The sequence below is a fragment of the Phodopus roborovskii genome, unplaced genomic scaffold (genome assembly GCF_943737965.1).
Source record: "Phodopus roborovskii unplaced genomic scaffold, PHOROB, whole genome shotgun sequence".
In the NCBI taxonomy this organism is placed as follows: Eukaryota; Metazoa; Chordata; class Mammalia; order Rodentia; family Cricetidae; genus Phodopus; species Phodopus roborovskii.
The window spans coordinates 15,753,162-15,808,191 of NW_026126585.1; the positions used below are offsets into that span (position 1 = coordinate 15,753,162).

At 50.4% G+C, this 55,030-nt stretch overlaps 1 protein-coding gene and 1 long non-coding RNA gene across 2 annotated transcripts; one reads left to right on the forward strand and one right to left on the reverse strand.

Moving 5' to 3' along the window:
- Positions 1-7,691: 7,691 nt before the first annotated feature.
- Positions 7,692-43,772, reverse strand: Tmcc2 (transmembrane and coiled-coil domain family 2). The gene is made up of 5 exons (XM_051204171.1): positions 43,566-43,772; positions 33,373-33,909; positions 11,350-12,290; positions 9,915-10,050; positions 7,692-9,106 (listed from the first exon to the last, which is right to left on the reverse strand). Exons 1-5 carry the CDS (start codon positions 43,770-43,772, stop codon positions 8,795-8,797), a joined length of 2,133 nt encoding a protein of 710 aa, XP_051060128.1. The 3' UTR covers positions 7,692-8,794.
- LOC127236488 (uncharacterized) lies at positions 43,184-48,315 on the forward strand. Its single transcript, XR_007835770.1, has 2 exons — positions 43,184-43,490; positions 47,913-48,315. It is a non-coding gene; the product is annotated as an uncharacterized LOC127236488 (long non-coding RNA).
- Positions 48,316-55,030: the final 6,715 nt, after the last annotated feature.

Genomic DNA, 55,030 nt, shown 5'->3' on the forward strand with positions numbered 1-55,030 from the left:
ATAGCTGACCGCTCAAATCCAGCTGAAGTCCCTATTTAGGAAGGGGCAGGGTGTTGCTTCCCTACCACTCACGGTGGATCCTACGACGCCATTCTTAATGGGAAAACCGGTGAAGTTCTCTAAATTATTTTTTTTTTTTCCTCCCAAGACAGTGTCTCTCTGTGTGGCTCCGGCTGTCCTGGAACTCACTCTGTAGACCAGGCTGGCCTCACACTCAGAGATCCACCTGCCTCTGCCTCCCAAGCACCAGGACTAAAGGTGGGCGCCACCATGTCATGCCAAGCCAGAGGTGTAACTGTAAACATGCTGTCATTGTGACTGGTCCCAGGGACAGCTGGTGGAGAGTCAGAGGCGAGAATGCAGAGGTCAGCCGAAAGGTCATGGCTCCTGTGGTTTGGATAGAGCATGCCCTGCAAAGCTCACATGTTAAATAAAGGTGGGACCAGTTAGGGGAAATCCATCGGTGAGGTGCATCTTTGGGGGCTGAGTCTTGTTATGATGACACCTTCTCCCCCTCCCCCCATGCTTTCCAAAGCCTCCCTGACACATGCTCAGGACACCACAACAGGGCTCAGCCTCACCGTCTCACGAGCCAGCCTGGTGGTGAGCCTGGCACTGACCGAAAACCCTGAAACCAAGAGCCGAAAAAGCCACCCCTCTTATGGACGTACTTGTGTCTTCTCACACAACAAAGCATTTAACACAGTGCCCAAGGCCCCACGTTGGGCGGAGCACGGCAGGGTGGGGCCAGTGCTAGAGCAGCGAGGGTCCGAAGGCAGGCGAGGTGACTGAAAACACCAAGGGGCCAGCCTAAGGACTCTGCTGGGACACTGGGCGAGGGAGATGGGCGGGGCCGGAAGTTTCGAGCAACAAGGGTGACATTTAGAAGTAAAAGGCTCTGTGGAGCAGGAGGAGGGGGCAGCAGAGGAGTTAGACAAAGGGTGAGTATGTGACCAGCGCTGGCCATGCTTCCCCAGGCGGCCATTTCACTCCCGCCTGCCATGTTTCCTTTTTCACCGATGTGCAGGCAGGTGGTGGTGCATGGCTTTAATCCCAGCACACAGGAGGCAGAGGCAGTCGGACCTCTGTGAGTTCAAGGCCAGCCCCTGTCTCAAAAATGCTATTCCTGACTCAAACTTTACTTTCTCTCCCTCTCTTATTTTCTTTTTTGTTGTTGTTGTTTTTGTTTGTTTGTTTGTTTGTTTTTTGTTTTTGTTTTCTCCTGCCTCAGCCTTCTGTGAGGTGTGATTACAGACTTGTGATGCCATGGTAAGAGTCCAGTGGGTTTTTTGTTGTTGTTGTTGTTTTTGTTTGTTTTATTTTAAACAGGGTTTCCTTGTGTAGCTGTGGAGCCTGTCCTGGCACTAGCTCTGTAGACCAGGCTGGCACTGAACTCACAGAGATTGGCCTTCCTCTGCCTCCTGAGTGCTGGGATTACTACCACCCAGCATCCAATTTTTAAGGAAGGACTGAAAACCCAGGACCTGTGTCAATGCCACCTGGGATTTGAGTTTCCTTGCTCAACTTTCTACAACAAAGTATTTAAGAAACCCAAGGGAAAAAAATTGTATACACATATACATAAAGTACACACAACATATATGCATATATACACATATGTATATATACATAAACAATATACTATTCATATTTAATGTATAGTTTTTATTTTAAAATTCTGTTTAAAATATTCAAAAACAATAATGAATAAAACTAAACAAATACATGTGTGTATAATTATATGTATACATTTTATTATTTATATGTTTAAAATAGGTACATGTTATGAATATGGGTGTCTTGCTTACATGTATATCTGTTTAACAGGTGCATGCCTGGTGCCTGAGAATTCCAGAAGAGAGTGTCAAATCCTGTGGAACAGGAGTTAGGACAGTTGTGAGCCACTGTGTGGGTTCTGGGAACCAAACCCAGATCCTCTGGAAGAGTAGTTAGTGCTCCTAACCACTGAGCCATCCCTCCAGCCCTCAGGAATTGTTTTTAGGTGTGTGAGATTAGCTGTGTAAAGGGTCTGTCTGAATGGGCTGTGCTGCCATGATGGGTACCACTAGCCAGGGCGGCTGCTGAGATCCTGACATGCCACTAGGGTTCACTCAATTCATTTAATTTGAACTAATTTCAATTTAGACAGCCCTGCCTTGAGAAGGACCGAGAGATGAAGGAAGGAAGCTGGGGTGGAGGACAAGCTTCCCTCGGACATCTGTTCTTCCGCCTCCTTCTCTAAGCGTGTGGAACCAGTAAGGGTCCTGTTCAGATGTCTCTATGTGTGTGCCATGGTGGGGAGGCTGCCAGGTGAGGGTCCAGAAGCACTACACACCCTCCATGGTCCTTCACCTACATGGTGAAGCCACAGGCAGGGACAGTCAAGTCTACTCAGGCACGAGGATAAAGGAGACCAGTACGGTGATCAAAAGGGCTTTCCTTCCAGGAGGAAGGCTTGGGCTGGGTGTGTAGGGACGTATTCACGGAGGGGGGCGAGACTCCAGCTACCCAGTTTCACTCTTGCTCTCCCGGCAGCCGGTAAGGCTGGAGCTCATTGACCCCCCTCCCAGCTCTGTCTTCAGGGTGGGTTTGGGTTTCTCAGCCTGGCTTGATCAGCTCTGTGTCTGCCATCTCTCACCCAGATGCTTGCATTGCTTTGCTGAGCAGACGGACAAATGGTTCCTTTGGAGACTTAGCTTTGACCTCTGGCGTAGGAGGTCTAGTGGCTTAGTGGCTAAAGGGTCCAACCTTGGGGAGAAACAGTAAGTTACTGAAACTGGTACAAGTCTGTCTTCACCTCCCTCCTGCCTCTTCAAATATGTCCCTTTTGTTTTGGAGCCGGAGAGATGGCTCATGTGTTGAGAGCACTTGCTTGCTGCTCTTACATAGGACCCAGGTTCAGTTCCTAGCACTCAGATGGTAGCTCACAACCACTTATAATACCTGTCCCCGGGGGCTCTGATGCCCTCTTCTGGCCTCCTCAGGCAGTGCACATGGGTCATACATGTACACACTTGTACAGGCAAAAACACTCATGAGATAAAACTAAATCTTTTTAAAAAATGTTTCTAAATTATTATTATTATTATTAAAAAAAAACTGTCAGCGGAACAAACAAGTAGTACACACAGAGAGGGAAACAGTCTTTATCAACTACATTTCAGACAGGGGCTAACATTTAGAATGGACAAAGAGCTACAGAAATGAAATACCGAGGAAGTTAAATTGCCCATCAACAAATAGGCCAACGAAAGGGACAGTTTTCAAAAGAAGAAACACAAAAGGCCAATGACCATTTTTAAAAGCACTCAACATCTCTTATTGTCAGGAAGAGGCGAATTAAAACTACTTTGAGGTAGCCCCTCATTCCCGTCAGGAACTGCCGTCATTGGGACGATGGGGAGGACGTGATAAAAAAGGGACAGTGAGGTCACACCCAGCCTCTCCAACCTCCCAGCTGGGCAACCCAGCAGTGAGGACCAGCCTGACAGGCCCAGCCTTCCCCAGCACCACAAATGGTCAGGGCCCTGGTCATGGAGCTCTCTCCCTCCCCACCCAGCTGTGGAACTCCCGCGCTCTCAAGGCTGATCAGACAAGGTTGTTCTCACAACTTTCCGGTGTGCAGGGCCCGTGCCTTGACCCCAGGTGTGGGCGGTGCATGATTCCTCCTATGCTTACCCATCCGCTGGCTTGGGTAGATAAGCCCATCACTCTCTGTAATGAAGGGCAGCAGCTTCCTCTTCACTTCAGTGTTTCAATCCCCACACCCTCCGCTGTACTCTGGCCGTGCGGGCACAGCAAGGCTTCACACAGCGTCTTAGACTATCTTGTCTGAGCCTCCAGGGCCTGGTAACTCGTTAGCTGTGTTAGTCTCCCCCTCTCAAGTTCTCCAATCAAGATGGGAACTTAGAATCCCAGAGAAGTGATGTGTGTGTGTTTGAATGGGGGCGATCTCGTACACATGTATGTGATGTTGTGTATGTGCTTGTGTGAAGGCCAGAAGAGGGCATCAGATCCGCTGGAACTGGAGTTACAGACAGCAGTGGGCTGGCTGCCACATGGGCACTGGGGACCGAACCTGTGTTCTCTGAAAGAGATTAGAACTCCTCTTCAGCTGAGTTCCTCAAGACGGCACAGGTGAGGGGAGATGATGGGGCCAAGCTGGCTGGTGGCAGTTGGTCTGTGCTGGTGACTTGTTTCTGGGATGAATTGAATTAGTGACCCATTCCAAGGGAAGCTAACCTTTCTCTACCTGTCTCCACCTAGGGTTGGGTGCCTAGGGCTACCATGTCAGAGGGCCACCCCTGATGACAGCTCAAGACCTTTCCAGACATAAGCTAGTGGCTTCTCAGCTCAGGCGGTGATGGGAGGACTTAGCCTTCCTGTAGCCCAGCCAGGGCCTACATCTCTCACCATGGTACTTCCTGACTTTTGGCTTTGAGACAGTGAGCTGAAATTCCTACAAGGACAAGGAAAGAGACAGCCAAGAAGCTTTAGATAGATGTGGAGCCCAGCAAGGTGCAGAGCCTGGTCCCCCAGATGCCAACTAGGGAATGGCCTTGGAGGACATATGGAGGACTTTTGGAGACAGAGTCAACTTGCTGAGTCCTTCCTGGAGGCAGCCGTATGACAGAGATGGCCTGTTCAGCAGTGCTGGGTCTAGGATGCTTCATCCGGGCTGTTGCCCAAGGAACTGTGTCAGGGCTGGGCTGCCAGCATGGGAGCATTCCCCTGGAGGCTCTGTGTCTAAGAGGCAGAGCTGCTGTCCCCACCCAGACTGCCCTTCTGGCTGCTCGGGTGACTCAGGACTTACCAACACGCCTGGATATGCTGTGGCAAGCCCCAGCCTCCTTTCCTTCCTTGACACCATCCCAGCAGGCCTTGGCAGAGCCCGCCACGTCCTCCTAAGTACATCTGCAGGTTTTCTGTAAGCCTCGAGCCACTGTGCTCCGGCTACTTCTTAAGCCCTGCCCAGCCCTGGTGGTAGATCAGAGTACCCGGTGGAGTCCCGGATGGCCGGGGAAGCCTCCTGGAAATAGCTCCCTAGGGGTCATTTGAGGGCTCTGGGGAACTCTTGGCATTGTCTTTGTGCCCTGCCAAATCCTACTAAGTAGGCAGTGCAGGCATCGCTTCCAAACCAGGCGTATGGCCTGACCGTTTTAGCTCATACCCAGGCGTCTTGACATCAATCCTCACCCTCTTTCCTAGACACCCCGCGTGTTAGAGGAGGGAGAGCCCCACACTGGTACATTTGTAAAGCTCTGATGGTGGCCCAGGACAGGCTGGGCTTTCTCTCAGCCTCTGCCCAGCTGAGCCCTTGGGACTGCGCCCGCTTTGTTGATGAGACGGAGAGAGAAACTTGGGCAAATAAACGGGCTCTTAGTGGAGGAAAAGGATCAGGGCCTCTTCTGGGTCTTCAGGCCAGAGGCGTGGCCTCCAACCCCTTCGTGTCTCCACAGAGCCTGCCTCAGCTTCTCCAAGCACTTCTGGACCTTGCCACCCAGTGTCAGTGTTGAAGTGCAGTAGTCACTCTTTGGATTTTTTCACTCGGTTCCAGGTACTGTGCCATTACGTTTAGACACGCAATGTCATGCATGTCTCCTGTCGCCAGACTTGTGCATCAGACACTCCATTCTGGTTGGTTTGGTTTTTTTTGAGACAAGGTTTCTCTCTGTAACAACTCTAGCTATCCTGGATTCTTAGATCAGGCTGGTCTTGAACTCACAGAGACCCACCCGCCTCTGCCTCCCAAATGCTGGGATTAAAGGTGTTGTCCAGCTGCAGAGTCCGTTCTTATTGCCGGGAGCTGGTGTGAGGGCAGCTGGAACAGGTCTAAGGCAAGTGGCCGTGCTGGGTTTGAGGCCAGATCTGAGATTTGCTCCATGGCCCGCTACTACGGCAGAGGGGGCTAGCCTGCTCTATAGATCTGGCTGTAGCTCTGCTTGCTCTCTGCTATGGCCGCCATGTTTCCTCCCTTCCCTCTCTGCACAGACAGCTTCGTGTGGTCTGCTGCCTTTCCCGTTTGCTTCGTGACCCACAAGGATGCCTGTGGGCTGGCTCTGCAGGTTACAAAGCACCCTTGCTCTGGGTCAGCTGCCTGCCAAGGAGCCAGGAGGCACCGAGTCTTCTCATCTGTCCCCTCCCTACGGGACCCAGGCCGTGGGAGTCCGCCAGTCTGATCTGTAGCACCCTGGGGGTGGGGACTAACAGTTGTGGGACAGATGCCCTGGGAAGGCCCTGCCTTTAGGTCTTGTAGTCCGTGAAGAAAGCAGACTTCAAGTGGTAACCCTGACTCAATGTCTCACTCTCTGGACCTCAGGGGAAGAGCAGGAGGTGGGGGCAACTCACCCTCATTTTCTACAGAGGGAGCACAGACAGACACAAACATGGACGCCTCCAGCTCCAGTATGGCAGGGTTTTACTAGCTGCACCATTGTCTTCCCGAGGAGGAAAACAAGCCAGAGTTGGCTTCTACAAAGATGTAGCTGGGGGCTGGCCACTTCCCTCGGGGCTGTTTGCTTTGCGGCCTCAGAACTGGCCAAGAATGGCCTGCCCTCCTCATCCCTTTCGCTGTGGGCTGCAGCTGGCAAGTGACATTAAGAGCCAGTTCTGAGAAGGCATCTGACCTTGGGAGGAATGTAGGAAATGTCTGGAGCCAGGGGCAGCCGCCCCCTACCTGTGGCCCAGGAATGTGGGCTCTGAGCCACCAGTGGCCCCCAAGAGAGCTACACACACACACACACACACACACACACACACACACACACACACACACACAGCTGGAAGAGAAAGGGAGTGCAGGGTCCAGGAATGGAATAGTTGGAAGGCAGTCTGGCAAAACTCCTACAAAACAGAGGGCAGAGTCAGATTGTCAATGTCACCCTCCTTGTGTCCTCTCCAGGCTTGGACCCCCTGGAGCCCGAGGCCACAGACACAGCTGTAATTCTGGCTTTTGACAGAGCCACAGAACACCATGGTCCTTGACATGGACAGTGACCATATTCGTCCTATTACTGATGTGGAAACTGAGGCCCAGAACAGGTGGAGGTTGGTTGCAGCACCCTAGTTATGGGCTGAGACCCAAGGCTCTCGGGCTCTGTTTTGGTTGGTTTGTTTTTGTTCTTTTAAATCAGTCAGTCCTAGTTGCCTCCTCCTTTCAAAGGGCCTATTGTAAGTACCCACTAAGTTCCTTCCCGGAAGAGCTATGGGGCTTTGAGGGCTGGGCGCTCCAACCACGGGGCAGATACCAAGTCCTGGCCCTTCATGGAGAGGATCACACCACAGCTCCTAGAAAGCAGGTACTCCCTGACTCCAGCCAGACCACAATGACAAAGTCAAGCCAATCCCAAGGGATACTGGTTTGGAACTGCATCTTGAAAGAGGTTTTGGAGTACAGACTCTGGTGCCCTCTTGTGGCCACAACTTGTCATAACAGCTATGGGAGTCTCTCCACATAGCTCCTGGGAAGTGCTCCAGCAAAACTGTGGCTGGATGGGATGGTAGTCATATCATTTAAGTTGCTCAGAACAAGGCTGGAGGGTGGATATGCCTCATTCAATGCTGCCTCCTGAAAGAAGACAATTCAGGCCAACAGATGAGGCCCAGCCTGTGCTACCCAGAATGCTAGAGTGTGGGGAAGAGATCCTGTGATTTTTCACAGAGACAGCTTAATCAGCCAACACCAGACAGGATGGTTTGGAAACGTAGAGGATATTTATTTCTCAGGGAGGTCCACCACAGCCGGCAGGCAGAGTTTCTCCTGCTTCGTGGATTCCTCTCTCCTGTTCTGAGAAATCCCCAATGTGCTTGGAGGGGCCCATGGGGAGGCTGGGCTGTGCAAACTGTACACAGTAATCCAGAGCCTTAAAGAAATAAATCACCAAACACCCTCTTCCCCACAAAGACACACATATAAAATAAATAGATAGAAAAGGACCATGATCCTCCTGCCCATCTGGTGTGGCTGCTTGGGAGAGCGGGCTGGGTGGCCACATACTCCTTTTTCCAGCCAGAAACACCGCAGGATGCATGGTCTGGAGTGTGATGTGATGAGCCAAGAATAAATAATCCCTGGCTTCAGAGGGAGGATGGGCAGGTCCTCTCCCTGGAGCCCAGCTGGGCAGAAGCAAGGGAAAGATAAGAACAAATAAATAAGTAAGCAAATAAATAAATAAATAGAACTCAACTTGGATCCCAGAGGCCTAAGGGTGTGGGCTAGAGGCAGAGGCTCAGGCCCTTGGGGCCTGTTTTGCAGAGAGCAGCACACCCAGTGATTGGCAGAAAGATGAGCAGAGAAAACACAAATCCAGAGCCACGCCTCACCTATCCTCCAGAAACCAGTCTCAAATCAGCTCGGTGGGGAGAGGGCAGGGGAAGGGTAGGCTGAGCTGCCTCTGGCCTGCTCTGTAGCCCCAAGGCCGGGACCCTCCCCTTCCTGCACACCGGCCATATCCAGGCCACCCTAGGATGGGCTCTTCCGTAGGGAAACTGAGACTGGCCTTCCATCTTAGTGGCCTTCATGACCTAGGACATCGGCCGGTCAGCCCAGAAAAGTCCCCCGTTCCGTTTGGTCATGAGTGTTTCGACTCCCTCCAGCCCGGACCCCCTTCTCAGCAACCTTCAGGCCAGGAGAGGTGGTGCCAAACAGCGGTACAGAGAACGGGCAGGAGCCGCCCGATGGGCAGTTTGGGCAAGACAAGATTCAAGAGAGTCCCCGGCCCTCCCGGAGATGCGTGGCGGAGGAAACCAGAGAGCGTGGGGGGGGGGGGGCATGACGGGGACGGATGGCAGCTTCTCAGCTGGGCAGCAGCACATGCTCCAGGAGGTAGGTGAGCGAGTCCCAGTGCTTCCAGAGGAGGAAGAGGATGAGGAGCAGGAGGGCGGTGCTGGTGATACGGAGGCGTGTCTTCATGAGGGGCGTGATGAAGTTGGCGATGGTGGACACAAACACCAGCAGCACGGCCATGAGCGCCAGGATCACGTTGATGAACTTGCCCAGCAGAGCCCTCGCATTGGCATTCTCCACGCCTTCCAACTGCACGACTTGCTGCTGCTGCTGCTGCAGCTCCAGCTTGGTGACACGGGTCAGGCAGGACTCCACAGCCTCCTGCAGGGCACAGGGGGTGGTATATGGGAGCTCAGTGTGGGTGAGATCCCAGACTGAACCCATCCTACCTGTTCTCATTCCAATGGGGTCAAGGGTCTGTGGGCCGGAAGCTTGGTTTCTAGCATTGGCAGGGTTACGGTAGCAGAACCTTTAAAGTGTGTGTGCGCATGCGCACGTGAAGTGTATACACACACACACACACACACACACACACACAGAGACATGCATGCATCTAACAAAAGAATTAGATGCTGTGAGAGACAGTCTGACCCCCAAATCTCTCTGGCTTTCTGTTTCGCTATATGGCTCCCCTACACAGTCCCTGCCTTTGGGAGACTATCAGTGAGGTCCTTACCACCTCCAAGGACAGGGTGACATCCTCTTGGGTCTCTAGAAGTGAGAGGTGGGTGATCTTTTCGCTTTACAAATTATCCAACCTCACACAACTTGCTACAGCAAAGAACAGACCAATATGCCACCGTACCAAGGAGGTGGTTATGTAGGGCCCCCTCTTCAAGGCCAAGAAGGGTACAGGTTGATCAGCTGCAACTCAAAACTCTTGACTGACGACTGTCTGAGGAGGAAGTCTTGCATATAGATCCCAGATCCATAAAGAGACAGGCGAACGCCCGGAAATACCAATTATTCATTTGTAAATCTGCCACCATAGTGCCTTTGCACTTGGCCAAGGACTTACCTCGTTCTTATCTCTACCATGCATCCTGTACCTATCTGCCGTATGTGATATGTTCACCCCAATGCACTCCGTGCCTGTGGCTCTACCCACACGTCAGGCCCTGGGCCATACCTGGATATCGCGGGCCCTCTCGTAGGATTGGTAGGCCACCTTTTCCTCCATGCTGGCTAGCTCCTGCTTGAGGTTGGTCATCTCGTTCTGGTGGAGCTCAGTGAGGTCATTCAGCTGTTCCTCCAGCCTCTCATATCTGGTAGGAAAAGAGGAGGTGACACAGCTTCTTACAAAGTAGTGACACGCAGCCCACCCATGCGTTCGGTCCTGCTCTCATGTTACCCTAGCGACAGCATCAGTCTCCTGTGTGCTAGCCCTTGTGCCGAGCGTGGACTGGCACTGTCTCATAGGATCCTCACACAGCCTCATCTGTATGGACAGGTAGGGAGAACAAGACAGAGGCTAAGGCTATCTGGGATTTCATGGCTTACGACAGTGGAGTTAAGGATTGAGTGACTTTAACCCGGCTCTAAAACCTGGCTAAGATGCTCCCTGGGTAGCAGAGACCCTGAGGTAGACAAAGATGTGGTTCTTGCTTTCAAAAGCACCAAGTATCAAAAGATGACTATAAACCTAGGGTGGTTAGTTTTAGGTGGGGTTCCCCCTCAGTTTTACAAGTCATTATCTAGAAAGAAGTGCTAAGGAAAAGATCTGAATCCCAGAGAGGGAGGCAGAGAAGGACCTCAGGAGCTCTCTAGGTATCCCAGCTGTCCATCTACATCCCAACTCCATCTTTTTTTTTTTTTTTTTTTTTTTTTTAATGCTATTAGAATGTAGCCCAGGCTGGCCTCAACTCACAAAGGTCTGACTGCCTCTGCCTCCCGAGTGCACCATCACACCTAGCTGACTCACTCGCCCTTTATAACCACTCCATAAAGTCATGTCGGGGTTACCCTTCTTCACAGACAGGGAACTGGGCAGAGACTGTCAGCTGCTTGCTTAAGGTGCTAAAAGGGAGATCTGGGATTTGAACTCCTGTAGCTGCCTCCAAAGTGCTTTTGAACCAGAGTCTCCAGAAGAGCACACATGGTGCTGGCCCTTGTCTTAGTCTCCCCTTTGTGAATTAAGAACATAAAACCGTAAAGCAGGACTTCTCAACCTGCGGGTTGAATGAACCTCTCACACATGTAACATATCAGATATCCTGCATATTAGATATTTACATTACAAGTCACAACAGTAGAAAAATTACCGTTACGAAGTGGCAATGGAAATAATCTTATGGTTGGAGGTCACAACATGGGGAACTGTATTAAGGGGTTGCAGCATTAGGAAGGTTGAGAACCACTGACCTATTGCATCATCCTAAGACCTGCAGAGGTCTTTCTGGAGGTCAGGTGGCCCCTCTTCCTGCCAGGAGAAAGCTCCTCAGGGGCTCCTCCTGGCATGGCAGGACCCTTCTGGCTGCTTCTCCCGTGGCCTCCAAAGCTCAGAGCGGCTTGCTTACTTCCCACTGGGCCCAGCCACAGCTGTGAAGCCACCAAGGGGAACCCACCTGTAGCGCTCTTCCTGCAGGCACTGGGTCATGTAGGTGTAGTCTCTCTGCAGCTGAGTCTTCAAGTCCTCCATGGAGTCCTCCAGGTGTGACTGGCCCTCCTTTATGTCGCGCAGCTCCTCCAGCAGAGTGTCCAGATTTCCAGGGGCACCGTAAAGAGTGTTGGACCTAGGGCTCCCCAGTGCGCCTCCTGGCCCAGCCCCAGAGTTACTGCCTGCCCCAGCCGAGCTGGCGCTGGCACTGGAACATTCATCGTCACTGCCATACTTGGGGCTGGACACTAACGTGGCGCTGCCACTCAGCGCCCGGGCTGCCTCTTCAGGGGGCCCATCTTCCATAGGGTCCTTCAGGTGGGCGATGTTGTCCGCACTGCCGAACTTGTTGCGAATGAGGCTGGCGAACTCCCGGGGCTTGGACACCACCGCAGTGTGGGTTGCTTGCGAGAGGCCAGAGAGACTGCCCTTGACGCCCTCCACCACGCCACCCCCGAAGCCACTGATGCCGGCACGCACGTTGGCGCCCACATCCTTCAGCCCTTGCTGCATATCGCGCAGCACGTCCTTGGGCTGCCGTGAGGGCCCATTCTGCTCTATCTCCTTCAGGCGCCGGCGGTAGTGTTCCAGCTTCTTGTGCAGCTGGGCGATGGTCTGTGCTGACTTCTGATTCTTCTTCTCGAACACCTGCTTGATGCGCGACACCTGCTGCTTGTCTGCATTGTTGGCCAGCTTCAGGTACTCTGCCACGTTGTCGTCCCGCGCCTCCTGCTCGATCTTGATCTGCTCAGTGATCTTCAGGATCTTCTGGTGCAGGTGGTCAATGGCAGCTTTAGTCCGCTGGGGGTCGGGGGCTCCATCTGGCACGTCCAGGCTGATGGGGCCATCAGTGTCACCGTGGCCAGGGCCAGAGGGGAGGCTCAGGGCCGCAAGATCTCCCTTGTCACCCTGAGGGGAGGAGGCAAGCACAAATAAATCATGTGACATGGGAGGGGGCTCAGCCAGCAGGGTTGTCTGTGCAGCCCAGGACACCTTTGGGGGACCTGGACAATGGATGTGGCATGAAGGAATAGTTCAGGAGAAGAGTCTAAGTTTCTACAGCCAGCTCCAACAGCTGCACACCAGCATGACCCTTATAGAGAGCATTTTCTCTGAAACGAAGTCTAGGCAGATCTACGTTGCCTTTGGAACTGGGTGTTCTAGTGAATAACTTGGGGACACACAGCTATGAAAAGGCAGAGCCTCTGGCCTTGAGGCCAGAGATGAGCTCAGCATTCTCCCTGGGTTCAGTCTCCTAATTAGGCTCCTGCCTTGAGCAACCCTCTCCTTCGCAGTTGTGAAAGCCTACATGCAGGCCTGAGCCGTCCAGCCTCGTACCCCCCCACCCCCCCGTCTTCACTAACACAGCAGCACGGGTCACTGGCCCTGTTGACACCCTTCTGTTACCTTCCTGCCCTCTGAGGGCATCAGCAGCAGCCTCTGGTTCACGATGGTGGGAACACTCAACCTCTCCCACTCACTCACCCAGAACTGTGGGAAGAGAGTACACCCACCCACCCTGCTGGGCAGGTCCTTAAAGTCTAAAGGCCCAGAGGTAACTCAGAGGCAGAAAGGCCAGGGGTCTGGAAGAGTTGGGAAGGGGGAGACTCTGGAGAAAGGGAGGCAAGAGGCTTTCCTCTCTCCACCACACAGGTGGAGTGCATCAGTGTGGAAACAAACTCAGAGAGACAGGGGAGAGGTCTGAGAAAGGATTCGGCAGGGGTGGGGTGGGGGGTCGGAAAGAAAGGGCTGAGAAGATGCTGAATTCGAGATAGATGTGTGGGCAGACTGGGAGCCCACTAACCCCAGGCAGCTGAGTCCTGTACCTTATCACCACACAACAGGAGCAAGCTGGATCAGATCACGGGGGGGGGGGGGGGCAGGGGTGAGGTGAACACCACCACGTTGTGGAAGGGATTAAACAAAAGAAAGCAGCCTAGTTGGAACCAGAAAGAGCCAGAGCTAACTACAGGCAGAAGTTAGAGGAGAACTTTAGCTGGGGAACTCAGGAGGCGGGGAGGGGCTCCTTTTAGGCTCTCTCAAGCCATGGATCCCCTAAGGATGCTAAGAGGACAATCTCCTGACCTTGGGTGTCTCTCTATGCCCTTCACCCTCCCAGCAGGTGCCTGTGCCTCAGGACTCTCCTGCTCAGACGTGGGCCTTTCAAATCCAAGCCATGCGCCCCCCCAAAGCAATCCATCCCGAGGTCTGTCTCGTTTTCATGGACTTGATCCCCCCCCCCACCTGTCACTCTCTGCTGTGGTCCCACTGGTTTTCCTGAGCCTCTGTGTCTTTGCCTGTACAATGGGTGTAACCATACCTGTTGGTTCAAGTTCCATGGGAAGGTTTCATGGATGGTGTCTCCCAGGCACATGATAACTGCCAGATCTGAATCTAGACAGATTGTTCTCCTGGAGGGGCGGGGGATGCCTACAATCAAGCTGGGCTAAATATGGGAGGTTATCAAAGCATATTTACTCAGTATCGATGGCATCAGACAAAGTAAGTTTTCTATATAACCCGTGGGCTGCCTTTACTCTCAAAGAACCTGGCCTTAGCACAGATATCCAACCTCCTTCATCTCCTCCTGGGGCAAAGACTATGCAGGTGATGGGCATTGATGGCAATGTGTTCGGAGTCTGCATGCTGCTATTCACTCTTTGTGAATGGTGCCAGTGGGCGGTACAGGCGGCAATGGATGTGGAATGCTGGGAAGGCTGCAGTGCCTTTCTTAGGGGGAGAGAAAGCACATTGCCTGCCTGCCAGTTCCTCCTGGGAGGTACAGTCGTTTCCCTAACCATGTAGCATCCGTGTGGTTTACACAGAAAAGTCAGAGTGGATGCCACACAGCGCAGTGCCTAGGAATGGGGCTGGACGTTTGTTTGCTGGGAACGAAATCACAACGCGCGCACACCCATTTCTCTCACACCTCCATAATGCAAGGGTTCTAAGGGATGAGCCACCACCAAGACCCAAGAAGGGAGACAGGGCAGGGGACAGAGAGAGCCAAGGATCTGGCAGACAGCCACAGGGGCACAAAGAAGGATTCTATTTTAACAAGGAAAGGAATGTTAGAGGAAGAAAAGATGCGTGTTCTTCGAGTAGTGAGAAAGCACATGGAGCTTTGCCAGAGATGAGAGGGGGCCAGGATGCAGCTCAGTGGCTCACGCTCGGCCAGCTTCTACAGGGCCCTGGGCTCAAACCCTAGCACCTAAAAAAGGGGTGGGGCTGGAGAGACGCCCCTGTGTTTAGGAGCTCTTGCAAGGGACCTGGGATTGGTTCCCAGCACTGACATGTTGGTTCACAGCCATCTGTGACTCCAGGTCTAGGGGATCTGCTGTCCCCTTCTGACCTCTCTGTGCTGCAGGTATGAATGTATACATACATACACACATGTAGGTAAACACACAGAGAATGAAATAAGTCTACTAAAAATAATGATAGCATAAGAGCCTGGGAGGGGGGGCAATGGAATGGGTCCTGGCTTGCAATCTGACAGCAGTTGGGAACCCTGGTTTGGTCAGACAACAGCTGTGTGACCTTGTAGGTGCCATTATCTGAGACTTGCTTTTCTCACCTGGAAGGAGGGGGTAATTCTACTTCCTTCAAGGGATTCTCAGAGGATAACATGAGATACAAAGTCAGGGGCGTGTGGCAGTTCCTTAAAAATATACAGATTCCCAGCAGCTACAGTGGAAACTGCAGGCCCAGGACATGGACCAGTTTTGAATCAAGGTTAGCGCATCTTTGATCCCTCATCAGAGACGCCTCTTTTTGCAGAAGACAGAGACTAATCCAGACACCCACAACTGGTCCACAAGAGGCTGTGGGAAGCTCAGCCCTACACAGCTCTAGGTGGGACGTCTATATCACCCCCCCATCCCCAAAGGATCAGAGCGAATCCTGGGAGAGGGAGCAGAATGTAAGAGCCAGCAGTAGTGGTCATCTGCAGTGAAATGTTATTTGCTGCACCTGACAGGGTCACTGTGCACCTGAGTTCACGGTGGCTGCGACTGCATCCACAAGGCCTGTGCGGTCAAGACGAAGCCAGCCAAAATCCCAGCGTGAGGGAGGGGCTCGTGATATCACATGCCTAAGTGAGAGGCTAGTGGCAACTGAAGGCTGCTGGGTGAGGCGGGGTCAATTTTCTTCAGACATAAGGCCCCTGAGAGTTGTCCCATGCCCCAGAAGATGGTCCTACACCCACGGAGTACTCGGTGAGCTTTTAAAAGGGGAGTACATGAAGTTAGAGGGAAAAGTGGTGGGGATCTGGAGAAGGGAACGAGGGGGTAGAAAAATATCATATTCATATATGAAATTCTCAATTAAAAAAACTCACTATACTGTGAAAATACAACAATCAATTGCATTTGTGGCTATAGATGTAATATGTACAGCCATTTTATGCTTCTAAAAAGAAATATAGATTGAGACACTGCATATTCAGTAGGAAGGCTACATTATTTGAAGCAAATTTCTTGTTTTTGAAGTCCCATTTTTCTGTTTTGGAGGGGCACATGTGTGAAGGTCAGAGGACAACTTTTGGGGTCAGTCCTCTCCCATGTGGGCCCTGGGGATAGAACTCAGCTTGTTAGGCTGAGCCACAAGTGCCTTAAACTGCCCAACCCTTTCATCTGCCCAACGACAACACTTTTGAATAAAGCAAATCAGTATAGTAAGCATGCGTAGAAACTGGAATCCACAGGATCTGCTAGTAAAAGGGTGAGATGGTGCAGCCAATGGAGGGGGTTGGTATGGTGACCCCTCACAGTTAAATAAATACAGAGCTACCTCATAACGTCCAATTCAACTCCCAGGAGTACACCTGTTCTAGTTTGCTTTCTGTTGCCGTGATAAACACCAGGACCAAAAGCAACTTAGGGAGGAAAACATTTATTTCATCTTCCATCCGAGAAGGAAGGCAAGCTAGGCGATTGAAGCAGAAAATAATGGGGGAATGCCTTTGGCTTGCTCGGCTACTTTTTTTTTTTATATAGCTCAGGCCCACCTGCCTAGGGAATAGCACTGCCCACAGTGGGCTGGGTGGTCCTACATCAATTAACAATTAAGAAAATGCCTCAGCCGGGCAGTGGAGGCATACACCTTTAATCCCAGCACTCAGAAGGCAGAGACAGGTGAATTTATGAGTTCAAGGCCAGCCTGGACTACAGAAGCTCCAGGACTACACAGAGAAACCCTGTCTCAAAAAAGGAAGGAAGAGAGGCAGATTTAAAAAAAAAAAAAAAAAGGAAAAGACCTCGACATGACCACAGGCTAATCTGACATAGGCAATTCCTTAGTTGAAATTCCCTCTTCCCAGGGGCTGTATCAGAGTCACAGCTGAAGCTAACTATGACAACACCCAAAGGAATTGAAAATGATATTCAAATAGACCCTGGTACAAGTTCACAGTGGCACACAATAGCCAAAGGGTAGGCACAAATCAGAGATGGCCATTTAAACCAGCGAGTGGGCTAGCAAAATGAGGCAGTCCGTATAATGGGAGGCTGTGTGGTCATGACAGGGCTGCAATTCTGATCGTTAATGTCAGAGCACAGACGAATGTAAAAGCCAGTTTGCTACATGCTGAGTGCTTCCACTATATGAGATTTCCAGAGTGCTAAATCTACAGATTAGCAGTTGCGGGGCAGTGGTTGGGGGGAGGGATGGAGAGTAAGAACCTAATGGGTACTGGGTCTCCCTGAGGATTGTTGAGATGATTCGGAACTAGGAGGAGGTCACAGCTGTGCAGCAAGGAAGGGCGGGATCCAACCACATCAGAATGGTCTGCAAGGGGGCATCTGGACCTTCTCACTGCCTCAGGGGCGGCAGAGAAGAATCCCGTGCCAGAGCAGCTCTGGCAGCTGAGGGGTAAAGCACAGTGACTCGGTGCCCGCCGTGAGCAGGTGGAAACTCCAGGCCCCCAGCTTGGAGCAGGGTCTGGCTGCAATGACTGCTCCCCTCTCCAAAACGGTGTGGAGACTCACTCAGCTCACACCACCAGCTGCCAGTACCACATCCGGTGCAAAAAACCCCCGTGGCATGGTTACCCCCCTCCCCGAGAAAAACCAGTTATTCTACAGATATCTGACTAGGGATGAACCCCCAAGGATAGCCTGAGCAGACTTTAAGGAAAGATCTGGCAAGGAGGAGAATGGGTCGTGCACATTCGGGGCAACTGGGGGAGCCCAGGACACGGTCCTACTGAGGGAGCATGCTAGCCAGGGCTGCAGCTACATAGCTGAAGTTTAAGACACAGTGGTGAAGGTTCAGGGTAAGGCAGAGCTGGAGTGTCTTCCTGGGGCCAGTTTTTCCTGTTTCCATCTTGGCTTCAGTGAGCTCTCCCCGTGGTCCACAAATAGCCGGGCACCCTGTCTACTTAGCTTTGGCAATGCCACAATCCTGTCTCCCTACCCACTTTCAGCAACGCAAACTGAAACTGGATTAGGCGGACTGCCAAATTACAGGAGCGGCTGGGTCAGGGCTTCCCCAGCCTTGGCTCCCATCACCCTCTGCGGTTCGCACCTCCTCCTGGGCCTGAGTCCTCTGTTAACCTGGCTTTGAGACACTGGCCCTCCCCACCCCACCGCACGACAGTCCAGCAGTTGGAACCCTGGCAGTTGGCAGGCAAATGGTAGACACTATCAGAATAGAAAGTGCTAGCTTAAGTAATGCTTTAGAGAGGGAGAGAAAGGTCGTTCCTATGAGACCCCCTCACTTTCTTCCTTTAGCAATGTATGCACACAGGCCACGGAAATAATGACTGCGTGCGAGGAGTTCGTACTTCCCATTTGTGTTCCCATGAACTTCTCCCACCATGGGTCAGGCAGCCCAGGGTACCCGCAGTGGGCTGGCATGCCTAGATGGAAATACATCAGTGAAGCTACTCTAAGGAGGTGGGGTGGGGGGAGGGGAGGAAGGAAGGAAGGAGAAGAGGAGAGGAGGAGGAGAGGGAAGATGCAACAAAAGAAACAAATAGATCTTTGGGTCTCCTTTAGGCCCGATGTTTACTCTGATCTGCCTAGGTGCCTGGCCAAACAGGTGTCTAGACTTCCACTGAGTCAGAGCCCAGTGGGTGTGCAAGGTGGGGGGGGGGGCAGGGCAAGCCTGTCAGTACTAGTGACTCAGCAGAGATATTTGGACCAGCTCACTCCTGTCCTGGACAGACACTGATTCTGTAAACTCTCATGGGACGGGGAACACTGATTTCCTTTCTAAAACCAAGTCCCAGTCCGGGACGCAGGGAAAAGTCCATGGCCAGCTAAAACCCTCCAGCCTCAAAGAGGCAGTTTGACATTATAGCAAACTAAGAGAGGGTACCTGACATTATAGCCAGAGCAGAGGGGAAGACTACCCCACCCAGCCTGGGGTCCTGAAGTCAGGCTGGTCCTCTTTGAATACAGCAGGCATCACCTTATTTGGCTGGTGGCTCTCTCTTCCCAGTGGGAACATACAGAAATGTTCAGTCCAGCTTTGGACCAGTCATCCTACATACCCAAGTACTCCCAGGTGGGCAAGCGGGAAGTGTGGGGGAAATAACCCAGGAAGCATAAGATTCCTGCCTCCAAAGGTCAGACACTCAATGGAGCACACAAAGAGCATTTGTATTTGTGGGCAGTGAGGTGGAAACTCCCCCACAGCAAGGCTCTAGCCACACGAGGAGGCAAAGTGTGCCCGTTTCTCACATTTGCATGGGGACCCCTGGGTGCAGACTACACACAGAAGAGGGGACACGCCCTTCCTTCCTGCAGCACCCATCCATCTCAAGGTAGAAGTGTAGGTACTAGCTGCCTTTCATCGCAGGGTCTCCTGCAGCGACCAAGCCTGCCCTGCCCCTAAGGGACTGCTCCTCCTGTGCTGGTGGAGGGTCTTACCTACACCCGGGCTTGTGACCCTTTCTGTTTAGGGTGACTGCTTGGCTGCCGTCATAACTCCATCCTCCCTTCAAGCCTGGCCCTCCTGAGAACAAAGCTCTTTTGTCCACATAAATGCCCTGTGTTCTCCTTCCGTCTCTGTAGAGCATAGACTCTTGGTTGGGACCCCTGAGCTGGTCTTTCACTTCCGAGCCCCTTTCATTTCCATCCTCTGATTTTCCAGTAGCCAAACACTATGGTCCAGAACTCTCCTTGGTCCATGGGGGTCAATGCTCCCAGAACCTCCCCATTTCCTTCTCCCCGCCACTGCTTCTGAGCACAGGGCAGCCACAACTACAAGCACCCTGGCATTGAATCGCATGCCAGCTCCCCTAAAGCTAGAGCTCTCTACAACTGGGCAGGGCAGAGTTTGCTTTAGGGGAGTCCAGAAGAGGGTGCTTGCTGCCCGACAAGCTCTAGAGACAGCTCTCCATCATTCTACAGCCCCACCCCGTCTCCCAGGTGGAAGTCTGTCCTTCCCCTGACCCAGAGCCTCACCTGCGTGGATACTGTTTCCCAAAGCCGTGCTGGCGAAGACGTACCAGGGGCTTTAAGACCCCAGCCGTCTGAGGACAGTGCCAGGCTCCCAGACTCACAGTCCCTGGGCAGCATCGGGCTGGCTGTTAGAAATCGGGGTCTGAGAACAGGTGTGCCAGAACTCCCAGGCTCTGAAGCAGCCATGTCCAGTCTGAGTGAGGCCCGGCCAGGGATTAGGAGCGGATTGCTCTAGATTTCCTCCTCCCCCAGGGCTCATGGCCGGCTTCTTCCCATCTGGAGGTCTACACAGCAGGAGGACCCTGAGGGGATTAGGGACCTCTCCCCAGCCCAGTGTGTAGGTGTATGTCCTAGTGTGACTGGCTTAGCTTCATGCAGGGGGTGGGAAAAATATAGGACAAGTAACTGTTCACCCACCAGACAGGCTCTGATCAGTCACTTCCAGTTCCGTGTCTAAAAAATGTACCAGGTGATCAAAAACCCTCTCAAGCCAGCTCCCATTTCAGCTCATAATGGAAGTAAGTCTCCCAGAGGGGGTCACACTCAGAGTTCTCCCCATCTCTCCCTGTTCAGTGCCTTAAAGCATGGTCCCTTCCAACACAGGCTCCCCAATAACGGGCCTGGAGAAGTCAGCCAGCCTCAATAAGGGAATCCCTCTGCCGGAGACTGTGTCCCAGGAACCCACTCTGCTCTGGACACCACTGTGCCTACTTCCCAGCTTCAGCTTCCTACTTCACTCCCTGTCCCCCTCCCCACCTCCATCCCAGGATACAACAAAGGACAAACTCACAGCACTGTCTTTTCCCTTGGACTTCATCGTGCAGTCCCGGTAGGAAATACTGTTGGTCAGCAGAGGGGGCCAGAGGGCCAGGGTTGAGGACAGCAAGTGGTAAGGAAGAAGGTGGAGAAGCCAGTCCTGGATCCACCTGTCTCTCTAAGAGCAGCTCCCAAGGCAGAACACCCATTCAGAGACTCAGTGCTCGCTCATGTGAGCCCCCCAGAAGCACACAGGGCTTAAATACCAAGGGTCAATGTGGATCATGCTGATGGGGCAGTCCCAAGTTCAAGAAGGTTCCAAGAGATAAGAGGGGCCCAGTGCTATCTCTAGGAGCCAGTGCCAAGGTCTGCAGCCAACATCACCGAGACCAGGAATCCCCCACCCAGGGGTCTTGGAAACCATGCAAACACGTATCAGCTGATGACTTAGGGGTTTGTGAGGAGGCTGGCAAGGCATATTACCCGGGTCAGGGAAAACTCTACGCAGCTCTCACTTTCATAAATGGTCTCCTTGTTTATACTTTATCAAGTACTGTTCCTTTTGCATACTGGTTATTAATAAAAACGTCTTGCTGTCCCTATTAAGCTATAGGAAGGAAAGGAGTAGCCCTTTTGGTTATCTGGGCCCCTTCCTGTGGCTTCTGTGAGGCTGGTCTCCCTTGACCCTGACAGTATGGGATGGCAGCTGATCAGCTCACAGAGCTATGGGGAGTTGTCTGCAGGGCGTCCATCCTGGGTAGCAACAAGGATGGCTTGAGATTCTTACCCGAAAGACAGCCCTTCCCTGCCCCTCCCTTTGGGCTTCACCAAGCCAAGATTTTTAAATTTAAAAAAAGGAATCTAGATTGTGTGTGTGTTTTGTGTGTGTGTGTGTGTGTGCATGTGTGTGTTGTGTGTGTGTGTGCGTGTGTGTGTGGTGTGTGTATGTGTGTTGTGTGTGTGTGTGTGCATGTGTGTGTAGAGTGTGTGTGCATGTGAAATCTGGTGCCTGTGGGACACTGGATTCCCAGAAGGTGGAGTTATAGGTGGTTCAGAGCCACCTGATGTGGGGCTGGGCTGGGCACCAAGCTCAAGTCCATCAGAAGAGCAAAGTGCCTCTGAGCCACCTCTCTAACCCCCAAGCTACTTACTTTTTGAGTTTACAATATGATTATAAAATTTCCCCCTTCCTTTTCCTCTCTCCAAGCCCTCCCATATAACCCTCCTTGCAAAATTGTTACATGCACATATGTATACATTTATTGGTCAAACCTCTTTAAATTCGCCACTTTAACGTGCAACACAAACTCTATAGCTGCTTGGTGTTTCTCACCATGCTCTTACTTGTAAAGAATTGAGTTTACATTTTCAGTCGTCAAAATGAGGATGGATCCCTCATCTGTCCTCTGGGAAGGGCCAGAGGATGGAAAATGGCCAGGACAAAAGTGCCAGTGAATGTAGACTCATGTGAGTAGAGGTGTAAGGGCCCATCCTGGGCCACTTGGGATCTGGCTAGCTGGGGGAGTGTATCGGGCTCAGTTTGGACCCCAGCACAGCATACCTTCCTGCCTTAAGGCCCTAGGCTTCCCATGACTGCCTGGGAAAATCCCACATCTGCCAAGGCACTCCCTTATCTGTCTCTTTCGAAACTTCCCTTTCCTTTTCCCTCTTTAAAGTTACATGTTATTTGTTTATTTCTATGTGCAGGGTATGTATGTGTGTGGGTACACATGCCACAGCACGTATGTGGACAGTAGAGCCTATCACAGGAGACTAGAGGTTGGGAGCAGGCCAAGACTGGGGTTGCCCCCACTCTCCTGCATTTTTTTCTTACTGTGGAGCTATCTCTGAATGGCAGCACTTTCTTCCCAGGCTTCCTGATCCCGAAAGCTAAGAAAAGCAGAGAGAGTCTCTTCCTAAGGCCGCACTGCCTTAAAAGGTGACCACCGGGAAATCTGCCTCCTGATGGGACGGACATTGAGCTCCACTCCGGGAGCATCTCATCACAATGACAGACAGGAAGAGGGAGGGAAGGGTCGAGGGATGAAGTAGTCACTAAGAGGAAAGGAACAGGTAGTGATCAGGGCAGTGTCTGCCCCGTTTCCTCTGCGATGTTGTCCTTGCCCTTCTCCATGAGCGGAGCATTTATGACCTTGGTTCAATAGTTGCTCCAGAACTTTGGTTGACAATATCCCCAGGCACAGTGGGAAGAGTGTGAACCGGCAGGAGTTGAAGGTGAGTATGTCTGGCAGGAAGATAAGTACAGAATGGGCTAAGGGATGCTGAATAAACCTGCCAGTAGCCTGGCAGAGTGCTTGGCAGTGGAATGGCTGGTGGAGATCCTTACCCTGCTACCCACGAGCTATGTAGCCTGGACGGGTAGTAGCCATACTCCTTCCCAGCCGCAAAGGAGTCAGGCGTACCCAGACAGGAGCCTGCAGGATGAGGAGCCAACTGGGGCATGGGGAGAGCATGTACACCCATGCAGGCGTCACGGTGTTCTAGACCGTACTGCAAAGGCTTAGCCTGGGTGGGGAAAGTAGCTGTCATCGGAGGGGAAGCTGCGAGAATGGCAGGAAGACATGGAGAGAGCTGCCACAAGCATTGAAGGGACGCCTCTGGAAGGACACAAGCCACCGAGCAGCTTTCCTCTTGCTGCTGGGTGCATGCCCCTGCATGTACTTCCTAGTAGGCCTTGGCCATCTCTCTTGGTTACTTCCTCTAAGATCTGGCCGAGGAAGAGGCAACCATGGTAGATGGTCACCACAGGTCCACAGGCCCAGACAGCTGAGCTACAGCTGGGAGTGTCTGGCCTTGCCTTCTCCACGCAGAGCTAAGGCCGGGGGCAACAGATGCGCTCACATTGTCCTTTTGGGGAAAGCTGGAAGGGGCCCCGGTCCTGGACCCACAATGCTCTCCACGCCTGGCAGGGCTCAGCTCTCTTCCACACTGGCCCCTTCCTCATTTGACACTCTTACACGTCATACTTCCTCTTCACTTAATTTTGATACCAAGCCCTTATTTCTTTAAACTCTATTTCCCTTTGCCTTGTTCACATTATCATTCTTTCCCTCCTAAAAAAAAAAAAAAAAAAAAAAAAAGAAATCATACTATTTGTTATTTTTTTCCCCTCTAAAAAAATATAATTAAAATAGGGTTGGGTATAGCTCCGTGGTAGAGCACTTGCTTATCCCTGGGTTTAATTCCCTGGTACCACAAAGCACAAATAAAACAGAAAACTCAGCAGAGTCCACGCATTCTCCAGAGTGGGAACCCTGACAATAATACTGAGAAGCATCTAAATGTAGTGCCTTAGAAGACAAAATCAGGCCTTAAAAAATCCCAGGCTGCCATGTTGTGTGGTAAGCCCTGGCGAGGGCTCCTTCTCAAGGCTGGCGGCTTCCCTATGTTCACCTTGCCTCCCCTGAACACAGGGGCCAGGGAGGGCATTACTCCACACTTACTTTCAGACCTAACCGGGTCACCATTGGGGACTGCTTTCCCCTGGGAAGACAAGGGAATGGCTGGTATTGTTCACGGTGTACTGCAGCAATCAAGGCAGGCGTATACCCTATGAGTACTTGGAGAGATACAGCCCCAGGAGCTGGAGAAGCAAACAGAAGGGTTATGGAGGGGAATGCCACCATTGCCATTGGCATGTGTACACCACGAGACCTTTCGGCTGCTTTCACGGAGGGAGGAGGCATCTCCTCCACCCGGGGGCCTAGGATGCTCTAATGTCTCAGGTGCTCTTTGCGGGTGGGGGAGAAGGGATTGTCGTTTCCGGGCATGGGAACCTGGTCAGTGGAAACAGCCATATATCTGGCTCATGGCTAGGCTAAACAAATTCAATCCTTTATTGTACTCCAGTCCCCAGAGGAGGGCTTACTGGGTACAGGTCCTGAAGAAAGTGACCCAGAGGAAATGGCATCCCTTTTCTGCACATTTTTTAGGACACAAAGTACCCTCTCCCCGACCCCATTTGCCACAAATAATTGAGAACATTTTTTTTTTTCCTAAAGCGGGGGATTGAAACACAATTCCTGTAGGCTCCTGCTGACTCAAGGGCTCAGAGCTTACCACAGGAGCTGATATGATTAAACAAGAAATATGCACAAAGCACTCTGCAAACCATAGCATGCTGTTTGACTGGCTGTTGGCACCAGCATGTCCCAGAAGCATGCCTACAAGGCCACTGAGTCCCCAAGAAGTAAGTAGACAGGAACAGGGCCCAGGTAACATTTGGGTTTGAAGTTGCCTTCTCAGGAGGCGATGAAACCTTATCTAATGAAGTTGATATTACAGGCCACTTGTCTTTCCAGGGTAGGGTTCGCCTTTCCAGCTGCCCCAAGGGGCCCCCTTGATCACAGTATCGCTATGGATCTGATTTAGCTTTTGCTGAACATGCTGAATTATTCACTAGCTATGGATAGCAAGCCAGCTCTGGGATGAAGGTGGGGGTATCAGGCAAGCTCTACGGAAGGGAAGTATATACATTGGATACTGGACTTGAGGGATGGGGAGGCCAGAGAGGATCTCCAGAGTATTTGAGGAGCAAGGGCCACTAAAATCTGCCTGACAATCTGTGACACCTGGCATCTGGCCCTGGAGGAAATGGAGAGGCGGGGGAGAAGGCATTACCTTAACCTCAGCACTGTAGCTCGGGAGAGCCCCTGATTGTCTGAGAATCCCCAAAGGGCTGCAATGGCGTGCATTCTGCACCTCTGTTTTTATTCCAGAGCCCTCTGCCCTGCAGGAACTAAAGACAGAAAGTACGAACTGCACCTAGAACAAGATGCAGATGCAGGGATCAGGTTATCGGTACTGTATTTCCATCGCCTCACCTGGCACCGAGGGACCAGGTTCACATTTCTCATCTCACGGATGTGGCAGATGCAGGGAAGAGTGTGGTGGGCAGCTGGGAAATGCGTGCCAACTCCCATGGCCCATGCCCACGTAGGCTGGAGCCGGCAGACAGAGACCTACTTCCTGCTGACACCCAGACCCTGAGAGGTAGGGAATGGAGCCTTGGCTGTAGTCTCCTCCCTGTGTCTGGGATGACATCACATCAGCCCCATGGGCTGTAGACAAAGAGCTCATCTCCCACAAGGCTCTGGCCTGAGCTTAGCAACAAGGGGTTAGGTAACAGCCGAGCTGTCTAACCCGAACACAGTATCCCAGGCAATTGTATACTCCAGAATCCAGGGCTAATCAGGAGGGCTAAGTATTTCCAGCCAGAGAGAACATCAGTGGGGGTAGGGAAAAGGCAAAGGAAGGCTGCCTTGGAGGCTGGGAGTGTACTGGGACAAGCGATTCCAGCTTTGGTTCTGAAAGAAAAGGGGCCTGGTGATACTTAGGACCTCTGGAGTCAAGGGCGGCCTTCATTCTCGGGCCCCTCTCAGGTCTAAACAGAACCCTAACAGGGTGCATCTTGGCTATCCAGGCACAACAGGGGGCCCAGAAAGCAGGAGGGGGCTCAAGGTTTACTGAGCAGGGAAACAATGGTTCAAACCAAAGCAGAGCTGCCGGCCTCGTCACCGCAGTCCCAACAGTCTCGGAAGGGTCCTCCAAGGAGTGGGTCGGCTGCCTCTGGCTCTTCCTCTGGGCAAGGGGACTTAGCACACACAGAAGAAAAGGGGGAAAGAGGGAAAGGATGGGGGTGAGGAGGCCACAGAGGCGGTCCTCAGAAACCTGGGTGACCTGGAGAGGCTGCGCCTCTTGGAAGGTGGCAGCACTCGATGGGAAGCGGCTGTACTTGTGTGAATAAGATGAAAACTCGCGTGATCCTAGAACACACCCACTACAGCCCCTGTGCAGCCAGGCCTAGGACAGCAGTGGCCTCCTAGGTGAGAAGTCTCTGGGGACATGTTTGGGAACATTGCTCAGCAGGCAGCCCCGCCCACCACTGAGCCAGCAGACTGCTAGATGTAAATAAACCAGGGCCCCTGGGTGTCTGCCAAAACTTCAGTCTTCTTGGCTAGAGGTGGGCCCCCTCCCTCACCACCCTGGAAGTAAACAGGGACTTATTTGCATGGGGAGGCACATTTTGCTGTTGGATAAATCTGGTGGAAAGTGCATAGGATGTGCTCAATCTGCCCTGAGATGGGAGATGAGCTGCACCCCACCCCTCCACCATCTGGCGCTAGAGATAACACCTCCAAGTTAGAGCGGAACTGTCCCGGCAAGACAGGGTCTCTCCCCATCAGCACCCGGTGACTATGGAGAACCTGCCCCCAAACCCCAACCTACCCCAGGGGCAGCAGGGAAGAGTTCACTGGCCATAGGATTCTCTCTCAGGGCTGCACAGACCCTGGCCTACATGGCTCCTCAGTCACAGGACAGCAGGGAAGACAGGACCAGGCCAAGGTCAGAACCTAGCCACACAGCTGGCTCCTGGGTCATTCTCCTCTGACAGCCTCTAGCACAGTATGCCCTGCGCTGGTCCAGGGTGTGCAAAGCTGAGTAGAGAGTATAGAGACAGCTGGGGAGAGGTGAGGTTCTGAGGGATGTCCAACCAGACGTGAAGAGAAGAAACAAACGGATGGGAAGCCTGAACCCCACATTTTCCAGGAGCTGCTTTTGAAAAGATTTAAAAAAAAGGGGGGGGGGGAATGAAAGAGAGAGGGAGGGGGTAGGGAACGTGTCCAAGCGGCCTAACCTGGCTGGTGGCTGTCCCTCTCCATGCCCCAGGGCCTGTTCCCAGAACGTAAATGTTACCCTCTTTGTCCACGTGTGATGTCCCAGTACACGGACAAGTGATTTTCCCCTGCTTGACATATGTAAGGCTGAGTTTGGTGACCTTTCTCAGTGTCACATTCATAATGGAAAGCAGAAGGGTGGGGCTAAGGAGGAACAGTGTTTGTTTTTAATAGGGAAAATAGCTAAAGGCAGAGCTTAGAGAGTTGGATTTGGAGGAACAAATGATAGCTCAGCTCCCACCATCAGGACTGAGCTGCTGCTCTGTGACCCCCTTCTGGCTCTGCTGTCCCCTGTTCCTTCAAGTAGGGGCCCCAGCTCCCCTGCATTCTCTGAGAGGGTGCTGTGTGAGCCTGGGCAGGGCCGGTCAGGAACCCTAGCTGCCTCGGGGATGCTTTAGTAACTCAAGCCCTACCAGGCTGCCCTGGTCTAAGAGCCAGCTGGTGAGTTGCAGACAATGGTGAGGGGTGTGGGGAGTGGGGGAGGCTTATGAATTAAAAATAGATGCTAGTAATCACCAGGGAGTCTGCAAGGGAGCATGTGGGCTGTGTTTACTAGAGAGAAGAATACTTCCTATTCATACCCAGACCAAGAGAGTGGAACCACAGGCTCCTCATACCAGCCAATGGCCTCTGGGTCTGGAGAGTCAGATGATGGGGCCTCAAGCTTTGGGGTGGCTAGAAGATCCCTCTTCCAAGGACAGGGAGGCACTTTTCTCCCCTCTCAAGACTCCCAGGACCACACCCATCTCTAGAGGGACAGCTCCAAGCCTGGAAAGTCTATACCTTAGGAAGAAACAGTGCCTCTTTGCCAGGACCTAGCTGGATGCCTTGAGCAAGAAGTCCCTCCCTTCCTGGAGGACTAAGTATTCACTTACAAAGTGGAGACAATGACATCTTCTCTGCCAACTGCGCTGTTTGCTCTGAAGGTGGACCAGGCAAACAGTAACAAAGCTGAAAGTTCCAAATAAGAAGCTAGGCATGGTGGCACACACCTTTAATTCCAGGACTTGGGAGGCAGAGGCAGGTGGATCTCTAAGAGATCAAGGGTATCCTGGTCTACATAGTGAGTTCCAGGCCAGCCAAGGCTACCCAGTGAGACCCTGCTTAAAATTAATTAATTAAACAGAAGTTAAATCTTAGGGGGGAAAAAAAAAGAATAGGGAAGAGGGGGTATGGAGAGATGGCTCGGCAGTTAAGAACACCGACTGCTCTTCCGGAAGACACTGGTTCGATTCCCAGCACCTACATGGCAACTAATAACAACCAAACATCTCCCCAGCCATCCCCCAGTGAGGTCACCCAAGATTCTGGGTTTGGCCTTCCATACACATCAAGAAGGGGCTCCCTCTTCCCACACATCATCCACAGTGTCCAATAATGGGGTGGGAAAGCCCCCAGAAAGCTGTCCAGCTGGCATATCTGCCCAAAGTACCCCAGGTCCCTCTCTGCACTCCCAAGCAGCAATCATCACCGGTTTCCGAACGTGCCTGCTGTCCACCTATTCCCCATCTTCCCAGGCAGCTAGAGAACTCTAGAGACACCCCAATTAGCTGTCGTTCTCAAGGGTCACCCTCCCAATCCAAACTCAAGCCCCTCATGTGACAGGATATCTCTGCATACAATTTTAAACATACCCACTGACTCACCCATGAGAGGTGGGCCCGGCTGTTGCCGTACATACACAGCTTTCTCATTAAGGCCTGAACTATCTGGTTGCAGCTGCCGGGTCCCACCAGCTCTCGGGTCCGAGAGGCCACACCCTTTCAGCCAAGTGCATCCAGTGCTGCCTCTTACTGCACACTTCTCGCAGCAGAAGCCAGGCTTGCAAATGCAGCCCCATCGCTTTAAATGCTATCTATATGCTGACACCTCCCAAATTTATGCCTCCAGGTTGGATCTCTCCCCAGGACTCCAGACTTGTACATCCTACTGCTTATTTGGCATTTCTGCATGGGGTGTTTAATAGCCTCCTCAGACTTAACACAGCCAAAACCTAGCCCTACCCACCCCCCACCACCACCACCAAAGGAATAGCTGTTCAGTTTGCCATCTTCCTTGCTGTTTTTGTTCAGCTCACAGAAGTGTCTTTTGTCCTGCATCCAGGCTCCAAACCATGAGCCGTCATTGACTTCTGTTCTGTCATGTCCCATATCCAACCCATCAGAAACCCTTGGCCCTAACATCTGAAGCAAACGGAGAGTTCAGCCAACATCCTCTCCACAAGCACCCCACTCCAACCATCAGCTCCTCCGGCGTATGCATCAGCGCTCTACGGGACTCCTGGCCAACCCTGTCAGTTCTCACAGGGTAATCTTGTATTGTTCTCTACCATCCTTCACTGACACCTGGGGGGGGGGATCTAAAGTCCTTTTCCTGGCATACTGGCCCCAATGCAGTCTGCAGTATTCCCTGCCCCTCCCAAGTCCTCAGCCCAGCCCCTCCCTGATTTGATTCTCTCTGTTCTCTACTTTGCTATCTCTACTCCGCTCCACATCCACCCGTCCACATTGTCAGAGAGGCTTTTCTGACCAGCCTGTCAAAACAGCAGGCCCACCCACATTCTCTGCCTTCATGCCCTACTTCCCTTTTGCTTCTCAGCGCTCTTACTACCAAACACACTCCACAGTCATTTGGTGGTTGCCGCCTCCCACTACGATGGGTGATGTGTTGCTGTAGGATCTTTTCTTTCATTCACTGATTTGTCCCTTGATGTCTAGAATAGTACCTGACACTTAGTAGATGCTCAACAAACGCCAATTAAAGGGGGTGGGGGGGGTAAGCAAAAGTGCTCAGGAAGGGAAGGGGTACCTGCTGACTTATGGCTGCCAGCTGAGGCTCTGCTATGGACCGGTGCTCCAGAACCATCTGTGGGAAACCGAATGAGTGTCGCATGTACAACATACGAAATGGCTCAACAGCTCATGGTCAGGAACTGTTGCAAAGTCACTCCTGGGTGAGATAATTCTGCCAAAGCAAATCCTTGGGTCAGATGAGTTGATGGTTGAGCCTCATCACTGGTTACCAGTGCCAGTTACCCATGCCGGGCAGCCTGGCATGGTGGGGAGAGCACCGGGCTTGGGGCGCAAACCCAGGATCTGTCACAGTCCTGCTACAGTAGGTCTGAGCTCTGTGGTCTTAACAAGTCTTTGGATATGTATGTATGTATGTATGTATGTATGTATGTATATGTGTGTGTGTGTGTGTGTGTGTGTGTGTGTGTGTGTATATATATATATATATATATATATATATATATATATATTTTAAACCAAAACTTGGGCTCTTATAATCTACCTTGCCGAGCTCAGTGGACCATTCTAATGAATTTACAAAAAGATATCTGCACTGGAAAAGCATACAACCTGAGCCAGTGCCTGGTGGGTAGCACTGCTGAAGGCATTAACTTCCAAATACTTCAAAAAGCCAAGATGCACGGAAGTCACAGCCAATGTTAGAAAGCCCTGGACCTTGTGTAGGACGTTGAATCTGTGCTGGTGACAATCTATAGTAGAAACAGCTTAACAGCAGAGTGTCCTTGGAACCCTGATGCTAGAGAAGCGACTGGCCCTCTTACTCCCAAACAGGACCCCACTGTCACCCAGAATTTCTCCTACTCTCCCCCCTTTCCACTGAGCCCACCGTCTGCCATCCATTCTCCATAGGCAGGGACTTGTCCAGCGGCAGGCTGTCCCCCCAGCTCCTCTTCCAAGAAGCCCATTGTCCCATAGCTCCTACGCATAGGAGGAGGACCACCCACGTCCTCAAGCTTTCATGGGCAGGCCTGCCCGAAGCTTTGAGGTCCCTGATGGAACAATTTTCCTTCCTCTGCCCTCCATTCATCAGGCTGCCTTCATCTCTCTGACCTCTGCCATCATTCCCCAAGCAAAGCCCAGGTGCCTAGCTCCCTCTACCTAAGCTCTCAGTTCTTGACTCATCAAATTAAATCTCTCTCCATTCCTCCCTTGTCTGAGCCTTATCTCCCATTTCCCAAGATACCAAGTCTCCTTTCTCCTCTTCCTCCTCTCCCTATCTCTCTCCCTCTTCTTGTCTTTCTTTTGTTTTTTTCAAGACAGGGCTTCTCTATGTAGCCCTGGCTGTCCTAGAACTTGCTCTGTAGACCAGGCTGGCCTCAAATTCACAAAGATCTGCCTGACTCTGCTTCCCAAGTGTTGAGATTAAAGGTGAGTGCCACTACTGCCTGGCCTTTTTTTTTTTTTTTTCTTCGAAGGATCATACCTAGGGCTTTGAACATGCTAACCAACTCTGTCACTGAGCAGCTATAAGCTATATCCTTAGTTCTTGGGGTTTTGTTTGTTTGTTTGTTTATTTTTTTGAGAGTCTCACTATGTCACTTGGGTTGATCTTGAACTCACGACTCTCCTGCCTTAGCTCCACAGTTCTGGGGTTATAGGTATGTACAATTACATTCAACCAAGTTCTCGAGTCTTAAACCCGAGGGCGTCTCCATCTCTTCCTCCTGCATATGCTCTGCCGTGCACTGGGTCTTTAACTCCCTCCCCTCCCCCAGCCTTTTCTCCACCTCACCAGCTCTCCTCTCCTCCTTTCCTGCAAGCCCAGATGCCATGCTAGCCCTCTAATCCCAAACCCTCTGCCACCTTTGACCTTTCAACTTGCCTCCCATCAATCCTTCAGCTCTGACTTTCCTTCTGCTGATGGAAAGAGACCACCAGAAGGAAAATGAGTCACAGCCCAGGAGCCTGGGAAGGGCACCCAGGTGTGTGTGGGAGCAAATCTGCAGAGAGACATTGTTGAGGCAGAGAAAGGAGGCAAGGACGAGGGAAGAAACCTGTGTGCCAAAGGCAGCAGGTCAGAGATGGCTGCCTGTCCCTTCTATGCCGGTGGGATCTGGCTTTAGCCTTCTGCTCACTCCAGATGCCCTCTTGAGGGTCTATCTCATGTGCACCAGTGACTTCAACCTCAATGCTGTGTGCCCCCCCCCACCAGCCAGTGAGTCCTCTCTACGTGGGCAGCTCCCAGTGAACCTACGACAGGACAGCCCCTTTCCTGGACCCTGCTTCTTCCCCGCTGATTCAACCAGAGAGAGCACCACCGAGCTAAGCCAGAGGTTCCTCTCTCTGCTTCTTTTCAATAGCCTCTTCCTGGTCTAGTTCCAGTACTTTCTGAATCCCTCTCCTTTACGTTCTCCTGGCTGCAGCTGCTGAAATAACATCAAAGACAGTTTCCTTGGCTCCCTTTCTCTCCCCCTGCCTAATCTACTGCTGCCGCCCCAATGCACTCTGCGCCCACTTTCCTGCCTAGCTCACTGGACTCAGCCTGACCCTCTATACTCTGGCCTCTGCCTCCCCAGTCTCCAGGAGCGGAAGTGCCAGCCACCAGCTCCCTTGCTCTGCTGCATACCAACCTCCCCTCCTTCCTTCCAGTTAGTTCAACAGTTTCTTCCAGAAAGACTCCAACTCCTTGCCACCCTGCCTACTCTTTTCCCAAGCTCCCAAAGTGTTCATCAGAGCCTCTCTACTCTTTCTCTAGTGTTTCTACTCTTTCTCTAGTGTTTCTAGACGCTGGGCAGCATGAGACTGCTTTGCTCGCTCCTGTAACATCCACTCACTAAATATTTGTTAAACGAGTAAACAAACGAGTTGGATACATTTACAAATGAGTAAATGAGTTGGATACATTCAGGCAGTGCCAGGTAACACTTCACGGATTCCTCCCTTCTTCTCTGGTTGGTAATGAGCACAGTTAAGCTACTTAGGGCGCCAGGTTCCAGTACAGGAAGTTACCTATGCTAACTCGTTCCTCTCATTTCCCCCATTTTCAATTGGTGACACGGAGGGCCAAAGAGATTAAGCAGCCAGTTAACTCTGCTAATATGAGGGATCAGCAGTGCCCGTGTCCTCAAAGCATGTTTAAGGAAAATTAACCAAAATTACTATCAAACAATCTGAGCAAACGACCATTTTTGAAAAACAATCCCCTAAACAAACAGAAATTAGCCCCTTGCGTTTGGATTGTCCTGACTTCTCAGCGAGGACAGGTAATGGGGTTGTAGTAGATGTCAGCAGTGCCAGGCAAAAAAAAAAAAAAAAAAAAGCATGAACAGCAGGGCCTCAGAGGTCCTCTCCCCGCCCTCCTCCTGCTGGGACCTACCTTGTCCCCGATGCCCTCGGCCTCCTCAGCCAGGAGGTACGCATTGCTGCCATCAGCCAGGAGCAAGGCTGTGTCGGTGGTAGAGGAGGAGCGGGGTCTGCCCTGGTGCTGGTGCAGGATGGCGGCCAGGCTGCTGTCCTGGGGGACCTTGCGAAGCAGGTGAGGACTGCCGCGCTGGGGCTCCAGGGAGCTGCTCTTGGCCCGGCGGCTACTGCTCCCCCCACTGCTGTGCAGGCTGGCTCCCCGCTTGATGGAGGGCCTGGAACGAATCTGCTGTAACACCCGGTTGAAAGCAGTGGGCCGGGCAGGCAGGTCGTGCAGGGACACCGCATAGGAGACGCGGTGCATCTCCGGGGAGCGCTCCTTCTCATCTGGGGAGTCCTGATCGGATAGGCCCTGCTGCGGCTGCTGTTGCTGGGCCTCCTGAGATGCCTGGTGCTCCGCCTGGTGCTCCCTCTCCCGTGACCTGCGTCGGCTGTGAAACAGGTGCTTCAGGCCGTGGCCAAACATGGACCCCTCTGAGAGCTGCTGGATTTTCTTAAGAGGGAGAGATAAAAAGCCCTGGTCAGTGGGGAGCTCCTGGATGCCTTGTCAGTTAGGGTTGAGGGTGGTGGGTCTATTCTTAGGAGACCAGAGCAGTTAGCACAGACATCTGAATGCTGGGATCCCTATGGGTGGCCTGCCATGGCTATATAGTCATGTACCCTTCCGTTCCTAAAGTAAGTTCAGATTTCTAAACAGGATGTCCTCAGACTGGGAACCTGGGGTTTAGTAGTATACTAGTTTCCAAGGCATTGCTGGGGCTGTGTATCCTCAACTGGTCTCCCCAGGCCCATCACCTCCCTCCTTCCCTATTAGATCATCCTTCAAGCTGCGCCAGGGCACTGTGGCCACCAAACATCTGTTCCCAAAGAGGTCTTTGTGACATTCCTTGGAAAAAGTAGGGCCGTATAATCAGGTTACAGCATCGAAGCAGGCTCTGCTGACTGTGTGTCCAGTACTTCTCCCCCTTCCTCACCAACCACACTACAAGGTGTCAGTGTACGATGCTAGCTAGAACTTCCTGCTTCAGCACGTTCGCTTGTAGCTATGGTTTCTGAAACACCTTTGCTTCCTTGATAAAGGCACCGGTCCCTCCTTCCCCCATCTGGAACGTGAAAATAGTATCTGGAGATGCAGTAGCCATGCTGTAGCCCGAAGGTGACGGTTGATGATGGAGGACTAAGACACCCAAGAAAACTGTCTGCAAAACCTACCTCTGTCTACACCACTCCAGCAACCGTCTTCTGTTGTTTGCATCCAGTTAAGTTCTAGCATAGCTGACGATGAAATAGCATTACTTTTCTGAGCCTAGAGTATCTACAGCAGAAGTAGCTGTCCAGATAAGGGATTCATCCCCGCCTCAGACTAGACCCAAGCTGAAGCCCTGAGGCCGGGTGCTACCCTGCTGGAGTACTGCCCTGAGAGACCCCACCTGTTCCCCCACAGCACAGCCCAGGATAAATGGCTGGTGGGCGGGCTGCCAGGGCAACTGTCACATAATGGCAGGTAGCTTTCTCACGAGGAGATGGCTTATCTGTGCAGGCCATGTCCTCTGTAGAGCTCCAGACATATGGGAGGATGGGTGGGACGGATGGGTGGGACTCAGAAGACCAGGGAAACACTATGCTTAGTCCTCTAAGAGGGAAACAGAGACAAGTCACCTGGGGCTCAGGAGCCACAGCAGGGTTTTCTCTGTATCAGCATCCTATAACTTCACAAAGCAACCTCCATCATTAGAAAACAATTTAAATGGTCCAAAAAAGCTACACGTACTAGTTTTCTTCCTAGAGCAAAGGTTAGACCACGAAGAAACCGGGAAAGCACAAGCATCCAGCTGTTGGGTGGCTCAGTACTGCTCACCATCACTGTCTATGTTACTGTGCCCACACTCCATGTCACTACAAGACCACTCAGTACTGCTCACCATCACTGTCTATGTTAGCTGACACTAACATGACACTCCATGTCACTACAAGACCTGCCTTTGCACAAAAGGGAAGGATCCTCACTGGAGTCCTACAGTTGACCCCTGATGCTTGCCACTTCACAGACCATATTTGTCCATCCTTACATCTCACCATGAGCTGAGCGTGGAGCTTTGGAGGTATGTTCTCTCTTGCATAACCTCACCGTTTCCCCCGGACACCCACAAAAGCAACAACCACACACTTGCATGCACAGATAGGGAAATTATTCTTCTCCAGAACTGAGATTTGGGGCAGCCCTAGAAACAGGTCTTCTATGCCAGGTGCTCCTAGATTTGCCCTCTCTTCAGGACCAAGAGCGCAAGCTCACTTGAATCTATACTGGGTCAGAACCAAAATGTCCAAGGCAGAGTGGATAATAGTATACAGGTGCCGTAAACGCAGAGTGAGTCAGATCCTGGGCCTCCTGACTACAGATGAGTTACCCACCCTCTTCCTCTTATGGCCAGACCCAAGCCGACACAAGTCTTCCCACGAGGGACCCGGATGGGGCCTCCTGGCCCTGGTCTTTGCCCAACTATTTTTGTTAAATATACTACATCATCTGAACTTGACATTCCATTCTAGACCCTCCCTCCACACCCCCATTCCTAACTTGCTTCTCCTACACAGAAACCCCTCTTTCTACCCACTTATGGAGACAATGTTTCCCCTAAAAGACTTGTTGAGGTCCTGAGTATACAGCCTTAGGAACCGATGGGTTATGGGGCAGGTTGGAGAATCTCAGCCACCCGCTGGCCATATCATCTTGACCCCCAACAATCCTTACCTAATTTACTTTTAAAAACTACACCAAGTGCTTTCCAATTTATGCTGCCAGTCTAACCTGACACTAGTCTTATTCCAGGAGCTAAAAACTGACAGACCATCCATTTTGCAGATGAAAAAACTGAGGTATATAATAGTTAGATAGTTCATCCAAACCAAAAAGATGAGCCTCGAACTTATAGTTTAATTTACTGGCCCGCGCCTGATATGAGGCTACAGTAGTTGTGGTGTTGTATGTCTCCTGGGACAATACCTATGGCAAAACTCTCAGGGTTAGGGGGAGGGCCCCTGAACTGTATGGAGCTCTGTATCCTCACCACGCTGAGCAGATGCTCAGGCCTCATCATAGGACTCGGGCAAGCCTCTAAACACAGATCTTCGGGTGTTCATTTCTCCCCTCCCCAACTGTTCTGCAGTCGAGGATCTTTCCAGCAGCAGTACCTGGGACTCTGCTCAAGCCCACAGTCGATATGAGGGGAAAGAAAAAAAAAAAAAGGGTAAGGGACAATGGGGGTTGGGGGGGTAAAAAGCAAGAATAGCAAGCAGGTGACACGCAGGCCAGCTGCTCCTACCTGTGGCAGTCAGGAAGACTGTTAAGGGTTTTGACATAACGTGATGAGAGGGGAAAATGTTCAGTGCATATACATACCCAGCCCCAAGTTTCAGGAGTGAGGAAAACCATGGCGACGAGCTTGAGGGAACTTAGCCACCAACGCAGTAGAAAGCACCACCTGCTCTGACTAACAGGCTCCCGATTCTAAATGCCAATTTGCTTCTTCCACATTGACTATCCTCCAGCTGCCAGAAGCCACCGTGATGAATGGCCAGGCAGGGCCGCATGTCAGGGAGAGAGAGCTGTGAGGCCCGAGAGTCAGGGATGGGACCCCCTTTCTATCCACCAGCAGCTCCCAGGAGGAGACGCCACACCTGGGGAGGGCAGGGATCGAGCCCTACTGTCCCCTCCCTGGAAATGTCTCCCAGAGTAGGGAGGATTGGAGTCTCCCTGGGTGGCATAGTGCTCTCAGGAAGGATGGGGGCTCTTTCCTGACAACCCCGTGGTTTCTCAACAGCAGGCTAAAGCTGTTCTCCTCCCTGGGTGTGGGCCCAATAAAGGGAAGTTTGCTCCAGATTCTGCAAAGACAGATTCAAGGAGTCGAAAGGAAAAGGCTTCAGGGTGCAGTGGCCTTGGCACCATTTGGCTAAAAAAACATGACCTAAAGCAGGTTTCCAATACCTACAGGTTCCAGTGTTCTCCTCAATCCTGGAAATTGCTGAAAGGGTCTTGGGAAGGCACCATTAACCAGGAACTAACGATCCCCAGGTAGCAACTGTTTATAGCCTTCCTCTACCTGGTCTGAAATTCTCTCTGCTCCATCACAGATAAGGCTGTGAGGACTCAGGGGGCGCCTGGGTCACCCTGAGCCTTTATAAGCCTAGGTCGCCAACGTTTCCTCTATTTATAGGGTCTCTATGGAAACAGGGCCAGCGCTAGAGAACGAGTCACTGGGAAAACCCACAGTAACTGCGGATTTTACGGAGGGGATTGTGATCTCCACTGCCCCCTGAGAAGCAGCAGAGGTGGGCAGCAGAGGGGATGAAGGGGAAGGTCTATCACCCCAGGCTCCCTGCCACTGACCACAGGGTGATGGAGAGGCAGCAACAGCTGGTTTCCAGAATGCTTGGGGTTTCTATTGGAAACACAGTGATGGAAGGTTTCTGGATTCATTCTGGACCAGCTGGGGAGGCAGAGCTTACTTAACCCAGGAGCAGTTGAGTCTGAGTCCAACCCCATTGGAATTCTTGTGCCTTTTTAACCCAGAACTAAGGAAGGTCAGCTGAGAAAGGTCCCCTCATCCACTGGCGTCTCATGTGCCCACCGCACAGCAGATTTTTATTAAAGTTGCCACGCTGCGATGTGTCCTCTGCCTCTCTCCATCATAGCCATCCCTCACCATCTACCCACTCCACGAAGCCAGTATCCATGGCCTCCCTCTGTTCTGGACCCATGAGGGCTCATTACCTGCACCACTCATTTTACAATTAATCATGTGCTGTCTTGCGAGTTGACCTCTAGTGCCCCTTCCAAGGGCTTTCCAACTTTTTACCTCCCCCCCCACCCAGTTTGCAGAATTCTTGACAAGAGTTGTCACTGGAGGGAGACAACGGCTACCTCACCTGTTACCTGGCAGAGACCTCAACGCAAACGTGGCTCTTGCAATTTATTTATTTGTCCCAATTCTACAAAACAATCCTAAAATGTTACTTAATCTTCAGAGAGCTACCTTTTCCAAGGGCTTGATCTTTTCCAAAACTTTAAAATGCTCGGTTGAGCAGTTTTTGCTTGTGCCCAAGCCAGATCCCTCCTGCTATGGCTTGAACCCCTGCTATGGCTCCATTTCTCATCTTAGTCATTGGCCAAGAATGTGTTGGCTTGGCAGGAGAATGAACTTACTGTCCCCACAAGTGGCTCAGGGAAGGTTTGCTGGGGAGCCATGCCCTTGCAAAGCAGCTTCATTTTCCGCAGTGGATATCACTTGGCTAACCTGCTTGGAATGAGGAAACCTTTGGTAGTTTGGTTTGAGAAGTCAAATTCAAAACCTGCCCCCCCCAGCCCCAGCAGCTTTCTTAGTTCAGGTGAGAGACTCCTGTATTTGGCAGACAAATGGACCCTTCTTTATGGGCCCTTGTTTAGCCAGGGCCTCGGTCCAAAGATGCACCATCCTCATTGATGGGGTTTTCCAAGAGAGATGCCAAGTCTCATGGAAGAGGTCAACACAGGTGATTCTGGATTGGCAGTAAGACCACCCCACCGCACCCTGAGAACCCATCAAGCCCCTCCCTATCCGTAGTATCACTTAACCTCACCTCCATATTCATGACGGATTGAATGTTTCAGCTCCTCGTAGAGGAAGGCGTTTTTAATGTGCTTGGCAGCTAAGCCACAGTTGGGTACACACACAGACAGAAGCACATTTTGTAAACTGCATTGCAACTAGAGCAGCTGGGAGTGGAGCTGGAACCCAATGTGTGGCAGGAGAACAGGGAGCCGCTTTTTTCTGCTGGCCCCAGCTCCTCCTGAGCCCACACATAGGTCTGCTCTGAATACTGCTGCAGGCGAGAGGGGCTGGGGGGGGCAGCCCTGGGCCTCAGGACCCTCTGTCCTCATAAGGTATAGATGGGTTAAAACTTGGGCATTCCTCAGAGCTCCCTGGTCCCTGACACTGCCAGGGAACGGGAGCAGATAAAGGCGATATGGAGGCCTTGGTTCTTGTCATCTTATTATCTTAGCTGGAAATTCTTCTCTCATTTGTTAGTTAACACTTCCCGCCCTTTCTTCAGTATTCTGATCTAAAGCCGGCTCCTCTTCAAGCATCCTTCTTGCTTAAGCCATATTTCAGATTCCACTGTGTGGTGTTCCAAGCACACCAAAGCTTAGGGGCCCTGGGGATTTTCTTGCAAGTGTTTGTTTCATCCTGGGGGACCTGGAGGCTCCCCTGAAAATGAAGGCATCGCCTTTGCTGAAGAAGCAAGTTTCCAGTTCAAGCCTACCCTCCCCTGATGAAATCTACTTCAGGGTCCATGCCCCACAGATTGCAGGGGTCTTCAAGGCTGAGAACAACATTTCTAAAAGACAGTAGGACTCCAGGACATAGCAGAGTCCCAGATAGCCACACTCCACAGTCACAGAATCACCCAAAGTCCCAGGATACACACATGGCTTCAAACCATAGCCCAAAAAGTAGCTAGTCTTCTTCTTCATTTAAAGACTGATCGCACAAATTTTAACCAACCTCTGACTCTTAACAATTTAAAATAAAACAAAAGAGCAGGGACACAGAATCATGGGGATTCTAATGATGTGTGTGTGTGTGTGTGTGTGTGTGTGTGTGTGTATTTGAACTTCAGCAGTGAATAGATGAGCTGTCAATTTTTGCTTTTGTTAAACTTTATACATGTCTCTCTGGGGACACTTTTATGTGCATGTCCCATTTCACTGTTTATAGGTTTATAGTAACATCTTTCCCTATGTAAGTGTCCAGTATCTGTTGACTGCACACACATACCCTCTTGCCGGTGCACAGATGAACAAGGAAAGATCATTAGCCATTTAAAGAGCACTGAAGGCCCTTCAAGCACTCCTACAGGAAACCCACCTAAGAGTCGGCTGCGAATTTCCCTTGGCAGCCTGTGGTCTTCTCTTTTCCCTCACTCAGTAGGAAGGGAGAACGTGATCTGAACCATCCCAAAGGACTCTTGAGTCAAGAGTGCTTCCAACCAGATGGGAACAACGAATAGATGGTGGAATTCCCCACTTTTCTTCAGGGAATGACCATGATGCTGCTCAGAAATCCCAGGGGAAATCCGGCTTGTATAAGGAGAGAGAGCTCCTCTGGGAACTTTCCCTGGCCAGTGTCCCCAGGCTTTTCCTTTCAGGAAAGGCTGTGTCCCTGAACTGAACAGTGGAGTTGGAATTGTGGGAGATGGGCTGAGCACAACCGTTCACCCTAGGCTCCCACTACATGCTGGATTCCGACCGGGGTCTCTGCCTGCAGAGTTCTAAGCTCCTCCCAGCAGCCTTTCTCACTACAGCCAGTCTCCATGCTGGAGAATTCTGCTCCACTTTTGGTCAGCCCCAGACTCTGTGGCTAGCCACGCCAGCGTCTCTCCTCAACAAGCAGGGACACGAACAACAGCAAAGGATGGGATAATGAGAACACACGAATGAAGACGCAAGCTTGGGTGGTTAGACAGGAATCCATTCTAAACTGTCCTGTTCCCCTTACATACTGTCTGCTGAGATCTTCCCTGGAGGGTTCATGCTTATGTGAAGCTGTGGCAAGCCTCAGAAGTGTTTACACAAACCTCCTGTGGGGCCAGGCCCATTTGCAGATTGCTTTTCTGTTACAGTTACATTTTAAAATTGCTACTATGTAGCTATTTTTCTTTTCTCCCCCACCCCATTAGCCCTACTCACTCCATAATCACAGATCCTAGGATAGCATGCTCAAGACCCTAGTTATGATCTCAGGGTGTCCACCCCCACCTCCCCACAAAATAAACCGAGAGATGTACAACACACAATATAATGCTTCTTAAAGGACCAGGGACAGTAGAAGCCTCTGACGGTGCTGGCTATCAACAGTGAAGCATTATTCAGATGCTTCTAGCAAAGACTGAATTTCCTTCTTCCTCTCCTACCACGGAGGTGATTTAGACAGATCCTTACACGCTTTTTGCTCCTTGCTCGAGATGATTTCCTTCACTGCACTCTATCAGTCATAATGCCTGGACAGAAGAGGGGCCAAGGGACTGAAGTCCCCACCTCCAAGTTCAAAATGAAAGCAAAAGCAAGCGGGAACTGCTCAACAGCATCATCCAAACACAGGTAGGGGACAAACAAACAGCATCACAAATTAAAAAGTAAACACGTCCCTTTTGGTACACCATCAGATTTAGAACACGTCAACTTCTATCCACTTCTAGAGACAATGATGAAATTTTTCCACTAAGCTATCGGCTGTGGGAAACTTGTCCAGCAATGGGAAACAAGTTTGGCCATACTCCAACATCCCTTGTCCCTATCCTCAGAAAAGTAAGTGACCTGCCAAACTGTGGTGGCCCCCAAGTCACACGTGATAGAGAAGTCTGTCCTGTGGTAAACATGTTATGATGAAGCAGACAGAGATAAACAGGCAGGAGCTCTGCCTGCCTCCCGGGCGCTTGCATGAGCTGCGGTCACTGTGTACTCCTCGCTTGGGTCCACACTGCTGGGCTGTGTGAAGGCAGGGTGTGTGTGGAGGTGGGGGTCCTCAACGCTCAATTTCCCTTCAGGACAGCTCAGCAGTTAATGTGTCGAAGTCAAGTCAGAGCTGTTGCTCTATCTGCTCCTGACCAAAATGAGTGTCACAAAAAAAAAAAAAAAAAAAAAAAAAAAAAAGCACAGAAGGTATAAACACAAACAACAACCTTCAGGCAGATATACTGTAGCGCCCCCATACCACAGCCAGCAGAGTAAAGCCAAAGGGTCCCCTCCCCGTTCCTCTTGGCAGCATTAAAGGGACTTCTTTGTGCTTGTCATGCTTGGGGGAGGAAGTGACACCTCTCGGGGTCTGATGAAATCGCAAGCTTTCCGAAGAGAGCCTAGGTGTCTAATAGAGTCCATCCTCAGGCATAATAAGGTTGGTGAACAAGAGGTCAGATATGCAAAACTTCCACAAATTTTTAAAAGTCCACACAAAGAGTGAGGGGGCTGTCTTCCCCCAAGGAACACGAATGAGCACACACACACACACACACACACACACACACACACACACACACACACACAAAAGAGCACATGCACTCACCTGGCTTCCTGGCTTGGAGCTGCTCAGGCCAAAGCAGGAATGTCATTGGCTTACTGTGGTGAGCTCCTCAGTGCCCACAGCCAAAGGGACACGGGCTTTAACCTAACGGAAGTCCCTTCTGCTCCCCTATCCCAGACCCTGCACCCTCTCCGGAGAAAATTCCCGAGGCATCAATCCCCAAGGCATCTAAGTTCCTTCCTGGGGCTGACATCTCTCTCGGCCCACTTGTGAACTGGCCTGAGGAGCCTGAGCTGGCAGTCCTGGTGGTAACTCCAGCAAAGGCACATTATTTATCCCGGCTGCTGCTGTAATTGACTCAGAGATATATTCAATACAGCTCGCCAATTGTCTAGAAGACCTCAGGCTGGAAAATAAACAGCTCCGTGTGAACGGCCCTTTCCAATTCTGGTTCTAGCTGCCGGCTCAGCATGTGTGCAACTTGAACCGAGGCCGCAACCAGCCGAAGCTGTGCCACCTGTCAGTTCTCTGCCCTGGGGGTTGGTTCAGCAGGCAGACAGGGATCTCCAAGCACTAGCTTAACCTCTGGCTCCACCTAACGGCAAGACATCTACACCCCCCTTTCATAGATGGACAAACTGAGCTTCCTTCAGGAAGGAGCCCAAAAATCCCACCGGGAGGGGGCTAATTGGCATAGGAAGGTAGCGGTAACCTATTTAGCATCCGATGCTGCAGCCTTCTTCCCCAGCCTTCCCACAGAAGGAAGACTGCTGTGAACTTTTTAAGTTAGCATCTTAGATCTCGCCAGCCCTTTGTCTGCAAATAGCATTTCACACACGTTCCTCAAACAATCTCGGATGAGTGAGTCATTAAACCGTTTGCTGAATAATGAAGAACACAGAGGCCTGAAATGGAGCTGATAGACGGGCACAAATGGTACCTAACTTCCCCCTCCGGTCCTAGCGGAGCATCGTTCATCCTTTCTGACCTCTGCGAGCGTCCCCGTCACTTTTATTCGGTAAAGACACTTCTGCGTGGGGTGGGGAAGAGCTACGTGGCGGGTTGGGCTTGCCTGGGGACGGTCTGTGCTCACCTTTAAATCAGGAGGCTTGCTTCGGGGACCCGGGTTGGGTGCCGCCGCAGCGCCAGCATCCGAAGTTGGCCCGCCAGCGGAGTTAGCACCCGAGGCCTCCCCAGGCCGGAGGTCCGCGCCCGGCAAAAGGCAAGCCGCGTCTTCCATCCCAGCCCCATCCTCCTCGCCCTGCGGTTGCTGCAGCTCGTCCGATTTGCACCTCTTCATGGTGTAAGTGGGTCGGCAAGGGGAATCTGTCCTTCTTGCGTGATGTCTTGGGGGAGACCTCACCCCCTCTTGCACTCAAAAGACCTAGGGTTGAAATGTATGGACGAGAGGAGTAGGCAGATCACGAGTTCTTGAATTTAAGAACATATCTTTCTAAAGGAGGATGAGGGAGGGGCGAAGAGGGGGAGCCTTGGGATGATAGTTCATTCGGACCTGGGGAGCGGAGGCAGGTGGCGGGCGAAGCCGGGCTGCAGGAGTCCTTGGGCAGTCACTGGCGGGGAGGAGGGCCGCTCCCGACCCCCGAACTTTCTGCCTCAGGGCCCCGCAGGGCGGCGGGAAGCTGGACCACTTGGCGCATCCCCGCCCGCAGGGCGCACGGGAGCCGGCCGGGCGGGTCCCGTAGGGCCGCCCTGGGCACCCGGCCCCGCCGCCCGCCGCCGCCCCGCATGGGCCTGCCTCCTCCCGCCTCGCGCCCCGCTCCTCGCCAGCAGCAGCGCAAAGGCTGCGGCCACAGCCCGCCGCGAGCCCGGCCTACCCCGCCCGGGCCTCCGCCCGCCGGCGCCAGGGCGAGGCGAGCGCAGATGGCGCCGCCCGCCAATGGGAAGGCCGGAGGGCTGCGCCGCGGCGCGCGGCCACCGCTGTAGGCTTGGTTGCACCGCGCGTCCCCCAGGAGGGTCTGGAGGGCGACACGAGGCTGCGTTGGAGCTCTGCGGGGGGCCGGCTCTGGAGCCACCTCTCTCAGGCTAGGCCTTTGCAATCACCCCGCCTACTCGCTATGTTGGGGCACAGTAAGGTGTTTATCATTACTCCCCCAACTTTGCACGCTATTGTTATATCCATCTCTTCAGTTAGGGGCAGGCTGGTCCCTTCTAGGATTCGTCTGAGTCACAAACCTATGCCCACAATAACAGCTGCAAATGCAAAGGAGGGTGTGTTCCTTTCTCTGTTTTAAATGCCCATCTCGTAAGAACCTGGGCTTTACGTCCAGAAACTAGGTGGTCAATAACCCGTGAGAGTCCCCCGCTCCCTGGAGAGCAGGTTCTAAACAAGAATGGGCATTACTGGCAGGTATTAATGATACATACTGCAGAGGAAAAGAGGAATTCTACATTTTGCCCTATGCTGATGGAAGATGAGAGCAGTAGATGTTGGGGTTTCCAAGAAATGGAGAGGCGTAGTAGTCTACTAGTATTTAATAATTACTATTCTTCCTCCAAACTGCATGCCTATTGTGGCAGTGATGGATTGCCCTTATTCAGCAGCCAGCAATTCTCAAGGCCTAAACAGGGACCCGCAGTATTAGCATCACTTGGGACCAGGCAGAAACACAAATCCCTGGGCATTATCAAACCTAAAGTTATGGACCCAGAGGTCTATGTCTCACAAGCCCTCTGGGTAATTCTGATGCATGTTCACAGCTGAGAACCACTGGCCTGGGCTGCTGTGAAAGGCTGATTCTGTGTGAGTCACCGAGCTTTCTCTGAAGGATTTTACAGTTTACCAATCTCTTTCACACTCACTAGGCCATTGCAGCCTCAAGTGTGTGAGTTTCCTGACTCTGTTAAGTAGTATCTTTCCCTGTTCCAATCCCTTATTTTGATGTGCATCCTAAAAGAGATCAAGTTGTTAAGAATTTACTACTGTCAGGGAGCCACTTTCTAAACTAAGCGGCTCCATTTTTAGAACATTGGAATTTAGAATGGGCTGGAAATGCAAAAACACCCCCCCCATCCACTACACAGTATCAGGCACAATTTGGGAATGCAAAGCTATAAGCCTTTCGAATTTTCAGTGGGGAGGGATGGCAGAGTGTCAGAGCAGATCGTGGGTAGGACTAGGCAGCGGATGGGGGCAGATTCCCTTGGTACAAAGCAGAGGAACACACTGCTCTCTGCCTGAGGGAGGAGAGCTACAGAAGGCCCATAAACCCTTTCGCCGTTTTAAATACACATCTCACAGCAGAGAGAAGGTTGGCAGCAAGCGTGGGCACAGAGTGGGCCCCCGACCTGTGCTCATGAACTGACTCCCAGCTGAAGAAAAGCAGAAGGGGTTCTTCGGGAATCCTTCAAGAACAGGCTTGGGGAGATGTCTATCTCAGCAGTTAGGAACTCCAGATGCTCTCTCCAGAGAACCTGGGTTTGATTTCCTGCACTCAAATAGCAGCCAGCAATGGTCTGTAACTCTAGTCCCAGGGGATCCAACACTTTCTCCCCCCACAATCTTCTAGCCTACCTGGCGCTAGATATACGCATAGTGCACAGCCATACGTGCAGACACATACATACAAAAATAAATAAACACACAGCAAACACTTAAAAGACCCCTCAGGGAACAGAAAACATCATACAATTTGATGTATATACCTCATTCCCCTGCCAAATCGATGTTCACCTTAAGTTTGATTTTGTTTATTTGAGGCAGTTCAGGCTAGCCTCTAACTTGTGATCCTCCTGGCTCGGCCTTTCCAGGGTTGAGACTACAAGCATCCGTATTGTTTGATTATTAAAGTATCACACACTTACACACGATGTCCAAGGTGTGAAACTCATCAATGGGAAGTCTTTGGTGTTTTCCATAAAATCCATTTTGTTTTTCTTCTTTTGGGGGTGTGCTATTGGGAATTAAACCCAGAGACTCACACCTACCACGCTAAACTACACCTTCATCCCTAAACCTTGTCCAGCTTTCCTAGCTATTTGGAAATTGGGGTAATGGCTTTTAGAGTGTTGGGTAATATATATTAGGTATTTAGACACCACCTGGCACAGGGTTAAAGGTCATGACTTCTATCACAGATGTCTTCCAGTTTCCAGGCGGTTCCATAAAATTCAAACCATCCCAAGCCATTTCTGAATTTCACAAAGGGGCATACTACATAATGATTATGCTACTTGGAAGGAAGTTTGGTAGCGATGTCGTTGGGAGGGTCTTGGATGACTGGCAAATGCTGTCTTGAAGCCAGTGGCAGATTTCCATTGGCCAGAGTAAACAAATAAGTGTTTGAGATATATACCATTGGAAAGTACTTTGGCTGATTGAAATTCTGCTTAAAGATTGAACCGATCATCCTATTGTCACTTTGAGAAAATACAAGTACAAACTACATGTTTATATTTAAGATATGACGAACATTTGCAGGCTCACAAAGCAAGAGTCTATGTTTGGCATATAGGAGTAGAATTTTCTGTTTTGACATATCTAGTTATTATACTATAAATATGATGTGGTGGAAAGAATGAGGTCTTATGTCAAAAATTGTATGTGAGAATTCTGGTTCTGGACCAGAACCAAATCAATCAATCTCTTTAACTCATGTTCTTCTCAAGTGTGAACCAAGGGGTTGTGACATATCTGCCCACATTGCTTTTGTGACCAGCTAAGGGGACAGTGCCTATGAAATGCCTGTGCTGAACACATGATTGATGTCAGTGATGCAAGTGATGGATCCATGCCCCTAGGATGTAGGAGATTGGCAGGATTGACCTACTAAACATGCTCTTTGAATAGCTATCTCAATTAGCATAGTAAACACAATCAGCTCTCACTAGTATTATATTTGCTAACCTGGTGAATATGTGTGTGTGTGTGTGTGTGTGTGTTCCAGAATCCCGTGTCCTTGTCAACACCCAGGTCAGCTTGGAGGATAAAGTGAAAAGATGGGCAGGTAAGTCTAGAGTGGGTAAATTTTTCTTCTTTTTATAAAAACAGGTCTGAGAAATAAGAGGTTTGTCTTTTCCTTAACAGCGAGAGATTTGTAGAGTGTCCCAGAAAATTGTTATTTTTCACTCTGTTGGGAGTTAGGAATCTGTTTTAAATCTTCAGTTCCCACCCCCACCCCCACTTGGCCAAGTCTCATGTAGTTGAGGCTGGCCTCTAGCTCACTATTGTAGCCAAGGACACCTTGAGCTTCTAATTCTCTTGCCTTCACCTCCCTAGGAATCCATTTTAAAACATTTTAGCTTGAAATGGATGAGGAACTGTCAAGTCGTTGGAGAGCTATTTTAAGATTTAGCATACTGAGTAGAGTGGAAAGCATGTACTCTCGGGGCTAGTTATAATTTTGATCACTGTATTTTGATTCTAATGTCATTACGTATATTCCTTTGTTAATGTAGTTTTCTTCTTCCTTTTTTGTTGTAGATTAACACTTCCACTCAGTGCTGTCATGAACAGAAATCAACTTCTTTTGGACTAGGAGGAGTAAACTATGCAAATAACCATCGAAGAGATTGGCTGGAGTGTTAGTGATGTCACAATGCCACCGCCTAAGCCTACAATTCTTACTGGTTTTTTAAGAGGAAGGGAGCACTAGGAAGGTTCTGTAGCAGTCCACAATTGCCGAAAGCTCCGAGTTTAAACTAAATTTTACCTTTTTTTTTTTTTTTTTTTTGGTCTGGTTTTCTTAAAATGTGCCCAGAGCCTTTTTACATGTTATTGCATTTCTCACATTATTCCATGTTATTACTTAGTTGTATTCTCTAGGTCACTGTAACCATTTAGAACAATTCCTTTACAACCTATCAAATAAATCTCTCACGGTTTACTCACTAGCCAGTTTAATTTTAGACACTGAGAATTGTTTCAGTTCCTTGCTTTTAGCTGAAGTTCCTATATGTGTACATAAGCGCTCTGTGTGTGTGTGTGTGTGTGTGTATGTGTGTGTATGAGTGTGTGTGTGAGTGTGTGTGTATGTGTGTGTGTGTGTGAGTGTGTGTGTGCCCAGGCACGTGCACATTATGTAATTTTCTCCATGGCACAGACCCACCCATAGTTAACTGACTATAACTGACTATATCCCAAAGGAGGCAAACTCATTACTCTCACAATAGCCTCCTAGGGCTGGAGTGTTTCCTATCCACAGCACACGGCAGAAAGTCTGTGTGTCTTGCTTCAGGTAGGATTCATAGCCTTTATTTTGAAAGCTGGATGTTCCTCAGTAATGGAACAAAGTCATGATAATCACATGACCAGAGAGGATCTATGAAGCTTGAACTGCTCTGTGAAAGCTGGGATGGTAAAATGACTCTCTCATCTCTATAGAGAACCCACACACACTTCTGGACAACAAGTTTCCTAGAGCTTAAAATTCTAGATCTCAAAACAAAAGAAAAAGGGGCTAAGGAGACAGTTCGTGTGCTTGCCACACAAGCGTGAGGGCAGCCGTGTAGAAAGCCAGATCTGACAGCACATGCTGAGGAGGCAGAGTCGGGAGGATCCCTGCCATTTGCTTGCCGGACAGCTTCGACAGATCAGTGAGCTCCAGGTTCAGTGAGAGACCCTGTTTTAAAAAAACAAGGTGAAGAGTCCAATGAACAGTGCCTGTGCTGGTCTCATGGCTTGAGTCAGTGCACTCAGTGAAGCAAGCTGAATAAGCAAGATGGCTCAGTGGATAAGGACACTTGGTGCCAAGTCCAATGACCAGAGTTCAATTTCCTGAACTCACATGGTGGAAGGAGAGAGCCAACTCCTGCAGATCGTCCTCTAACCTTCACACATGTCATGCACGCACACACACACACACACACAGGTCAGAATCCTGTTTTGCTCAGAAATAGCCAGTTAGTGACTTCGCATCAGAAAGAGGATGTTGAAAACAGCTCTGCCCACTCTGTGTGGTCCTTTCAGGTGTATTAGCAGAGCTGGCAACGGTCACTTAAACATAACCACAGTTTTAGGCATTTTGCTATACATTCTATGAATATTTTCTTATTTAATCCTCCCAACATCCCTGGGAGGTAAGAATTCTCCCTGCTCTCCAGGAGGAAGCAGCTTGTGGGGCTACAGCACTTACCTTTTCCAAAACCTAGGCCTCAACCAGTCATGAATGTGTCTGAGCCACTTTGTGACAAAGGGTTTGCCAATGACAATTGGTCAACAATTCAAAATGTATATCTATATTTGTTATGTTTTTTAAATTTAATTTTACTTTATGTGCATTTATGTGAGGGTGTCAGGTCCCCTGGAACTGGAGTTACAGACAGTTGTGAGCTGCCTGACATGGGTGCTGGGGATTGAACCAGGGTCTTCTGCTGGAGCAGTGTGTGCTCTTAACCACTGAGTCATCTCTCCAGCCCCCCCATATCATTATTTATTGCAGTGTGTGTTGAAAATGCTTATCATTGCCAAGGATTTCCATGTTGCTTGTGGAGGATAAAACAATAAAAGATACTTAAAGTCCAGTTGTGGGAAATGAGGCACAAATCAAATGTACAATATTTAAAGATTAAAGATGCTGAATCGGAAAGATGTACTGTAGTCCAGGAAAGGGACAGATTGCTATGATGGATCAAGGACACAGTCATCCATTACAAGGGCTAAGAGATAAGGATGTTACGTAGGACAATCCTAATTCCATTAGGTAAGGACTTACCTGCAGTGTCATGAAAATAAAATCACTCGCTATTTGGGCCTCTTGCATACTATCAAGTTTTTGTAGCTTGTTGGTGGTAGGAACCCTTTTTCTTTGTTTTAATTCTCTGAAATTACAAGACAGTGTTTCTCAAAGTATGGTCTATGAACTAGTAGCATACGCACTTTGGAACTTAGTTATATATGTAGCGTCACCCTTTTATTCTCCAGAATTGGAATTTCTGGATAGGGAATCTGAAAATCTGCTCTGTAGAGACGTAGTCCAGGGTGATACTCATATTGAAGTTTGAGAAGCTCTGGGACAGGGGAGGACTTGGCTGGTCATTTGTGAATTAAATGACTTACTGGATGCCTGGCACACACCGCCACTTCACCTGTAAAGCAAACTTTGTTGGGAAGCTGTCCAACTTTTACTTCCTGGAAGCCGAGGCAGGGTCAGCTGTGGAGATGGCCAGGTGGGTTCTGCTTACTTCAGGGTCCAGGCTTTCCCACAATGCCTACTGCTCTGTCATTAGACTATATGATAGACATGGTTGCCATTGTGGCAATAATAATATCTGTCACATGAGCCCTAATGTGTACTGTATGATTCAGATCTAAACCTTTCCATAACTTTAAGTGGGACTTATGTCATGTATGATATTAATATGCAATCTCCAAGTAACTTTCCACACATTTGGAAAGAGCCTTTCCCCATGCTTTAATGTTTTTTAAAATTTGTTTTATTCATTTTACATACTAATGACCTCTCCGCCAACCCACTCTCCCTCCATTCCTCAGAAAGGGTGAGGCCTTCCATGGGGTGTCAACAAAACCTGGCCTTATTAAGTTGAGACAGAACCAAGCCCCTCCCCGCTCCATCAAAGCTGAGCAAGGTATCCCACCATAGGGAATGGGTTCCAACAAGCTAGCTCAGAGATAGATCCTGGTCCCACTGCCAGGGGCCCCTCAAACAGACCAAGCTACACAACTGTCACCTACATGCAGAGGGCCTGGTTCGGTCCCATGCAAGTTCCTCAGCTGTGGGTCAAGAGTCTATGAGCTCCCATGACCTCGACCTCAGATCAGCTATTTCTGTGGGTTTCCCCATCATGACCTTGATCCCACTTGCTTATGTAACCCCTCCTCCCTCTCTTGACTAGACTCCTGAAGTTCTGCCTGGTGCTTGGCTGTGGATCTGCTTTCCTCCATTTTTATACTTTCCTAACAGATCCTGAAAACCTAACCCTGCCAGGAGGTCCCCTCTGGAAAACCTAACTTCCCAGGACCCCTCTGGACCCAGTTTGGAATGCAAACCACACGTTAAAGTTTAGCCTTTATTTCTAACAGATGCCACACTTTCTTTCTGATCTATGAGTGGAGAGATGCTATCTGGTTCGAGAAGAAAATGTCAGTTTCTTGAAAAAAACATATAACAACAAAAGAGTAACTTCTGTTGATCTTATGACTTCTGGAAGGCAAACTTAATCCAGGAATCCTCTCATGGGAAATGGGATCACGCCATCCCCTGTGAGATCTTATTCTGGAGCAAACATACTTGTGCCACACATCATCTTCAGGAGCATTGTAAAGCCCCAGGACATTCCCATGCAGCAGAGCGACTCCACCCTGGCTTGCCTTACGGCTCTCACGAGGGGCTGGCGAGAGAAGATAGTACTCTCTTTCAAGACGCGATGACACAGGATGGTCTGTTCAGAGGATGGGTTGATAATGCATAAGGAGGGACACATTCACCTTTCACCTAGGGATATGTCAGCGAATTTATCTCTAGGAAATAATGCTAAAGAAGAAAGTAAGCTACAGGAGCAACAGCAAAACTATTTATAGTGGCACTATTTATTGTAATAATAATAATAATAATAAACCTGAAACAACCTAACTGTCCAAGAACAGAGATGAGTAGCAATGGCAATGGTGTGACAGAATGGTTTGCTGCTGATAAGGAGAAAACATTGAGTGCATGGCAGGGTGGGGCAAGGTCTACTTTCAGGGACTGGTAAAATGGTTCAGTGGTTAAGAGTGCTTGCTCCTCTTGCAGAAGATCCAAGTTCAGTTCCCAGCACCCACATGGCAGCTCAGTCACCTGTAACTTCAGTCCCAGGGGACTGTCCCTCGTCTGTCTCCACGGGCGTCAGGAACACATATGGTACACATACAAACAGGCAGGCATATGACAGATATGGTGACACGTGACTTTAATCCCAGCACTCGGGCGGCAGAGGCACGAGGATCTCTGTGAGTTCGAGGCCGGCATGGTCTACAGAGTGAGTTCCAGGACAGCAAAGGTTACACAGTGAGACCCTGTCTTGAAAACAAAGTAGAAACTAAAACCCCAAAACAAACAAACAAAAATCCAAACAGTCAGGCATCAAAATAAATAAAACTGAATTTTAAAAAGCAACGTTTAAGTAATATAAAGTGACAGCGTTAAAATGCAACACTGTGTTGAGCTGGGATTAGGGCTTTGGAGCCAGACACACCTGTATCGTTAGCTATGTGGGTTTAGACCAATCATTTAATATGACTGTCAAATAGGGCCAAAAATATCTAGAGTCATTATAAAAAATAATGACATCAACCATATGGATAAAATTTGGGTAAACCATGACTAAGGGTAGGGAGTACTAATAAATAATCATGGTTTGTGTTCAAATATGGGACTGCTGAAAATTTATTTGAAGTGTTTTTCCTCTGATGTCTTAAACATAATATTTTTTCCCTGTTTCACCTTCACCTTTAGACATTCATGTACCCTGTTTAAGAAGTGCGTTCAGTGGAAACTCGCCTGCAGGGATCACTGAACCCTGTCCCGAGAATGTATTCGTGCTCTGGGAGAGTGTTATGCCCTGGGACAGTCAGGTAAATGTGGCTCTTGGTGGCGTGTTCAGGCCTTAGTGAAGCTTGTCACCTGGAGGTCTCTCTCCCCTTTGACGGTTAGGGCTGAGAATGTCCCCCTGACCACATGCCTCTCATCTCCCCTGGCGTCAGAAGCCGCATAACCTCTTCTCTGTAGAAACACTGCCTTGCAGTACTAAGGCTGTGAGAATTGGGGGCAGGCAGGAAGATGAAACAAAACATCTAATCGAAGATGAAACAAAATATCTAATCGATTCGTGTGCCTAGGTCGTTTGTGTCAAGCACGGTGTTTCAGGCTTCAGAATCTTCTAGAAAGCCTTCACCATGACAGTAGTGGCGCTGGAAAGGTTGCAAATAAACGTAGCACAGTGATGCACACATTCAAGGAAGCTGAGACGAGACAGTTCTTAAAGGAAGGGAGGAAGAAGGGGTATTGCTAGGTTTTCATCTATTTTTCTCTATACAGGAGTGACTCAGACAGTCTATGACCTATTATAAGGTGGTTCCATGTAGGTAAAGAAAGAAAATGAAGACAGTGTATTGGTTACTTTCCTGTTGCTGTGATCCAATACCACAGCCAAAGGCAACTTAAAGAAGAAATGATTTATTTTAGCTTGTGAGTTCCGAGAGTCAGAGTCCACAGCAGTGGGAAGGCATGGCAGTGGGCAGAAACAGCAGGAATCTTCCGGATCACATCTCATTCACTCAAGAAGCAGACAGGGATCAGGCAGGAAGTGGGAGGAGAGAGCTATAAACCCTCAAAGCCTGCCCCCACTGATGGGCTTCCGCCAGTAAAAGCCACACTCCTAAAGATTCCATAGCATCCTGTGGCAGTCTCTTGTTTGTACAAAAAAAAAAAAAAAAAAAAAAAAAAAAAAAAAAAGGCTGCCTGAAGGTCAGAGAATGGAGCTTGCCGCTAGTTAAGCCTGGCTAGCTTAGTCAGTAGACATGAGAATCTTAATCTCAGGGTCGTAGGTTCAAGCCTCATGTTGGGGGCCAAAACGTAAACGGAGATCTTAATTGGTCTAAGTAATAAAGACCCAGAGTCAGATATAGAGGAAAATGCTGAGAGGTCAGAGAGAAGGAGCGAGCCACGGCCACACCTTACATCCTTAGCATCTCAGCAGACCAGAGAGCCACGGCCACACCTTACATCCTTAGCATCTCAGCAGACCAGAGAGCCATTTCCTGTTTCTCTCTGTTTAGATCCTGTTTCTGCCCAGCTACCTCACCTCCTGTCTGTCTATACAGACCTCCTGACCTCTGTGGCTAGCTAGTGGCAAGCTCCATTCCCTGACCTTCATACAGGCTTTATTTGTACAAGCAAAATATTACCACAACCTCTCACAGATAGCACCAACTGTGAACCAAGTGTGCAAATACACGAGCCTGTGGAAACGCCTCGTATTCAAAGGAACACAGACAAATTCTACTAAGCTGTCAGGTGACATGGTAACGAAAGGACAGCTATTTACGTGCATCATTTTTTAAGTTTATGTGACCGTGCCTGTGTGAGTTTATATACACCAGCCACATGTGGATGCCCTCAGAGGTCAAAGGGCAACAGAAGCCGTGGGACCAGGCAGTTGCGAGCCACCTAATATGGATGCTGGGAACCACCTGGGATCCTCTGAAAGGGAAGCACACATTCTTACCTTCCAAACCATCTCTCCAGCACCAGTATATAACCATTTAGATTCGGAAAAAACAATACTAGTCTCCTGATACTGCTGATGGAAAGTCAATCATGGCCCAAGCTATGTTCAGGGCTGAAATTTTTTGGGTTGGTCATTCTAAACAAAACAGAACAAAAGAACAACAACAAACCCTTTTCGGAAGGCCCTGTTTTTCCACTTGGCAGTAAAATAAAAAATGATTTTTGTTTGGGGTTGTACCAAATTCTCTTTAATTGATTGCCTTCTTTCCCCAGGCTCTGTGTGCTCACAGCCAGGGAAGCCACTGATGAAATATTCAGCATTGAGGTGATTCTTGATGTATAATTAAGTAGGATGCATTTAGCAGTTCAATTTTAT

Bases quoted from the DNA above. Each gene is read 5' to 3' on its own strand.
- Tmcc2 (XM_051204171.1), bottom strand. From the start codon at position 43,772: ATGAAGAGGTGCAAATCGGACGAGCTGCAGCAACCGCAGGGCGAGGAG. The intron at 33,910-43,565 runs GTGAGCACAGAC...CTCCCTCTTAAG, and splicing joins GCAAGCCTCCTGATTTAAAG to AAAATCCAGCAGCTCTCAGA. The intron at 10,051-11,349 runs GTGGGTTCCCCT...TTTTCCTACCAG, and splicing joins CTGCAGGAAGAGCGCTACAG to ATATGAGAGGCTGGAGGAAC.